Raw genomic sequence first — 60,948 nt, forward strand, 5'->3', positions numbered from 1 at the left:
CAAAGTGGTGAATACATTATTTATGTTATCTTTGGATTCGTTAATTTACAGGAAGTGTTGATGGGAAAAGCAGACTATTTCGAGTCTTTCAAGCGAAATGCAGATGAGTTCATTTGTTCTTTATTGCCTGGAATTTCCCACCCACAAGTTCAATATTCTCCAGGTATTTGCCCTCTTTCCTACTTTATATATACAAGCACATAATAATTTAAATTAAATTCCTAATCATTTTGACAGCTAAATCTAAACACATATGCTAATCCGTTTGCTTTCCAGAGAAAAAAGCATTTCATTATTGTATGGAAGCACGTGACTAGCTAAGTTTGTCAACTATGCAACAGTCAGGAATTATTGTGCGATTTTTCTTTTCTTTTTTTTTTTTTTAAAGTTCTTTTGGCAATTTTTTTCAGTTAGATTTGTTTTTAATTGGGTTTAGAATATTTTTCTTAAAAAATGTGGTAATAGATTCGGGTCTCCATTATCGTTTTTTTAATTAATTAATGTCGATTAGGATGATAAACTTTGTTTTTGATTGGTTGGAAAAGGTGGGCTGATCTTCAAGGCTGGAGGGAGTAACATGCAGCATGTGACGTCACTGTCTTTCCTGCTTCTGGCTTATTCTAATTATCTAAGCCATGCCAATAAGGTCGTGCCATGTGGGGAGACCACAGCTTCCTCTGCGCTTCTCAAGCAATTAGCTAAACGTCAGGTAAAAATAATTATTCCTTACGAAAAATAATTCCAGAGATTACAACTTTGTCCATTTATCCATAACATATAAAAGAATAGATAGTGAATAAACAATGATTATAATTTGAAAGCGGGTTCTGCTCCTCCGATGCCAGGTGGACTACATTCTGGGAGAAAATCCAATGAGGATGTCGTACATGGTTGGATATGGGGAACGCTACCCACAGAGGATACATCACAGGGGAAGCTCCTTACCATCAGTGAAGACCCACCCGGCCCATATAGGGTGCAAAGCAGGGTCACGCTATTTCCTAAGTCCAAATCCAAATCCAAACGTGCATGTTGGAGCAGTAGTTGGTGGGCCAAATGTCTCTGATGCTTTTCCAGATTCCAGGCCCTTTTTCCAAGAATCAGAGCCCACAACTTATATTAATGCGCCATTGGTGGGCCTTCTGGCTTTCTTTTCAGCCCACTCTTGATTTCCATCATATTGTAAGTGGTGCGCGAATTGGTCACCCTACTGAGCCCCTATTGTTGTCAAAAGATTCCAGTTGTTCCTTATCAAGAAATCAAAGTTTGCTCTGCTTAGCCGAAAGCCTCCTTTTTTTTTTAATCCCTTTTCTATTGAGCTTCTGCGAATGGCAATAATTGAACTTAATAATGGGGGATACTGATATTGGTCTACCATGTGCATATGCGAACAAAACAAGCAGTGCTCTGCCATTTTACTTGTTCAATCTGAGCCCCCCACAAACATCTGAACATTTAAAGAATTATAGAGTTCACCCTTTTTAATTATATCATATTCTTTAAATTTAATTAATTTTAGCATAGCCCATTAATATTAATAACAATTTTAATACATCTAACCAGTGCATATGAAAATACACATGAATATTATACAACTATATTGGTTAACAAACAATTTTGATGATAATAGGCATAAAGTAATTTAATCCAAGTTTCCTCCTTTGTTCCATGTGACTGGCAGCCGAAAACTTGCGCTTTTATGGTGCTGTCCTCTTTCAGTCAATTTCCACCAACCAATTCAAATCCCGGAGAAAAGAGAATGAACACCGGATACAAGCGGGTCACACAATTAAATTACTTTCCGGATGATTACAACAAGGATCAAGCCACGTAAACACGATCTGATGGTGCTTCTCCTCGGTACGTGACCATACACGGGCCTCAGCCTCAAAATCATGGGCTGCGGAAAGAAACAGGGCCCTCTTCTGTTGTTGACATGCATGCATATTAATTGGTCCTCAATCCAGATGGGTAAGGCAATTGCCACGAAAGTACAACATGGTTTGAAAGTTAAAACATGGGCTGCCATAAAATAAAAGAATTCATTTGCAGATTTGAGGACCCAAAAGGCATGAAATATTTTTTAATATTTCATTAAAAGCGTATTAAATTTAATAAAGCATATATTAACAACACACTCTAATATTTATAAAATTAATTACAAATTAATATTGATATTTGATGCCAATTTTCACCCATTAGATATTCAGTAAGCTAAATTAAAATGGTAGGTTGTAAAAAATTTGTCATAATTATCAGCAGCTAATCACCGTTTGATCTTAATTAAACTCTCTCTCTCTCTCTCTCTCTTAACTTAGAAAGCTCATCCATCCTTGTCTCGTCAACTCTATGACAATTTATTTACGCGTCTTTTAGGAATTAAATTAATGCCTCATGTGTGGACCAAGTCATAAAGACTTCACAATGACTACGCATTCTATATATTCATAATCCAAGAAACCCTAGCTAATTATCCTTTCATCTCATCATTTTCTTGGTCTCCGTTGCTAAACTCCATCTGTTTCTGTATCAATCAATTCACCATGTACCCTCAAAACCAAGACCATTATGGCAAGCACTCAAACTCATCATCTGCAGCGCCTGTATTTCAGCCTCCTCCAGCGACAGGCATTCCAGTGAACCCTTCTCCCCAATACTACAATGAGAATCCTCAATTTCCTCTCCACGATTACCACCACCACGGACATCGTGATGCAGCTTGGTCCTCAGGCCTCTGTGACTGCTGTTCCGATTGCAAAGTTTGTAAGTTTATACATAATTTTCATAACTTATAATCTCCTCTTTCTCTTTTAAACATAATATGATTCATGTTATATCCATTGCAGGCTGCTTAACGTATTGGTGCCCATGCATCACCTTCGGACGGATTGCTGAAATCGTAGACAAAGGAACTTCATGTAAGTAATTAACTAGAAAGGCTGATCTTGATCTTATAATTTATTTTTTAACTAATGAAAATATCAGATCACTAATTTGATTTGTTTTGTTTCAGCTTGTGGAACGACTGGAGGGATTTATGCGTTGCTTGCATTTTTTACTTGGTGTGGCTGCATCTATTCCTGCACCTATCGCTCTAAACTACGGAAGCAATATATGCTTCCTGAGAGCCCGTGTAATGATTGTTTGGTCCATTGCTGCTGCGAGACTTGTGCCCTCTGTCAAGAATACAAGGAACTCCAAAGCCGTGGATTTGATATGTCCATCGGTGACTCTCTTCTTCCATCTTTCTTTCCTTAAAAATTAAACTAAATTATTAACTCATATATCAAAATTAAAACACCCTTTTAAAAAACATACCTCCTTTTTTTTTTTTTTTTTAATGTGGTTGGTGTTTGATAGGTTGGCATGGAAATGTAGACAGACACAATAGTGGAACGGCAATGGCAACGGCAACGGCACCGGTGTTTGAAGGAGCAATGAGCCGGTAGAACAGATTACCTACTTCATTAATAAATGTTTATTGATGATGTGGTCGTGAAATGTGACGTTGTTATTACGATTATGATCGTATGTTTATTAATTTGTTTATGTTTTTGAATGTCATAAAATATCAATAGTCAACCAGTGGTTTACTGGTTTAATTAATATGATTTAGTCTTGAGTTGATCAGTTCTATCAATGGCGTGTTTGCATGTATAAATAAGGATAAAAGTCTTCGATCCTGTTCTTTTTTTCCTTTTTTTTCTTTTTAATAATGGAATATGGTCATCTTTTTGTTTTATTGATAAAAATAAGAGTATAATATAAAAATCATTTTTCTTTCTTTTCATTTTCTTCACGACCAAACATATTATAGGAGAAGATAAGTTTAATTTACTCTTTGAGTATGATAAAATACTATTTAAATTTCATCAAGAGTTTTAATCAATATTGTTTGTCTAAGACAAAATAAGAGAAAAAATAGGCTAAAAAATTAAAAGTATTATTGAAATTTTTTAAAAATTGAAAAAGTGAGTTTTAATAACTAAGAGAGACTATTTATAATAGAAACAAAACTTTAATAAATAAAATTATGAAAATATCTAAAATATCCAAAAATAATAATTAAAATGCAAAATTGACCCTTAAAACGATGAAATTTCCATATCGAACTTTGTGACCAGACTTGCGGCCCTCATCACACTTTTGAAAGTCGTGCGTCTCGAAATTCCCTTTTTGAAAAGCTATCGTGGGTCTCTATCGGACGTCGGCAGTAAAAGTTACGTCCGATCCAAGTCTGCCGTATAGTTCAAGGCTAGTTGCTCCATGACATTCCCTTCCACTTGTAAAGAACTCGACCTCGACCTCGAGTTGTCATCAGCAGGGTGGTACTGAAATAAATCTGCCACATTGAACGTCTTGGAAATTTTCATCTCATGTGGGAGGTCAAGAACATAAGCATTGTCATTGATCTTCTGAATGATCTGCAATGAACCAATCTTCTTGGCATCAAGCTTTTTCTGTCCTCCACCACACTTCTTGTGTAAATACACCATAACTTGGTCACCGACATTGAAGGACTTGAAACACCTATGTTTATCAGCTGTAGATTTATATTTCTCATTGGTTTCTGTAAGACATTGTTGTACCTGTTTAAAAACATCCACATGCTGTTTTGCCAAGTTGCTTGCTGCAACACTGTTGTGAGAACTTGTGGAAAGGGCAATAAGATCAACTGTATGCGCTGAGACTTTCCTGTACACAATAGCAAATGGTGACTGATAAGCGGTTGTCGAAGCCGTAAAAAATAAACCTATTATCAATCAACAAATAAATTTGCAGATAGTGGCAATAGGGTCGAACCACAGGGAATTGACACCAAGTATCTTCCTAATAATGACTAAGGCAAGTAATAACAAATAAGTAAAAGAGGGGGGTTTGTTTTGATGAGTTAAAATCTAAAAGCAAAAGAGAACAATGATTTAATTGAAGAGGAATTTCAATGAGAAAGAGATTCTAGTTGAAGTGTGAGTCTAATTCAGCTTGTTCAGAATTGATCATTGATTATTAAAGACTTCCTATTTGATTTCAATAAATTAGTTTTGGTTGTGGAAGACGCTTCTCACAATCCAAATTTCTCCTTAGTTCTAGTTTGATTAGGAAACGTTCGCTAATCAAACACTAATCAACAAGTTGCCAAGGAACGTCCTTGGGGCATTATAGCATCGAACAACTGTTGATTGCATTAAGACTTAGAGAAACCCAATTCTATCCTTGCCAACCGCGTGGTCAAGTTTAGATTATGCAACCTGATTAAATGTGTATTTGAACAACCTAAGCAATTACGGACCTAAATCATTCAAACAATATTACTTAAGCAAATTAAAAGCAATGGGCCCTTATTGATTCTAAAAGCAAAGTAATATTTATAGAAAAGATCAGATTGCATAAATATTGAAACAAACAAGAGTTCAACAATGGAGTATTAAACCTCCCAATTCATCACAAATCTGAATATTCTCAACTTCAACTAGAAAAGAAGGAAACTAGCCACTCATGGTGGACTAAATACACAAAAGATGGAAAAGAAAAGAAAAAGGAAGATGCTGGAGAGTTTCTGACGAGTTGGGTTGCTGATCAGAAGATGACTTGGCTGGTTTGGGGGCTCTCCTTTTATAGCTGCAGATTTCCATCCATCTAGGGTTTCAAAATCCCTTTTTGATTTGGTGTTTGACTCCTCTTTTGATGTTGAATTTAATTGCAATTGGAATTCCTTGGATGAGAAGTTCTTTTCGTGGCTCTTGGATTTGTATTGATAGTGATTGAGTTGGATTTGGACTTCTGAAAATTCGAATTTCTGTTTTCTGCCCAAATTCCCGCTCTGCTGTCAGTTTCTGTTGTGAAAGTGATTTGCCCGGTGATTTGACCAGTTTCTTCAAGTGATTGTGTAATACCCGGCTAGACTCCGGTATCGGAATTTCTACCGTCCGGTGGAATCTCGGATGTCGGAAGCCTCTAGTAGGGTAGAAACATGTTTTCATAAAATGTTTTAAGGTATTTCATGGTTTTAAGCATGAAATTAAATGAGTTTTTACATGAAAAGTCTTTGGAGGAAAACCCAGGTTCGGCCGCCGAAAGTCAAGTTCGGCCGCCGAAAGTCAAGTTCGGCCGCCGAACATGCATGCGTTTTGGAGGCACGTTAGGCCCCCGAAGGCATGAGTTAGGGAAGTCCAGGTTCGGCCGCCGAAAGTCAAGTTCGGCCGCCGAACATTGCATGGATGCGGAGGCACATTCGGCCCCCGAACGTGGCCTGGCCAGCCACCTATAAAAGGGGCACTTAGCTGAAATGGGCGAGCTTTCTCCCATTTTCGGCCACAGTGAGCTTCCGACCTTCCTTTTGCAAATCTTGTATTCTTCCTCCAAATCTGTAATACCCGGCTCGAGTCCGGCATCGGAATTCCTGTAGTCCGGTGGAATCTCGGGTGTCGGAACCCTCGAGACAGGTAATGCATATGTTTTCCAAGGTATTTTCATTGTTTTCCATGATTTTCATCAAAGCTTTCAAGAGTTTTAAGAGGTTTGGTGACTTATGAAGGTTTTGAGCAAAAGAAGCATGTAACGACCCGGAAACCGGACCGCTACCGGCGCTAGGATTCAGGTCGACTTAAGGCCGCCGGAACCCGTAGCAAGCCAAACATACATCCTGTGAACCTGTTCAATCCCATACATGAACCAAAACATACATAAAAATTAAAACTTTTCTTTCATTTAAACATTTCTTTACCCAGCCTAGCCTGTGCAAGCTTAACCATAACATAAACCCCTCATTGGAGTTCTCAACAAATACTCCAATGGGGTACATAACATATAGCAGGCTTGGGTTACATAAACATCATAAAACATTTATCTCATGTATTTAAGGGATTACAACAGACTCTAGTCAAGCACACTATAAAACTTACATTACATTACATAACATACTTTTACATTATGAATAAACCATGTCCACAGCTATGCTATTACATAAACTTCTCTTACTCTTCTGACTCCTCTATCTACACGGTACCTGCAAGACTGGGGTTAGGGGAGAGGGGTGAGCTAAAAAGCCCAGTGAGTAAAAAGTAAAAACATGATATTAATTCCTCCCTTTTTAGGTATTTTATTCTTAATTTTATTATTATTATCATTTGATTTAGTTCCACACTTTTTAGGTATATTATTATTCATTTTATTATTAACATTGAATAACTTAACTTTTACTTCACATGCTTTCATGAAATGCAACACATCACATTTAATCACATAAAGGATGGTATTGTCACCATTAGTCCTCACATCTCCAAGTGCCAGGGGCGTAGAATGGGCCTCGCTGGTCTTTCTCTTACATAACATACATATCATAACATTCCAAAGTGCCAGGGGCGTAGAATGGGCCTCGCTGGTCTTTCTCTTACATAGTGCCAGGGGCGTAGAATGGGCCTCACTGGTCTTCCATAACATATCATCATAACATAACATTAGAGGACTATGGATCACCCAATAACCATCCACATCAACATCAAATTATGCAATGCAACATATTCGTGAATTTCTAATGCAAACATCCTGAACATCACATGGCATTAATGATGCATGAGTATGCTATCAGATTCATTCATTTGTTCATTCATTCATTACTTAAAAACTTAGGGAATAATCCCACTCACCTGGTGACCGAAGCTTTAACGACGGACTCTGAAAGACTATCTCACAACCGGGGGTCTCGGGTCCTCGGGTCCGAACCTACACAGGTGGACTCAAATGAGGCACCAAACAACAAGAACATAACTCTAAACATACCCCCAAAAACTTCCTAAAAACACCTCAAAACATCCCTAGAAAACATGCAAGAAAAGGCTGGGAAGGGCACTTTCGGCGGCACCTTCGGCGGCCGGAAGTCCCTCCAGAGCCGAAAGTCAGGCAGGTTCGGCGGCACCTTCGGCGGCCGAAACTCCCAGACAGAGACGAAACTCATGCATGTTCGGCGGCACCTTCGGCGGCCGAAAGTCTCGGACAGAGCCGAAACTCAAACTTTCGGGGGCAGGCTTCGGCAGCCTAAAGCTGCCTTCCAAGCTGGTTCGGCGGCCGAAAGTACCTTCGGCTGCCGAACCTGGTTTCTGCCAAAGGGCAGAAACTTGGTTCCTCTTGCCCAAAACAACCCCCTACACAACCAATCATGCATAAACCTATTCTACAACAATCATACTCAAGCATACAAACTCCTAGGGGCCTCCAACAAGCTTAAACCCCAACTACAACACACAAGCAAGCCACATTGCACATAAACACACATTAAACCATGGATTTTTCATAAAAACTCATCAAGCCTACTCATGCATTTCTACCCCAAAAACTTGCATAAAACTTACTTAAAACACATATAGAACTAGAGATCGGCTCTTACCTCTTGAAGATCGAGAGAGAAACGATCCTAGCTCGAAGATGGGGAGATTCGAGTTCTTGAACCTCAAAGCTCCAAAACTTGCTTAAACTTTAAAACTCTTCAAAAACAAGATGTAACTTGTTAAGATCTAAAGGATTTGAGGGAAAACACTTAAAATGATCATAGGAGGGCTAAAGCTTACCGTCGGCCGAAATGGGAGAGAAAACCTCGCCTGTTTCGGTCACGGGGTCTCTTATAGGGCAGGTTCTGTCACCTTTAGGCGGCCTAACGTGCCCCCACATCTCATGCATGTTCGGCGGCCGAACATGAGGTTCGGCGGCCGAACCTTGAGTCTTTCAAACAAGGCTTTCGGAGGCCTAAAGCGCTCCCAAAACCCCACCATGTTCGGCGGCCGAACCTCACTTTCGGCGGCCGAACCTGGCAAAGCCTCCTTTGGTCTTTTTCATTCAAAAACTCAATTTCCTTTTTGTTTAAAACATAAAATACATTAAAAACATTTCATAAAACATGGTTTTACCCTTCTAGAGGTTTCCGACATCCGAGATTCCACCGGACGGTAGGAATTCCGATACCGGAGTCTAGCCGGGTATTACATTCTTCCCCCCTTAAGAACATTCGTCCCCGAATGTTCACCAAACAACACATAACATGGCAAACATATAATATACATACTAAGCACATCAACACATAGGGATCTAACCTTAAAAGAGCTGAGGGTACTGCTGGAGCATAGACTCCCGTGTCTCCCAAGTGCACTCTTCCAAGTTGTGGTGGTTCCACAGGACTTTCACCATCGGGATTTCCTTGTTTCTTAACTTTCTGATCTGCGTGTCTATGATCCGTACTGGCTGTTCAACATAGGTGAGATCCTCTTGGACCTCCACATCAGGCTCACTAAGAACCTTGCTCGGATCTGACACAAACTTCCTCAACATCGAAACATGGAAGACCGGATGGATTCTTGCCATTGAAGCAGGTAAATCTAGCTTGTACGACACATTCCCAATCTTTTGCAAGATTTCAAAGGGTCCGATGTATCGTGGGGCTAGTTTACCTTTCTTCCCGAAGCGAACCACTCCCTTCATTGGAGACACCTTGAGCAATACCAGATCCCCCTCCTGAAACTCTAACTGCCTTCTGCGGATGTCTGCATAACTCTTCTGTCTGCTTGCAGCAGTCTTGATTCTTTCTCTGATTATGGGTACCACCCTGCTGGTAATCTCTACTAGCTCAGGCCCTGCCAAGGCCTTCTCTCCAACTTCCTCCCAGCAAACAGGTGATCTGCACTTCCTTCCGTACAAAGCTTCATATGGAGCCATCCCGATGCTAGCATGATGGCTGTTATTGTAGGCAAACTCCACCAAAGGTAGATGCTGCCTCCAAGAACCGCCAAAGTCCAGCACACACATTCTGAGCATATCCTCGATAGTCTGGATGGTCCTTTCTGACTGTCCATCAGTCTGGGGGTGGAAGGCAGTACTGAAATCCAACCTAGTACCCATGGCATTCTGCAGACTCCGCCAAAACCTGGAGGTGAACTGGGGCCCTCTATCTGACACTATCGAAACGGGAACCCCATGCAGCCTGACGATCTCGTCCACATACACCTGCGCCAACTTGTCCACAGAATAGCCACTCCTGACAGGAATGAAGTGAGCAGATTTGGTGAGTCTGTCCACAATCACCCATATGGAGTCCACTCTGTTGGACGCCGCTGGTAACCCTACTACGAAGTCCATAGCTATATTTTCCCATTTCCATTCTGGAATAGGTAGCGGGTTAAGCATTCCAGCTGGCTTCTGATGTTCCAGCTTCACCCTCTGACACACTTCGCAGGCTGACACGAACTGTGCCACTTCTTTCTTCATTGCTGGCCACCAATAAACCTTTTTCAAATCTTGATACATCTTGGTGGCTCCGGGGTGAATGCTGTATCTTGCATTATGAGCCTCTCTCATAATGTCTCCTTTTAGCCCTATGTCGTCTGGTACACATAATCGACTCCCATAGCGGAGGATCCCTTTACTGTCGAATCTGAACTCACTATCATTGCCTGACTGAACAGTCCTGGCAATCTTCACTAACTCGGGGTCCTCATGCTGTTTCTGAGCAACTTGCTCAAGGAACACGGGTGTCACTTTCATCTGAGCCAACAAGGCACCTGTACCCGACAACTCTAACTGTAGCCCTTCTTCGATGAGCTTGTAGAACTCCTTTACTACTGGTCTTCGTTCTGCCGTGATGTGGGATAGACTGCCGAGTGATTTCCGGCTTAAGGCATCAGCTACTACTTTAGCCTTACCCGGATGATACTGGATTTTGCAATCGTAGTCACTGAGCAGTTCTACCCATCTTCTCTGTCTCAAATTCAAATCTCTTTGACTCAGGATGTGCTGCAGGCTCTTATGATCTGTAAAGATCTCACATTTTACCCCATAGAGGTAGTGCCTCCACATCTTGAGTGCAAAGATTACTGCTGCCATCTCAAGGTCATGTGTGGGGTAATTCAACTCATGCTTCTTCAGCTGCCTAGAAGCATAAGCAATCACCCTCTCATTCTGCATCAGTACACAACCCAGTCCCACACGGGACGCATCACAAAAGACTGTAAAGTCCTCATCACTAGATGGCAGAGCTAAAACTGGTGCTGAAGTCAACCTCTTCTTAAGTTCTTCAAAACTCTCTTCGCACTGGTCGGTCCACAGAAATTTCTGATTCTTCCTGGTTAACCTGGTCAGAGGAGCTGCTATCTTTGAGAAGTCCTGAACGAACCTCCTGTAGTAACCAGCCAAACCCAAGAAACTTCTAATCTCTGTCACTGAAGTGGGTCTAGGCCAGTTAGCCACAGTTTCTGTCTTCTTGGGGTCCACCTCAATACCATTCTCTGACACTACATGCCCCAAGAACGAAATGCTCCTCAGCCAGAATTCACATTTAGAGAACTTGGCATACAAGCCATGTTCCCTCAAAGTCTGCAAGACCAACCGCAGATGATGGGCATGCTCTTCTGCATTCCTGGAATACACTAAGATATCATCTATGAAGACAATAACGAAGTGATCCAGGTATTGGCTAAATACTCTGTTCATGAGATCCATGAATGCTGCAGGGGCGTTTGTTAACCCGAACGGCATCACTAGGAACTCATAGTGCCCATATCTGGTTCTGAAAGCTGTCTTCGGCACGTCCTCATCTCTGATCCTCAGCTGATGATACCCAGATCTCAGATCTATTTTGGAGAAACAACCTGCTCCTGCTAGCTGGTCGAATAGATCATCGATCCTAGGCAACGGGTACTTGTTCTTGGTAGTGACCTTGTTCAACTGTCTGTAGTCGATACAAAGTCTAAGGGATCCATCCTTCTTTTTCACGAACAACACTGGAGCACCCCAGGGTGAGGTACTCGGTCGGATGAAACCCTTATCTACCAGCTCCTGCAACTGTTCTTTAAGCTCTTTCAGCTCTGCTGGCGCCATCCTGTAGGGAGGGATAGAGATCGGTCTGGTTCCTGGCATCAATTCTATCTCGAACTCTATCTCCCTAGGAGGCGGTAAACCTGGCAGTTCGTCTGGGAAGACATCTAAGAACTCTCTAACCACAGGCACTGAGGCGGGCTCTCTGACATCTCTGTCTAGCTCTCTCACATGAGCTAGATAACCCTGACAACCCCTCCTGAGCAGCCTACGAGCCTGTAGGGCTGATATCAAACCTCTAGGTGTACTCCCCCTGTCTCCTCTAAAGACAACCTCTGACCCATCCTGACATCTGAACTTAACTACCTTGTCTCTGCAATCCAAGGTAGCACCATGGGTAGATAGCCAATCCATCCCTAGAATGACGTCAAAATCTGTCAAGTCTAGAACCACAAGGTCGGCGGATAGGCATCTTCCCTCTATGAAAACTGGACTGTACTGGCAGACTGACTCCGCCACTGACGGGTCACACTTGGGTCCACTAACCCATAGGGGACACTCTAACCCAGAGACCATCAAACCCAACCTCTCGACCGCTCTCGGAGAAACAAAAGAATGGGATGCACCCGGGTCCATTAAGGCATAAGCATCTGAACAACCAATGATGATATTACCTGACACCACGGTGTTGGATGCGTTTGCCTCCTGCTGTGTCATAGTGAAGATCCGTGCTGGAGCTGACGGACCTTCCCCTCTGTAAGCTGATGAAGAAGAGGCTGACCCTCTCCCTCGGCCTCTGCCACTGGCCTGTGTCGCGGCTGAAGCTGCTGGCTGTGCCACACTACCCGAAGTAGTCTGCTGGGGCCGTGCCATAGGAACTGCTCTAGGACACTCCATGGACATGTGTCCCTCCTGCCCACACCTGTAGCAGGCTGTTGTCCCAAAACGGCATACCCCTCTGTGTAGCTTACCACACCGTGCACACACTGCATTATCAGCACCAGAGCTTGAGCCACCTCCTCGACTTCTTCGAATCTGTGTCCAGATGTTGCCCAGCAAACGGCAACAACTCTAAGAATCTATCGGTGTACTCATCGACACCCATCTCATCTGTCTGTTTCAGCTGTTCAAACTCAATCATCTTCAACTCCCTTGAACTGTCAGGGAAAGCCCAACCTGCGAACTCAGTCGCGAACTCCTCCCATGAAAGATTGTCCACCCTCGGTTTCACATAGCCCTTGAACCATTCACGGGCCTTTTTGCATTTCAGGGTGAAACCAGCCATCTGAATGGCTCTGCTGTCATCAGCACCTATCTCATCTGTAATTGTTTTGACCTTCTCCAGGTACACAAACGGATCATCACCTGTATCAAACTGGGGAGCACCCAACTTCATGTAGTCGGTCATCTTGGCCTTGCTCCCTCTAGATGAGGTAGGTTGAGGTCTTTGGGTTTCTGGAACTGTGGGTTCTGCTGGTGGTGGTGGTGCGACATCCCCTGGGATAGGGTTTGCCGTGCCTGGATGGAAGGATGGAGGTGGGTACATAGGGTACTGTGGATACTGTGGGTAGAAAGGTGGGTATGGCATGTGAGAAGGGTAATGATTAAAACTGGGGTAATCCGATGTACTTCCCATCGAATACCCGGGGTATGGTGAAAAAGGTGGGTACTGGGGTGGTAGAACAAACCCCGAGGCCTGAGTGCCTCCCTGAGACTCACCCATGCCCTCTTCTGGCATGTTTACACCAAGGTTACCGTCCCTCCTCTGCTCCACATCCATCTCTTCTTCTCCATCAACTGACATTCTTTCCTGAACTGTACCCCTTACTGATCTGCTTCTACCCAGATCCAAGGACCTTCTAGGGTCCCTCACTGTTCTGTCTCTGTTGGACCTGCTTGACATTGCCCTTGGCAATGCTGGAGGACGGGCGCTCGTGCCCTCATCCTCCGGTGGTACTCTAGTCAATCTAGCTGATCGACGAGTTCCTCGCATTCTGTTTACTGAAAAACAGCACAGATAACAAAACATTAGCATCAGATGGTTCATGTGGAAACACATGAACCCACATCATATACACATCATAATCATAGCATATCTCATGGCATACATACTTGCATTCTAGACAGGACTCTACATCCTATCCTAGTGGACATGATTTCCTATTGTGCTTGACCTTTCTATAACATCTATGAGCCCGACACTCTAGGTCCGACCATATGAACCTAGGGCTCTGATACCATTCTCTGACGACCCGGAAACCGGACCGCTACCGGCGCTAGGATTCAGGTCGACTTAAGGCCGCCGGAACCCGTAGCAAGCCAAACATACATCCTGTGAACCTGTTCAATCCCATACATGAACCAAAACATACATAAAAATTAAAACTTTTCTTTCATTTAAACATTTCTTTACCCAGCCTAGCCTGTGCAAGCTTAACCATAACATAAACCCCTCATTGGAGTTCTCAACAAATACTCCAATGGGGTACATAACATATAGCAGGCTTGGGTTACATAAACATCATAAAACATTTATCTCATGTATTTAAGGGATTACAACAGACTCTAGTCAAGCACACTATAAAACTTACATTACATTACATAACATACTTTTACATTATGAATAAACCATGTCCACAGCTATGCTATTACATAAACTTCTCTTACTCTTCTGACTCCTCTATCTACACGGTACCTGCAAGACTGGGGTTAGGGGAGAGGGGTGAGCTAAAAAGCCCAGTGAGTAAAAAGTAAAAACATGATATTAATTCCTCCCTTTTTAGGTATTTTATTCTTAATTTTATTATTATTATCATTTGATTTAGTTCCACACTTTTTAGGTATATTATTATTCATTTTATTATTAACATTGAATAACTTAACTTTTACTTCACATGCTTTCATGAAATGCAACACATCACATTTAATCACATAAAGGATGGTATTGTCACCATTAGTCCTCACATCTCCAAGTGCCAGGGGCGTAGAATGGGCCTCGCTGGTCTTTCTCTTACATAACATACATATCATAACATTCCAAAGTGCCAGGGGCGTAGAATGGGCCTCGCTGGTCTTTCTCTTACATAGTGCCAGGGGCGTAGAATGGGCCTCACTGGTCTTCCATAACATATCATCATAACATAACATTAGAGGACTATGGATCACCCAATAACCATCCACATCAACATCAAATTATGCAATGCAACATATTCGTGAATTTCTAATGCAAACATCCTGAACATCACATGGCATTAATGATGCATGAGTATGCTATCAGATTCATTCATTTGTTCATTCATTCATTACTTAAAAACTTAGGGAATAATCCCACTCACCTGGTGACCGAAGCTTTAACGACGGACTCTGAAAGACTATCTCACAACCGGGGGTCTCGGGTCCTCGGGTCCGAACCTACACAGGTGGACTCAAATGAGGCACCAAACAACAAGAACATAACTCTAAACATACCCCCAAAAACTTCCTAAAAACACCTCAAAACATCCCTAGAAAACATGCAAGAAAAGGCTGGGAAGGGCACTTTCGGCGGCACCTTCGGCGGCCGGAAGTCCCTCCAGAGCCGAAAGTCAGGCAGGTTCGGCGGCACCTTCGGCGGCCGAAACTCCCAGACAGAGACGAAACTCATGCATGTTCGGCGGCACCTTCGGCGGCCGAAAGTCTCGGACAGAGCCGAAACTCAAACTTTCGGGGGCAGGCTTCGGCAGCCTAAAGCTGCCTTCCAAGCTGGTTCGGCGGCCGAAAGTACCTTCGGCTGCCGAACCTGGTTTCTGCCAAAGGGCAGAAACTTGGTTCCTCTTGCCCAAAACAACCCCCTACACAACCAATCATGCATAAACCTATTCTACAACAATCATACTCAAGCATACAAACTCCTAGGGGCCTCCAACAAGCTTAAACCCCAACTACAACACACAAGCAAGCCACATTGCACATAAACACACATTAAACCATGGATTTTTCATAAAAACTCATCAAGCCTACTCATGCATTTCTACCCCAAAAACTTGCATAAAACTTACTTAAAACACATATAGAACTAGAGATCGGCTCTTACCTCTTGAAGATCGAGAGAGAAACGATCCTAGCTCGAAGATGGGGAGATTCGAGTTCTTGAACCTCAAAGCTCCAAAACTTGCTTAAACTTTAAAACTCTTCAAAAACAAGATGTAACTTGTTAAGATCTAAAGGATTTGAGGGAAAACACTTAAAATGATCATAGGAGGGCTAAAGCTTACCGTCGGCCGAAATGGGAGAGAAAACCTCGCCTGTTTCGGTCACGGGGTCTCTTATAGGGCAGGTTCTGTCACCTTTAGGCGGCCTAACGTGCCCCCACATCTCATGCATGTTCGGCGGCCGAACATGAGGTTCGGCGGCCGAACCTTGAGTCTTTCAAACAAGGCTTTCGGAGGCCTAAAGCGCTCCCAAAACCCCACCATGTTCGGCGGCCGAACCTCACTTTCGGCGGCCGAACCTGGCAAAGCCTCCTTTGGTCTTTTTCATTCAAAAACTCAATTTCCTTTTTGTTTAAAACATAAAATACATTAAAAACATTTCATAAAACATGGTTTTACCCTTCTAGAGGTTTCCGACATCCGAGATTCCACCGGACGGTAGGAATTCCGATACCGGAGTCTAGCCGGGTATTACAAAGCAAGTTTTGAAGCTTGGAGCTTTGGAAGAGCTTTTCTTCATATCTCCACGTTAGGATCCTTCATCCTCAAGCTGTGTAAGAGGTAAGTGAAGATCCTGAGCTTCTTTGATGGTTTTGAAAGGTTTTATGAAGTTTGTAGGGGTAGTATGCATGTGTAGGTTTAGGTGAGGTTTTTGGTGATTTGTGGTGTTCCAGCATGTTTAAGTGTTATGTGCTATGTTTGTTTGGGGGTTTAGGGTAGTTTTAGACCCCTTTGTGCATATATATGTGTATATGCTAGTTGGGAGTAGTTGATATGCATGTTTGTAGGTTTTTGGGCAAAGTTTGCATGAAACAGAGCAGGGTTCTGTCCTTCGGGCAAAACCAGGTTCGGCCGCCGAAGGAAGGTTCGGCCGCCGAACCCTTTGTGGAGGCAGTTCGGCTGCCAAAGGTTGCCCCCGAAAGCTAGGCTTTCGGTTTAGAAAGGGACTTTCGGCCGCCGAAAGAGGGAGTTCGGCCGCCGAAAGTATGTGAGTTTCGTCTCTGGACGAGACCTTCGGCTGCCGAAGGTGCCGCCGAACATGCATGAGTTTCGTCTCTGGAGAGGGGTTTCGGCCGCCGAACCTGCCGCCGAAAGTGCCCTGTCCAGCTTTCTTTTGCATGTTTTATGTGATGATTTTAGGATTGTTTCGAGGGGTTTTGGGGAGTTTCTTAGAGATGTTCTTGAGTGAGTTTAGTCCCTCATTTGAGTCCACCTGTGTAGGTACGGACCAGAGGAATCAGGGCAATCAGCAGTGAGTCCAGTGTCAGAACCTGCAGAGTCAGTTCAGAGATAACTAAAGTTGAGTGGAATTTAACTTAATGTTTTAATATGATAACTACATATTTTATCATGCTTCATGCATCATGAATATGCTATAGGGTGAGTGCATTAGTGTACACAAAGATGATGCATTGCATTTATCCTTGTACTTGGCATGGCTCCTTGTACATTGCTTATGTGAGACGGCACGGACTTCGTGAGGATTCATTAGCCCTCAGAGGAAAGACCTGGAACAGCCCTACGGGGACCAGGCACACAAAGAACTGGAACAGCCCTACGGGGACCAGGCAAATGGTACTCAGGTACCCCAGATGAGATAGAGGGAGTTTTGATCCGTCCGGCCGAGGTGATGTGATTATGTGTTGCATTCCATGAGAGCATGTTTTCTCACCTGGTATTTATTTCTATTCTACTCACTGGGCTATAGTAGCTCATCCCTCTCCCCTAACTCCAGTTGTGCAGGTTCAGAGGTCGGAGAGCATTCAGCAGGGTACAGGAAGAGTACAGAGTCTTGTAATAGTTAGTGTGGACATGTAAATGTAAAGAGATAGTGTATATGTACAGTGTATAGCATAGTGCTTGACTATAAGAGTTGTCATCCCTTTGTGGAGTCACATGATCAGTTTATTTATGTTGATATTTATTGTTGTATGTTTATGAGCAAAACCAGGCTTAACATTCTGAGTTTGATCCGCCTAGAGCCATGAGGAGCTCTAGTAGGGATTAGTAGAGCACAGAGAGAGTGCATGCACAGGTTAAGCCTTGGAATGAAGAAAAGTTATATGTTTTTACAGCAAATGTATGATCATGTATGGGATTTCACAGGTATATAGACAGGATAGCAGGCTTACTACGGGTCCCGGCGACCTTAAGTCGATCTGGATCCTAGTGCCGGTGGCAGTTCGGTTTCCGGGCTGTTACAGATTGGTATCAGAGCCCTAGGTTCACATGGTCGGACCTATAGAGTGAGAGTTGGGCTCATAGAGAGGTTTAGCAGGTCAAGCACCATAGGAAAACATGTCCACTAGGATAGGATGTCAGTCCTGTCGCTATATGCCATGTCATGAGTTATGCAAGTGCATGTTTTTTTGATGTGTTGCTTATGTATTATGTGATTTGTTGTTTTCCAGAGAGTGAAGATGCGAGGAACTCGTCGATCCGCGAGATTGACTGGAGTCCCACCTGTAAGTGAGGGTACAGCTGCTCGTCCACCTGCCTTGCCAAGGGCAAGATCGCACAGGTCAAGCAGGGAAGGAACGTCACGAGACCCTAGAAGGTCTTCTGACGAGAGCAGGAGAGGAGTAAGCAGAGGGGGAAGGTCAGTAGAAGAAAGAGGTGTGATGGAAGAGGATCAGAGTAGAGATGTAAGCATGGGTGTAGGAAGGTCAGAAGAAGGTATGAGGGAGTCCCAGGGAGGCATTCAGGCCTCGGGGTTTGGTTATCCACCCTTTCCACAGGGCCCAGAGTATCCGATGGGAGGCACGTCGGATTACTCCAGTTTTGCCCCATATCCACCCTACATGCCATATATGCCCTATCCTTCCTTTTATCCACCATATCATCACATGTATCCACCCCCACCTGTTCATCCAAGTCCAGTACAGCCTGAAATGAGGGAACCAGTTCCTCCACCACCACCTCCTGAACCCGTAGCCCCTGTTGTGGAAGCACAGCAACCCAGTTCTTCAGGGGGAAGTAAGGTGAAGATGACCGAGTACTTAAAGTTGGATGCTCCTAAATTCAATACAGGAGATGATCCCTTTGAGTATCTAAGTGCAGTCAGAATGATAACAAGTGAGTTGGGAGCTGATGACGGTAGAGCTATTGAGATGGCAGGGTTCACGTTAAAGTGCAAGAAAGCTAGAAAATGGTTCAAGAACTATGTGGACCCGAAACTTGAGAGTATGACATGGGAAGAGTTCGCCAACGAATTTGCTGGATGGGCTTTTCCTGACAGTTCCAGGGAACTAAAGGTTGTGGAGTTTGAGCAGTTGCGACAGACGGAGGTGATGAGCGTTGATGAATATACAGATAAGTTCCTGGAATTGTTGCCATATGTCGGTCAGGCATATGATACAGATCAGAAGAAGGCAAAGAGATATGCCACAAGGCTTCATACCAGGTATTTCTCTTTGATTCTTCATGCGGAGAAGGAAAGTTTCCACTCTATTGTGGATGCTGCTAGAAAGATGGAGGCCAGTGCCATAAGTCAAGGTGTATTCAAGGCACAGTCTTCTGGTGTTAAACCAGGTTCCTCCTCACAGAGTACAACAAGTGCAAGTAAGAAGAGATGGGAGAAATTCAGAGGAAAGAGAGGCAAGTTTTGGAACAGGCTTAAGTCGGGTCTGGGAATGAGTAGTGGCTCCAGTTCTGGCGCAGATTTTCCAGTGTGCAAGAGGTGTGGCAAACAGCATAGAGGAGCTTGTCAGTTGGGATCCACAGCCTGCTATAGATGTGGGCAGGAGGGACATTATGCACGGGAATGTCCTCAGGCGACTTTAGTTGCACCATCCCAGCAGATGAGTACGGGCAGTGTAGTACAGCCAGTAGCTTCAGCCATACCACCAAGCAGTGGCAGAGGAAGAGGAAGAGGGACAGCCTCTTCATCAGGGATGGGTTCCCGAGGTGCAGGTCCGTCAGCCCCAGCACGGATTTTCACCCTGACTCAGCAGGAAGCAGACACGTCGAACACAGTGGTGTCAGGTAATCTCATCATTGGGTGTTCAGAGGTGTATGCTTTAATGGACCCCAGTGCTTCTCACTCTTTCATTTCTTCTAGAGCTGCAGAGAGGTTGGGTCTGATGGTGTCTGAGTTAGAGTGTCCTCTATGGGTCAGTGGACCCAAATGTGATCCATCTTTGGCAGAGTCAGTCTGTCGAGTCAGTCCAGTGTGCATAGAGGGTAGATACCTTCCAGCTGACCTGGTGGTTCTAGAGTTGACAGATTTTGATGTCATTCTAGGGATGGACTGGTTATCTACGTATGATGCAACCCTGAACTGTAGAGACAAGGTAGTCAGTGTCAGAGACCAGGATGGGTCAGAGTGTGTCTTCAGAGGAGACAGGAGAGGGACACCTAGGGGTTTGATATCAGCCCTCCAGGCTCGTAGGATGTTAAGGAAGGGGTGTCAGGGGTTCCTAGCTTATGTGAGAAAGCTAGACAGTCCAGTTAGGGAACCATCCGCAGTACCAGTTGTGAGAGACTTCCTAGATTTGTTTCCTGAAGAGCTTCCAGGATTACCACCGGATAGGGAAATAGAGTTCGAGATTGAGTTGATGCCTAATGCCAGACCGATCTCTATTCCTCCCTACAGGATGGCACCAGCAGAGTTGCGAGAGTTGAAAGAGCAGTTACAGGATTTGGTAGCTAAGGGTTTCATCCGCCCGAGTACCTCACCTTGGGGTGCTCCAGTATTATTTGTCAGAAAGAAGGATGGACCTCTGAGACTTTGTGTCGACTACAGACAGTTGAACAAAGTCACTATCAAAAACAAGTATCCGTTACCCAGGATCGATGATCTCTTCGACCAGCTGGCAGGAGCAGGTTGTTTTTCTAAAATAGATCTGAGATCCGGATACCATCAGTTGAAGATCAGGGAAGGAGATGTATCCAAGACTGCGTTCAGAACCAGATATGGGCATTATGAGTTCCTTGTGATGCCGTTCGGGTTGACTAATGCCCCTGCAGCATTCATGGATCTCATGAACAGGGTTTTCAGGGAGTACTTGGATCGTTTTGTGATCGTCTTTATTGATGATATCTTGGTGTACTCCAGGAATGCAGAGGACCATGCCCAGCATCTGCGGATAGTACTGCAAACCTTGAGAGAGCATGGCTTGTATGCCAAGTTCTCCAAGTGCGAGTTCTGGCTAAGGAGCATTTCCTTTTTGGGACATGTTGTATCAGAGGACGGTATAGCAGTAGATCCCAAAAAGGTAGAGGCAGTAGCCAATTGGCCTACACCCACTACAGTGACAGAGATCAAGAGTTTTCTGGGTTTGGCAGGCTACTATCGGAGGTTTGTTCAGGACTTCTCAAAGATAGCTGCTCCGATGACCAGACTGACCAGAAAGAATCAGAAGTTTGTATGGTCAGAGGAATGTGAGGAGAGTTTTGCAGAGTTGAAAAGACGGTTAACTTCAGCACCGGTGTTAGCGCTGCCGATCAGTGATGAAGATTTCACAGTGTTCTGTGATGCATCCCGAGTGGGATTAGGTTGTGTGTTAATGCAGAATGACAGAGTGATAGCTTATGCTTCTAGACAGCTGAGGAAGCACGAGCTGAACTATCCGACACACGATCTGGAGATGGCAGCTGTTATCTTTGCACTTAAGATGTGGAGGCATTACCTCTATGGGGTAAAATGTGAGATCTATACGGATCATAAAAGCCTGCAACACATCTTAAGTCAGAGAGAGTTAAACTTGAGGCAGAGACGGTGGGTAGAATTGCTCAGTGATTACGATTGTAAGATCCAGTATCATCCGGGCAAGGCTAATGTTGTAGCTGATGCCTTAAGCCGAAAGTCACTTGGCAGTTTATCCCACATTGCAGTAGAGAGAAGACCGGTGGTGAAGGATTTCTACAAGCTCGTGGAAGCAGGTGTACAATTGCAATTATCTGGTACAGGTGCTTTGATCGCACAGATGAGAGTGACACCAGTGTTTCTAGAGCAAGTGGCTCTGAAACAGCACGAAGACCCCGAGCTAGTGAAGATTGCCAGGACTGTTCAGTCGGGCAACAGTGCAGAGTTCAGATTTGATGGTGAGGGGATTCTTCGGCACGGTAAGAGGTTATGTGTACCAGATGATAGCAGTTTGAAGGCAGACATTATGAGGGAAGCTCATAATACGCGGTATAGCATTCACCCGGGAGCCACCAAGATGTATCAAGATCTGAGAAGGGTGTATTGGTGGCCAGCAATGAAGAGAGACGTGGCACAGTTCGTGTCAGCCTGCGAGACATGTCAAAGGGTGAAGCTAGAGCACCAGAAGCCGGCTGGAATGCTTAACCCACTGCCGATTCCAGAATGGAAATGGGAGAACATAGCGATGGATTTTGTAGTGGGGTTACCGGCGACGTCTAACAGATTAGACTCCATATGGGTGATTGTGGATAGACTCACTAAATCTGCTCACTTCATTCCAGTCAGGAGTAACTACTCTGTGGACAAGTTGGCGCAGGTGTATGTCGACGAGATAGTCAGGTTGCATGGAGTTCCAGTGTCGATAGTATCAGATCGAGGACCTCAGTTTACCTCCAGGTTTTGGCGGAGTCTGCAAAATGAAATGGGCACAAGGTTGGATTTCAGCACTGCTTTCCATCCACAGACAGACGGTCAGTCAGAGAGAACCATTCAGACCATTGAAGATATGCTGCGAATGTGTGTGTTAGACTTTGGCGGTTCTTGGAGGCAGCATCTACCTCTGGTGGAGTTTGCCTACAACAACAGCCATCATGCTAGCATAGGGATGGCTCTTTATGAAGCTCTGTATGGGAGGAAGTGCCAAACACCTGTTTGCTGGGAAGAGGTTGGAGAGAAAACTCTTGCAGGGCCAGAGTTAGTTGAGATAACCAGCAAGTTAGTGCCTATCATTAGAGAGCGGATCAGAACAGCTGTAAGCAGACAGAAAAGCTATGCAGACATCCGTAGGAAGCAGATAGAGTTCCAGGAGGGGGATATGGTATTGCTCAAGGTGTCTCCGATGAAGGGAGTGGTTCGGTTTGGAAAGAAGGGTAAACTGGCCCCACGGTACATTGGTCCCTTTGAGATCTTGCAGAAGATCGGGCCTGTGTCGTATAAGCTAGATTTACCGGCTTCTATGGAACGAATTCACCCGGTATTCCATGTTTCTATGTTGAGACAGTTTGTGTCAGATCCAGAGAAGGTTCTTAGTGAACCTGAGGTGGAAATCTTAAGTGATCTCACCTATATAGAGCAGCCAGTGCGGATCCTTGACACCCAGATCAGGAAGCTGAGAAACAAGGAGATACCAATGGTGAAAGTGCTGTGGAACCACCACAACCTAGAAGAGTGTACTTGGGAGACTCGGGAGTCCATGCTCCAGCAATACCCATATCTGTTTTAAGGTTAGTTTTCCCCTTTTCTATGTGTTTATGTTGTGTTAGGGACATTCGGGGACGAATGTTCTTAAGGGGGGGAGAATGTAATACCCGGCTCGAGTCCGGCATCGGAATTCCTGTAGTCCGGTGGAATCTCGGGTGTCGGAACCCTCGAGACAGGTAATGCATATGTTTTCCAAGGTATTTTCATTGTTTTCCATGATTTTCATCAAAGCTTTCAAGAGTTTTAAGAGGTTTGGTGACTTATGAAGGTTTTGAGCAAAAGAAGCAAGTTTTGAAGCTTGGAGCTTTGGAAGAGCTTTTCTTTATATCTCCACGTTAGGATCCTTCATCCTCAAGCTGTGTAAGAGGTAAGTGAAGATCCTGAGCTTCTTTGATGGTTTTGAAAGGTTTTATGAAGTTTGTAGGGGTAGTATGCATGTGTAGGTTTAGGTGAGGTTTTTGGTGATTTGTGGTGTTCCAGCATGTTTAAGTGTTATGTGCTATGTTTGTTTGGGGGTTTAGGGTAGTTTTAGACCCCTTTGTGCATATATATGTGTATATGCTAGTTGGGAGTAGTTGATATGCATGTTTGTAGGTTTTTGGGCAAAGTTTGCATGAAACAGAGCAGGGTTCTGTCCTTCGGGCAAAACCAGGTTCGGCCGCCGAAGGAAGGTTCGGCCGCCGAACCCTTTGTGGAGGTAGTTCGGCTGCCAAAGGTTGCCCCCGAAAGCTAGGCTTTCGGTTTAGAAAGGGACTTTCGGCCGCCGAAAGAGGGAGTTCGGCCGCCGAAAGTATGTGAGTTTCGTCTCTGGATGAGACCTTCGGCTGCCGAAGGTGCCGCCGAACATGCATGAGTTTCGTCTCTGGAGAGGGGTTTCGGCCGCCGAACCTGCCGCCGAAAGTGCCCTGTCCAGCTTTCTTTTGCATGTTTTATGTGATGATTTTAGGATTGTTTCGAGGGGTTTTGGGGAGTTTCTTAGAGATGTTCTTGAGTGAGTTTAGTCCCTCATTTGAGTCCACCTGTGTAGGTACGGACCAGAGGAATCAGGGCAATCAGCAGTGAGTCCAGTGTCAGAACCTGCAGAGTCAGTTCAGAGATAACTAAAGGTGAGTGGAATTTAACTTAATGTTTTAATATGATAACTACATATTTTATCATGCTTCATGCATCATGAATATGCTATAGGGTGAGTGCATTAGTGTACACAAAGATGATGCATTGCATTTATCCTTGTACTTGGCATGGCTCCTTGTACATTGCTTATGTGAGACGGCACGGACTTCGTGAGGATTCATTAGCCCTCAGAGGAAAGACCTGGAACAGCCCTACGGGGACCAGGCACACAAAGACCTGGAACAGCCCTACGGGGACCAGGCAAATGGTACTCAGGTACCCCAGATGAGATAGAGGGAGTTTTGATCCGTCCGGCCGAGGTGATGTGATTATGTGTTGCATTCCATGAGAGCATGTTTTCTCACCTGGTATTTATTTCTATTCTACTCACTGGGCTATAGTAGCTTATCCCTCTCCCCTAACTCCAGTTGTGCAGGTTCAGAGGTCGGAGAGCATTCAGCAGGGTACAGGAAGAGTACAGAGTCTTGTAATAGTTAGTGTGGACATGTAAATGTAAAGAGATAGTGTATATGTACAGTGTATAGCATAGTGCTTGACTATAAGAGTTGTCATCCCTTTGTGGAGTCACATGATCAGTTTATTTATGTTGATATTTATTGTTGTATGTTTATGAGCAAAACCAGGCTTAACATTCTGAGTTTGATCCGCCTAGAGCCATGAGGAGCTCTAGTAGGGATTAGTAGAGCACAGAGAGAGTGCATGCACAGGTTAAGCCTTGGAATGAAGAAAAGTTATATGTTTTTACAGCAAATGTATGATCATGTATGGGATTTCACAGGTATATAGACAGGATAGCAGGCTTACTACGGGTCCCGGCGACCTTAAGTCGATCTGGATCCTAGTGCCGGTGGCAGTTCGGTTTCCGGGCTGTTACAAAATCTCTTCCATTTTTCTTGAGTTTTAAACTCATATTTCAAGTTTTGAGCATTTAAACCAAGTTTTGGAGCTTTGGAAACTCAGGAACTCATTTTCGGGGATCTCCAAGTTTAGGTCGTCTCCCTCTCGATCTTCAAGAGGTAAGAGCCGATCTTAAGCTCCTTATGTGTTTTAACTAAGCTTTATGCAAGATCTATGGGTAGAAATGCATGTTAGGGTATATGTTGAGTTTATGGGTTTTGATGCTTTGATGAATAATGTAGCTTGTTTATGTGTTGTTGGAAGTGTTGTAGATGGGGTATTTGCTTGTTTGAGGCCCCTAGGAGCTTGTATGCATGTTTTGGTTGAATGGTATGCATGATTTGAGCTTGGGAGGCGAAATGTACATTTAGGAGCCAAGTTTCTGCCCTTTGGCAGAAACCAGGTTCGGCAGCCGAAGGAGCTTTCGGCCGCCGAACATGGCTGGTGAGGCAGGCCTTTCGGCTGCCGAAGTTGCCCCCGAAAGGAGACTTTCGTCTCTGTCTGGGACTTTCGGCTGCCGAAGGTGCCGCCGAACATGCATGAGTTTCGTCTCTGTCTGGGAGTTTCGGCCGCCGAAGGTGCCGCCGAACCTGCCTGACTTTCGGCTCTGGAGGGACTTTCGGCCGCTGAACCTACCGCCGAAAGTGCCCTGTCCAGCCATTTCATACATATTTCTATGTGATGTTTTCATGATGTTCTAGGGGTTTTTGGGGAGTATTTTAGAGTCATGTTTATGTATGTTCGGTCCCTCATTTGAGTCCACCTGTGTAGGTTCGGACCCGAGAAATCAGGGACCCCAGCAGTGAGATAGCTGCTTCAGAGTCTGTTGAGCTTCAGCCAGAGGTGAGTGGAATGAACCTTAAGTTTTAAATAAATGAAATATAACTTTTTGGAGCATGTTCATGCATCATATATGCCATGTGATATTCTAGGTTGTTTGCATTAGTATTCACGAATATGTTGCATTGCATAATATGATGTGGATGCGGATTGGCTATTGGATGATCCTCTAGTCCTCCTATGGTATGATATGATGATGATACGGTATGGATTGCCAGTGAGGCCCATTCTACGCCCCTGGACTATGTTAAGAGAAAGACCAGTGAGGCCCATTCTACGCCCCTGGCACGATTGGACTATGTTGAGGACTATAGGTGACAATACCATCCTTATGTGATATGTTTGTGATGTGTTGCATTTCATGGAAGCATGAAATATTTTAATATATGTTTCCCTATTCTGCTCACTGGGCTCTTTAGCTCACCCCTCTCCCCTAACCCCAGATGTGCAGGTACAGGGTAGACCAGGAGGTTAGCCAGAGTATGAAGCAATGTTATGTAATAGTTAGATTGTGGACATGACAATTGTATTATGATGTAATGTAAAAGAGTTTTAAGTTATGTTATGTAATTTGTATATTGAGGATAGAGTTGTGCTTGACCAATACAGATTGTTAATCCCACTTGTATGTACATGGTCTTTATGATATGAGATATGAGGTTATGTTTCAGCCAAGCTTATGTATGATGAGATACCCCATTGGAGCATTTTGATGAGGGCTCCAGTGGAGGTTTATGTTATGTTTATGTTTATGTTCAGGTTGAGCTTGGTTGTTATATGAGAATGTATACAGGTTTATGAGTTTTGTTGATCATGTATGGGATTTACAGGTTTACAGGTTATATGTTAGGCTTGCTACGGGTCCCGGCGGCCTTACGCCGATCTGGATCCTAGCGCCGGTAGCGGTCCGGATTTCCGGGCTGTTACAAAGTGGTATCAGAGCCCTAGGTTCATATGGTCGGACCTAGAGTGTCGGGCTCATAGATGTTCTAGAAGGTCAAGCACAATAAGAAAGGTCATGTCCACTAGGATAGGATGTGGAGTCCTGTCTTACATGATGATGTGATATGCCATGATTATATGCATGTGCATAAATGATATGTATGTATGTGATGAGGGTTCATGTGTGCCCACATGAACCATATGATGCTGATGTTTGTGCTATGTGTGGTTTCTCAGAAAACAGGATGAGAGGAACTCGTCGATCTGCAAGGTTGATTGGAGTGCCACCTGAGGATGAGGGCATGAGCGCCCGTCCTCCAGCATTGCCTAGGGCAATGTCTAGCAGGTCCAACAGGGAAAGAGCAGTGAGAGACCCTAGAAGGTCTCTGGATCTGGGTAGAAGCAGGTCAGTACGAGGAACAGTTCAGGGAGGAATGTCAGAAGACGTGGGAGATGACATGGATGTAGACCAGAGGAGGGATGGCAGTTTGGGGATGAGTATGTCAGAGGAAGGTATGGGAGAGTCCCAAGGAGGCACTCAGGCCTCGGGTTTTGTTCAGCCATCTCATTACCCACCTTTCTCACAGAATCCCGGGTATTCGATGGGAGGTACGTCGGATTACCCTAGTTTTAGCCCTTACCCCACACAGATGCCATACCCACCATATTACCCACCATACCCACCGTACCCTATGTATCCACCACCACCCTATCACCCAAGTCCAGCAAACCCTATCTCAGGGGATGCTGCACCTCCTCCACCACCAGCAGCACCTACCGTCCCAGAAACCCAAATACCTCAACCTAGCTCATCTGGAGGGAGCAAGGTCAGAATGACTGATTATATGAAGTTGGGTGCTCCCCAGTTTGAAACCGGTGATGACCCGTTTGTGTACCTTGAGAGGGTCAAGGCGATAACAGATGAGATAGGGGCGGATGACAGTAGAGCCATTCAGATGGCTGGGTTCACACTAAAATGCAAGAAGGCCCGTGAGTGGTTCAAGAGCTATGTGAAACCGAGGGTGGATAGTCTATCATGGGAGGAGTTTGCTAATGAATTTGCAGGATGGGCTTTCCCTGATAGTTCAAGGGAATTGAAGATGATAGAATTCGAGCAGTTGAGACAAACTGATGACATGAGTGTAGATGAATATACTGACAGGTTTATGGAGTTGCTGCCATTTGCTGGGCAGAACCTTGATACAGATCAGAAGAAGTCAAGGAGGTATATCATGAAGCTTCATTCCAGGTATTCCTCCTTGATACAGTCAGCAGATAGAGAGAGTTTTCACGCCATAGTGGATATGGCTAGGAGGATGGAGGCTAGTGCTATCATCGAGGGAAAAGTCAAACAGTCAGCAGCACAGCCTTCCGGTTCCAAAACCCCAGGTAGGGGAAAAGTGGATCCTTCTTCCTTAAGTTCAGGTAGTAAGAGGTGGAGCAGTACCACCAAGAAGCAGAAGAAGAACAAGTTCTGGAGCAAGATCAAGTCAGGTCTGGGTTTTGGAGGTGGCTCGAGCTCAGGTGCAGACAATGTAGCATGTGTGAAGTGTGGTAAGCCACACAAGGGAGTGTGCCTCTATGGGTCCAGAGCCTGCTTCAAATGTGGGCAAGAGGGACATATGGCTCGGGATTGTCCTAGAGCAGCTGTTATGGCACAGTCCCAGCAGACAGGTTCAGGCAGTGTAGCTCAGCCAGTAGCTCCAGCACCAACTCAAGCCGGTGGCAGAGGTAGAGGGAGAGGAGCAGCCTCTTCTTCAGCAGGTTTCAGAGGTGAAGGTCCGTCAGCTCCAGCGAGGATCTTCACAATGACACAGCAAGAGGCGAACACATCCAACACCGTGGTGGCAGGTAATCTCATCATTGGTTGTTCTGATGTGTATGCATTGATGGACCCTGGTGCATCTCATTCTTTCATCGCTCCGAGAGCCGTGCAGAGGTTAGGGTTGATGGTCTCTGAGTTAGAGTTTCCCCTATGGGTCAGTGGACCCAAGTGTGACCCGTCAATGGCAGAGTCAGTCTGCTAATGTAGTCCAGTTTTTGTGGAGGGAAGATGCATGTCCGCCGACCTTGTGGTTCTAGAGTTGACTGATTTTGACGTCATTCTAGGGATGGACTAGTTATCTACCCATGGTGCTACCTTGGACTGCAGGGACAAGGTAGTTAAGTTCAGATGTCAGGATGGGTCAGAAGTCGTCTTCAGAGGAGACGAAAGGGGTACACCTAGAGGTATGATATCGGCCCTACAGGCTCGTAGGCTGCTCAGGAGGGGTTGTCAGGGTTTTCTAGCTCACGTGAGAGAGCTAGACAGTCAGGTTAGAGAGCCCGCCTCAGTGCCAGTGGTCAGAGAGTTCTTAGACGTGTTCCCAGACGAGCTTCCAGGTTTACCACCTGCTAGGGAGATAGAGTTCGAGATAGAGTTAATGCCTGGAACGAGACCGATCTCTATCCCTCCCTACAGGATGGCCCCAGCTGAGTTGAAAGAGTTGAAAGAACAGTTGCAAGATCTGGTAGATAAGGGCTTCATCCGACCGAGTACCTCACCTTGGGGTGCTCCAGTGCTCTTTGTAAAGAAGAAGGATGGATCCCTCAGACTTTGTATCGACTACAGACAGTTGAACAAAGTCACTACTAAGAACAAGTACCCATTGCCAAGGATCGACGATCTATTCGACCAGCTAGCAGGAGCGGGTTGTTTCTCCAAGATAGATCTGAGATCAGGGTACCATCAGCTGAGAATAAGGGAAGAAGACACACCAAAGACATCTTTCAGGACCAGATATGGGCACTATGAGTTCCTTGTGATGCCGTTCGGGTTGACCAACGCCCCTGCAGCATTCATGGACCTCATGAACAGAGTGTTTAGACAGTACCTGGACCACTTTGTTATTGTCTTCATTGATGATATCTTAGTGTATTCCAGGAATGCAGAGGAGCATGCCCATCATCTGAGGATAGTTCTGCAGACCTTGAGGGAACATGGCTTGTATGCCAAGTTCTCCAAGTGTGAGTTCTGGTTGAGGAGCATCTCATTCTTGGGGCATGTAGTGTCAGAGAATGGAATAGAGGTAGACCCCAAGAAAGTGGAGGCTGTGACTAACTGGCCTAGACCCACCACAGTGACTGAAATCAGAAGTTTCTTGGGTTTGGCTGGTTATTACAGGAGGTTCGTTCAGGACTTCTCAAAGATTGCAGCTCCTCTAACCAGATTGACCAGGAAGAATCAGAAGTTTCTGTGGACCGACCAGTGTGAAGAGAGTTTCGAAGAGCTTAAGAAGAGGTTGACTTCAGCACCAGTGTTAGTTCTGCCAACTAGCAATGAGGACTTCACAGTGTTCTGTGATGCATCCAGAGTAGGCTTGGGTTGTGTGTTGATGCAGAATGGCAAGGTGATCGCTTATGCTTCTAGACAGCTGAAGAGGCATGAGTTGAATTACCCCACACACGATCTTGAAATGGCAGCAGTCATCTTTGCACTCAAGATGTGGAGGCACTACCTATATGGGGTAAAATGTGAGATCTTTACAGATCATAAGAGCCTGCAGCACATCTTGAGTCAGAGAGACTTGAATTTGAGACAGAGGAGGTGGGTAGAACTGTTGAGTGACTATGATTGCAAGATTCAGTACCATCCGGGTAAGGCGAATGTTGTGGCAGATGCCCTAAGCCGGAAGTCACTAGGCAGTTTATCCCACATCACGGCAGAGAGGAGACCAGTGGTGAAGGAGTTTTACAAGCTCATGAATGAACGTCTACAGTTAGAGTTGTCTGGTACAGGTGCTTTGATTGCACAGATGAGAGTGACACCCGTGTTTCTGGAGCAGGTGGCTCAGAAACAGCATGAGGACCCAGAGTTAGTGAAGATTGCCAGGACTGTTCAGTCGGGCAAAGATAGTGAGTTTAGATTTGACAGTAAGGGGATTCTCCGCTATGGGAGTAGATTATGTGTACCAGATGACATAGGGCTAAAGGGAGACATTATGAGAGAGGCTCATAATGCAAGATACAGCGTTCACCCCGGAGCCACCAAGATGTATCAAGATTTGAAGAAGGTTTATTGGTGACCAGCGATGAAGAAAGAAGTGGCATAGTTTGTGTCCGCCTGCGAAGTATGTCAGAGGGTGAAGCTGGAACATCAGAAGCCGGCTGGAATGCTTAACCCGCTACCTATTCCAGAATGGAAATGAGAGAATATAGCTATGGACTTCGTAGTGGGGTTACCGGCAGCGTCCAACAGATTGGACTCCATATGGGTGATTGTGGACAGACTCACCAAATCTGCTCACTTCATCCCTGTCAGGAGTGGCTATTCTGTGGACAAATTAGCGCAGGTGTATGTAAACGAGATTGTCAGACTGCATGGGGTTCCTGTTTCTATAGTGTCAGATAGAGGGCCCCAGTTCACCTCCAGGTTTTGGCGGAGTCTGCAAGATGCCATGGGTACCAGGTTGGATTTCAGTACTGCCTTCCATCCACAGACGGACGGACAGTCAGAAAGGACCATCCAGACCATCGAGGATATGCTTAGGATGTGTGTGCTGGACTTTGGCGGTTCTTGGAGGCAACATCTACCTTTGGTGGAGTTTGCCTACAATAACAGCCATCATGCTAGCATCGGGATGGCTCCATATGAAGCTTTGTATGGAAGGAAGTGCAGGTCCCCTGTTTGCTGGGAGGAAGTTGGAGAGAAGGCCTTAGCAGGGCCTGAGTTAGTTGAGATCACCAGCAGGGTGGTACCCATCATCAGAGAGAGAATCAAGACTGCTGCAAGCAGACAGAAGTGTTATGCAGACGTCCGCAGGAGACAGTTAGAGTTTCAGGAGGGGGATCTGGTATTGCTCAAGGTGTCTCCAATGAAGGGAGTGGTTCGCTTCGGAAAGAAAGGTAAACTAGCCCCACGATACATCGGACCCTTTGAAATCTTGCAAAAGATTGGGAGTGTGTCGTACAAGCTGGACTTACCTGCTTCTATGGCAAGAATCCATCCGGTTTTCCATGTTTCTATGTTGAGGAAGTTTGTGTCAGATCCGAGCAAGGTTCTTAGTGAGCCTGATGTGGAGGTCCAAGAGGATCTCACCTATGTTGAACAGCCAGTACGGATCATAGACACCCAGATCAGAAAGTTAAGAAACAAGGAAATCCCGATGGTGAAAGTCCTTTGGAACCACCACAATTTAGAAGAATGCACTTGGGAGACACGGGAGTCCATGCTCCAGCAATATCCCTACCTCTTTTAAGGTTAGTCCCTATGTGTTTTGTATGTATGTTATGTTGTTTTTCTATACATGTGCTAGTTGAGGAACATTCGGGGACGAATGTTCTTAAGGGGGGGAGAATGTAATACCCGGCTAGACTCCGGTATCGGAATTTCTACCGTCCGGTGGAATCTCGAATGTCGGAAGCCTCTAGTAGGGTAGAAACATGTTTTCATAAAATGTTTTAAGGTATTTCATGGTTTTAAGCATGAAATTAAATGAGTTTTTACATGAAAAGTCTTTGGAGGAAAACCCAGGTTCGGCCGCCGAAAGTCAAGTTCGGCTGCCGAACATGCATGCGTTTTGGAGGCACGTTAGGCCCCCGAAGGCATGAGTTAGGGAAGTCCAGGTTCGGCCGCCGAAAGTCAAGTTCGGCCGCCGAACATTGCATGGATGCGGAGGCACATTCGACCCCCGAACGTGGCCTGGCCAGCCACCTATAAAAGGGGCACTTAGCTGAAATGGGTGAGCTTTCTCCCATTTTCGGCCACAGTGAGCTTCCGACCTTCCTTTTGCAAATCTTGTATTCTTCCTCCAAATCTCTTCCATTTTTCTTGAGTTTTAAACTCATATTTCAAGTTTTGAGCATTTAAACCAAGTTTTGGAGCTTTGGAAACTCAGGAACTCATTTTCGGGGATCTCCAAGTTTAGGTCGTCTCCCTCTCGATCTTCAAGAGGTAAGAGCCGATCTTAAGCTCCTTATGTGTTTTAACTAAGCTTTATGCAAGATCTATGGGTAGAAATGCATGTTAGGGTATATGTTGAGTTTATGGGTTTTGATGCTTTGATGAATAATGTAGCTTGTTTATGTGTTGTTGGAAGTGTTGTAGATGGGGTATTTGCTTGTTTGAGGCCCCTAGGAGCTTGTATGCATGTTTTGGTTGAATGGTATGCATGATTTGAGCTTGGGAGGCGAAATGTGCATTTAGGAGCCAAGTTTCTGCCCTTTGGCAGAAACCAGGTTCGGCAGCCGAAGGAGCTTTCGGCCGCCGAACATGGCTGGTGAGGCAGGCCTTTCGGCTGCCGAAGTTGCCCCCGAAAGGAGACTTTCGTCTCTGTCTGGGACTTTCGGCTGCCGAAGGTGCCGCCGAACATGCATGAGTTTCGTCTCTGTCTGGGAGTTTCGGCCGCCGAAGGTGCCGCCGAACCTGCCTGACTTTCGGCTCTGGAGGGACTTTCGGCCGCTGAACCTACCGCCGAAAGTGCCCTGTCCAGCCATTTCATACATATTTCTATGTGATGTTTTCATGATGTTCTAGGGGTTTTTGGGGAGTATTTTAGAGTCATGTTTATGTATGTTCGGTCCCTCATTTGAGTCCACCTGTGTAGGTTCGGACCCGAGAAATCAGGGACCCCAGCAGTGAGATAGCTGCTTCAGAGTCTGTTGAGCTTCAGCCAGAGGTGAGTGGAATGAACCTTAAGTTTTAAATAAATGAAATATAACTTTTTGGAGCATGTTCATGCATCATATATGCCATGTGATATTCTAGGTTGTTTGCATTAGTATTCACGAATATGTTGCATTGCATAATATGATGTGGATGCGGATTGGCTATTGGATGATCCTCTAGTCCTCCTATGGTATGATATGATGATGATACGGTATGGATTGCCAGTGAGGCCCATTCTACGCCCCTGGACTATGTTAAGAGAAAGACCAGTGAGGCCCATTCTACGCCCCTGGCACGATTGGACTATGTTGAGGACTATAGGTGACAATACCATCCTTATGTGATATGTTTGTGATGTGTTGCATTTCATGGAAGCATGAAATATTTTAATATATGTTTCCCTATTCTGCTCACTGGGCTCTTTAGCTCACCCCTCTCCCCTAACCCCAGATGTGCAGGTACAGGGTAGACCAGGAGGTTAGCCAGAGTATGAAGCAATGTTATGTAATAGTTAGATTGTGGACATGACAATTGTATTATGATGTAATGTAAAAGAGTTTTAAGTTATGTTATGTAATTTGTATATTGAGGATAGAGTTGTGCTTGACCAATACAGATTGTTAATCCCACTTGTATGTACATGGTCTTTATGATATGAGATATGAGGTTATGTTTCAGCCAAGCTTATGTATGATGAGATACCCCATTGGAGCATTTTGATGAGGGCTCCAGTGGAGGTTTATGTTATGTTTATGTTTATGTTCAGGTTGAGCTTGGTTGTTATATGAGAATGTATACAGGTTTATGAGTTTTGTTGATCATGTATGGGATTTACAGGTTTACAGGTTATATGTTAGGCTTGCTACGGGTCCCGGCGGCCTTACGCCGATCTGGATCCTAGCGCCGGTAGCGGTCCGGATTTCCGGGCTGTTACAGATTGGGCAAATCGCTGACCAGATCGCTTCTCTGTGAGTCAGTCCTCTATGTCTCTGCGAGTGATTTGGCCAGTGATCTTCGAGTTTCTTGGGCAAATCACTGGGCAAATCATCCTTTTGTAATTTTTCTGCACTTTTTCTCCCATTTTCCAATTTCTTCCTTTTCTGTAAAAACAAGATAAAAACCATAAATTAAACTAAAAAATGTGTAAATAAGCAATAATAATTATGATAAAAATGTGGCTAAATTATGCTTGATCAAATACCCCCACACCTAGCTTTTTGCTTGTCCTCAAGCAACAAATAACTTAGCCAATCAAGCCCCCTTTTTCCTTAGAGCCTAAGTTCCACTTAATCAGCCCCCCCTAGACTCCTAAACTGAAGTATCACAGTATAGAGTACATGCACTAAGGTCATCCTCTTCTTTCCTTGTTTCCTTTCACCTACCATGGTCAAGAGAAAGGTTTTTGACTCAATCATGCTTATTCCTTTATGTTAGTTTTAATGCAACCCCTAGGAATGACTTGCCCCTTTTCTTCTCTATTTCTTTTTATTTTTGTTTTTATTTTCAGCAGCACTTATTCTTATCCTTGCCTGAAAAAGTCACTAACCTTTTTACGCGATTGTGTACATGGGTGATACACCCCCGGTTACTCAGTTAGTCACTTGTTCAAGTGGCTACTAGCTCTGTTCATAGTCTAGACCATTGGAACAGGTTTATGATTTGTGCTTTGTGCTGGTTTTTCATGATAGTTTGGGCAAATCAACTCATAGGGAGTTACACTAGCTTTGTGTTTGCATGCATTTGTATTTTTATTTCTCTTGACCTTAGTACATTTAAGGATTCAATTCAAGAGAAAAACTCCCTAAGTGAAAGTAACATACTGTGAATGATTCAATTTAGGCTTAAAGGGGTGGCAAATCAATGGGGTCATGAGATAAGGGCACTCTTTCAACCTTGTTATCTATGTTGAGTAGAGCAATTAGCTACAAAATTCTGTGTGTGTGTGCAAAAAGTGTGAAGAAGAAAAAAAAAATTTGGTGTGTGCAAAAAGGGGTAAGAACAATGCAAAAAGAAACAAAAAAGAAACAAAAAAAAACAAATAAAAATCAAAAGATGGTGTGATCAGTGAATAAATACTCTCCAGTACCCCCACACCTATCCCAAATATTGTCCTCAATGTTTGAATATAAATATAGAAAATTGAAGGAGAAAAGGGAAAGGGACTTCCTGGCCTGTGAGTGATTTGACCAGTGACTTGGGCAAGCACTGGGCAAATCACTGGGCAGATCGCTAGCTGTCACGGTGCTGGGGCAGAAAATGGTCCACCAGCAGGTCCAACAAGTGCTCCATCCTTTGCATTCGAGCTTCAATCCTTCTGAGACGAGCCTCTACTGTCTGGTTGGGGGCTTCGTCTTCAGGTGGCTGAGGAGCATCCTGCTGGGGGGCTGCTGGAGGTGGCTCATTTGCTGGTTCCTGCCCTATTGCTTGTGTTGTCTCATCTGCAGTAGCTGCTATAGTGGCTGGCTGTTGGGTGGTGGTGCTTATGGTGGCTTTCTTCCTTCTGAAAACACGCTCATGGCGTGGCGTTACTGGACCTGCAGGTGCAATGGAAAAAACATCCCCCACCTTGCAAAGCAACCCCATGTCATCTAATGTGCGTAGGTCCAGGGGGGTTGTCTTGGAAGTGGGGGAAAGGTCAGTATATGCTGGGTGCAATAATTTGAGATTCACTGCAATGGCAGTGATCAAGGGGCCAAAAATCAGTGGCCTGTTATACTGAATGATGCTAGATAGTTGGGTGGCAACCCAGTATCCCAGATGTATTTTCCTATGTGTGTGCATGCACCAAAGAATAAATAACTCAGTTCTGGTCAGGATGTTGGAGGCATCCTTCCTCCCAGAAAATGTGTAAGCCAGGAATCTGTGGAGGTATTTCAGGCTGGGGTTTCTGAGGTACAGGTCCTTGGACCTTGTGGGTGAGTAGGAGTCTGGTGGATTGTCACTTAATTCCAAGTACACAGAGCTTGGATCAAACTCAGCAGGGAAGTCCCAGGTGGACTGAGGGCATTCACAGCCCATGGCTATGCCGAATTCCTGCAGGGATAAGCGAAATCGCTTCCCCAATAACCTAAATCCAATAGTGCCTGGTGTGTGTATGTTGTGCATGGCAGGTTTATCAAAATAGAATGTGGTGAAGAACTCATGTGTGAGTTCAAGGAAAGAGGACATGCGCAGGAGGAAAAAGGTGTCCCAGCCAATAGCAGAAATTAGAGAACGTACCTAGGAATGGAGTCTCAGTGCTCCAAGGGTGGCATGGTGGATATACTTACCTGGGTGATATGGTAGGGATGAGATTTTAAGCAGCCTGGTGCGCTCAGAAATTTTGTTGAATGTCAGTGCTTTGACGATGTGATCTGGGTATGCTGACCTGGGCAAATCGCTGGGCAAATTGCTGGGCATATCGCTGAGTGTGTCGCTGGGCACATCGCTGAGCGTATCACTTGGTAAGTCCGTGGGCGCATCAGTGGGCACATTAGTGGGCACATCGCTAGGCGTAGCGCTTGGCACATTGCTGGGTGCATCAGTGGGCGTATCACTAGGCAGGTCCGTGGGCGCATCAGTGGGCACATCGCTGGGCACATCGCTGAGCGTATCACTGGGCGTACTAGTGGGCAAAGTGCTGGGCACATCGCCTTCCTCATGACCTGCGGGATGTGTGGCAATGGTGGTTTCTGGTTCTGTCTCTGATCTCGGCGGTGGAGGTGGCGACTGAGTTCTTGGCCGTTTCTGGCCGTGGCCGGAGGAAGTGGTGGCTTCTGATGGCGTTTCGCCCTTAGGGTTCGCCGTCGGGACTATTGTGGATGGTGGTGGCGGCGTTCTTTGCCGTTTCTTTTGCCGGCGATATGTCTGGACGGCCGGTGAGTCGGTGCGTCCTGTTGCTGTACTTGTGGCCGGTGGTGTCTCGGTGTTGATGGTGGCTGGTGGAGTGGTGTCCCACGCCTCATCGTCACTGTCGGAGGGGATGGGTTTCGGTAGCCCTAGTTTCTTCCACATGAACGGTCCGCCGGTGGCCTTCATCTTGATTCTTACCATGGTGGTCTTGAGTTCGCCGGTGGGTGAGTGGTGGTCGGAGAGGAGAAAGCTTGAAGAAGTAGAAGAGATAAAAACAGTAGTTTAGCGTAAAAATTGAAAATAAAAGAAAAGACTACTTAAAGTGATTAGGGAATGTGATCTGCCCTGATCATTTAATGCTGGCCCTCTGGATTCTTGACAGGGTGATTTGCCCAGGGATTTGGGCAAGCAGTGGGCAAATCACTTTGGCCAGATCACTCCTCCTTTGCAGTTGCTGGGCTGGTACTGTTCACGCCCTTTGCTGATGGTGTGCTTGATTTTGCGATGGGACCGGTGATCTGGTCACATTATCTGGGCAATTGGGCAAGTCACTGCCCTGATCACTTGTGATTATGGTACATTCAGTCGATTTGCCCGGCGATTTGGGCAAGCAGTGGGCAAATCACTGGGCAAATCACTGTCTCTGGGCTGCCTTCCAGTAGCGCCCTGTTTTCTGTCTTGGGCTGGACTTCAGTGTCTTGCTCAGCAGTCTTGGGAAGGGGGATCCAAGGGAACCTCCTCCACAACATGGACAATAAAACCTTCATAGAATCTCTTCAAACGATGCCCATTAACTTTGAAAACTTTGCTTGTTTGTGGACTCCGTATGTCAACAGCTCCATGTGGATAAACATGCTCAACCAAGAATGGCCCAATCCACCTAGACCGAAGCTTTCCAGGGAATATTTTAAACCTGGAATCAAAAAGTAAGACCTTATCACCAACCTGGAAGTGTTTTCTGGATATATTTTTGTCATGGAAGGCTTTGGTCTTTGCTTTGTAATCCCATGAAGCTTCATATGCATCACGCCGAATCTCCTCAAGCTCTTGTATTTGCAATTTTCTGTGAACTCCAGTCTCTTTTTCATCAAGATTGCAGCTCTTCACAGCCCAATAGGCTTTATGTTCAAGTTCTATAGGTAGATGGCATGCTTTCCCATAAATCAGCCTATATGGAGACATCCCAATTGGAGTTTTATATGCTGTTCTATATGCCCATAAGGCATCATTGAGGCGTGTACTCCAGTCCTTGTGATTTGGGCAAACCGTTTTCTCCAAGATGGACTTGATCTCCCTATTTGATACTTCAGCCAGCCCATTTGTTTAAGGATGATAGGCAGTAGATGTTCTATGGATGACATGGTGCTTCTTGAGGAGAGTTTCTACTACCTTGTTGCAAAAATGGGTGCCTCGGTCACTGATTATGGCTTTGGGCAGTCCAAATCTTGAGAAAATATGGGATTTTACAAAATCGCCCACTGTTTTTGCATCATCAGCTCTTGTTGCTTTGGCCTCAATCCACTTGGACACATAATCCACAGCAAGTAGTATGTAGGTGTTGCCAAAGGAAGGTGGGAATGGTCCCATGAAGTCAATGCCCCATATGTCAAAGATTTCACACACCATGATGGGTGCTTGTGGCATTTCGCTTCTTTTGCCAAGGTTTCCTGTTTGTTGGCATCTTGCACATGACCTACAAAATAAATAAGCATCTCTAAATATGTTAGGCCAAAATAATCCACTTTCAAGGACTTTCAAGGCTGTCTTGCGTGGCCCAAAGTGACCTCCACAGCTGTAAGAGTGGCAGAAAGTTAGGACAGATGTGATCTCATGGTTTGGGATGCATCTCCTTATGACTTGGTCTGCACAATGCTTCCATAGGTAAGGCTCATCCCACACATAATACCTTGCCTCTTTCTTGATCTTGTCTCTTATGTGTTTGGGCAAATCAGTGGGCAAATCACCTATGGCAAGGAAATTAACAATATCAGCATACCATGGTTCCTCTTCTTGGATAGAAAAGAGGTGTTCATCAGGGAAGGTCTCATTGATGGGGCATGTCTCTATCTCGGTCAGAATTCTGCTGAGGTGATCAGCCACAAGGTTCTCCTTGCCTTTCTTGTCACGGATCTCCAAGTCAAACTCTTGTAACAGCAATATCCATCTCACCAGCCTAGGTTTGGACTCCTTTTTCTTGATTAAATACCTTATTGCAGCATGATCTGAGTATATAATCACCTTTGTACCAAGTAGGTAGGGTCTAAACTTCTCCAATGCAAACACAACAGCCAGCAACTCTTTTTCCGTGGTGGAATAATTGCATTGTGCAGCATCTAGGGTGCGTGAGGCATAGTGAATGACATAAGGAGAGTTACCTATACGCTGTCCCAATACTGCACCTACAGCAAAGTTGCTGGCATCACACATGATCTCAAATGGAAGGGTCCAATCAGGTGGCTGGATGACTGGGGCAGAGATTAGGAGTGATTTGATCAAATCAAAGGCTGATTTGCAGCTGTCATCAAAGTTGAAGGGTACATCCTGCTGTAACAATCTGCAAAGAGGCTGAGTTATTTTAGAAAAATCCTTGATAAACCTCCTGTAAAAACCAGCATGTCCAAGGAATGATCGAATCTCCCTAATGCTGGTTGGGTAGGGCAGATTTTTGATGGTGTCAATTTTGGCTTTGTCCACCTCAATCCCTTTTGCTGAAACAATATGGCCTAAGATTAAGCCATGGCTGACCATGAAGTGGCACTTCTCATAGTTGAGAACCAAGTTTGTCTCCAAACATCTTTGAAGTATCTTTTCCAAGTTGGCTAGGCATTCATGGAATGAGTTGCCATACACTGTAAAGTCATCCATGAAGACTTCAATGATCTTCTCCACATAGTCAGAAAAAATGCTCATCATGCACCTTTGGAAGGTGGCTGGTGCATTGCAAAGACCGAAGGGCATCCTCCTAAATGCGAAGGTGCCAAATGGGCATGTGAAAGTGGTCTTCTCTTGATCTTCAGGTGCAACGGGGATTTGATAAAAACCCGAATATCCATCTAGGAGGCAGTAATGACTCTTTCCAGCAAGTCTTTCAAGCATTTGGTCCATGAAGGGCAGGGGAAAATGGTCCTTCCTTGTGGCTGTGTTGAGCTTCCTGTAGTCCATACAAACTCTCCACCCATTTTGCACACGAGTGGGTACTAGCTCTCCTTCAGAATTAGGGACAATGGTAATCCCGGTCTTCTTTGGTACCACATGGATGGGACTCACCCACTTACTGTCAGAAATGGGGTAGATTACCCCAATGTCTAGGAGCTTCACAATCTCCTTCTTTACAACCTCCATCATAGGTGGATTCAGCCTTCTTTGTGCCTCACGAACAGGTTTGCACTCATCCTCCATAAGTATCCGATGCATGCATGTTGAGGGTGAGATACCCTTTATGTCCTCCAATGTCCACCCAATTGCCTTCTTGTGTCTCCTCAACACATCCAGGAGCTTTTCCTCTTCTTCTTGGCTGAGCTGGTTGGAGATGATTACTGGAAGCGTATTTCCAGCTCCCAAGTAGGCGTATTTGAGGTGGTTAGGCAAGGGTTTCAGTTCTGGTGCATTTTCTGTCTGTTGGTTTTCTGTCTGTCTGCTGTCTGATTTGAGCTGTGATTTGAGCAGATTTTCTGGTGTTCTGGGCAAATCACTGGGCAAATCGCCCACATCCAGCAAGTTACAACAGTCTGCTGTTTTGTCTGCTTCAGAGATGTTGCTGTCCACTTCTTTTCTCCTGCAAAGACCTTCATAAAGTAAGTTTTCTTGATCAAAATCAAAAACTTCTTGACTTAAATTATCAATAACATCAAGGCCATAAACAGGAGAAACATCATTGGGGAATTTCATGACATCATAAACATTGAATTTGATAACTTCCCCTTCAAACTCCATAGTCAATGTGCCATCATGCACATCAATTTTTGTTCTTGCTGTGCTCAAGAATGGTCTCCCAAGTAAGATATCAGAGGTGGTGTTGCTCTTGTCTTCCTCCATGTCAATAACATAAAAATCTGCTGGAAAGACTAATTGGTCCACTTGCACCAACACATCTTCTAGCACTCCCTTAGGGTAGACAATGGATCGGTCAGCTAATTGGATCTCAATGCTGGTGCCCTTGAGTGTACCTGCATTCAACAAGTTAAAAATAGACAGAGGCATGACATTTATTGAAGCTCCAAGGTCACACATGGCCTTCTTTATTCCCACATTGCCTATTTTGCATGAAACCGCAAACATTCTTCTATCTTTGCATTTGACTGGTAGTTTCCTTTGGATGACAGCTGAAACACACTCCCCCACACTTACCTTTTCATGTTCAGCAAGTTTCCTTCGGTTGGTGCATAGCTCTTTGAGAAACTTGGCATACCTTGGGATTTGCTTTACAGCATCAAGTAGGGGAATGTTGATTTCCACCTTGCGGAGTGTCTCAAGTATCTCTTTTTCTTCTTTCTCCTTTTGGGACCTTGCAAATCTCTTTGGGAAGGGAGGAGGTACCTTGAATTTCTCCATAGGTTGCTGTTTCTGCCTTTGACTGGATTCTGCCTGGTCTGTTGATTTGGGCAAATCACTTTCTGCCTTCTCTGGAGAATTGGGCAAATCACTGCTGGACAGCTTAGTTTGCCCAGCGATCGGGTCAGTTTCTACGAGCAAACTGGGCAAATCACTGCCCTGATCACTTTCTGGCAGAATTTCTTCCATGCCCTGTTTTTGCACTTTTTCAGCCCTATTGTCTTGCAACTCCTTTCCACTCCTCAATGTGATGGCACTAGCATTTTGCCTTGGATTTATCTCAGTTTGGGAAGGTAGCTTTCCTTGTGATTCAATTTTGTTTAAGGATGAAGCCATTTGCCCCATTTGTTTCTCAAGATTCTGCACAGTATTTGCCAAATTTTTCACAATCTCTTCAAGAGATGCATTAGAATTCTGAGGTGCAGCTTGAGCTTGGTTTCTTTGCTGGTAACTTGGATATTGCTGTCCCCTTGCATAACTGAAATTTGGATGGTCCCTCCAACCTGGATTGTAAGTATTTGCATAGGGATCATACCTTCTTTGTCCATTAAAACCTCCAACAACATTGACTTGCTGGTCCTCCTCTTGAAGGGAAGGACATAGATCAGTTGGGTGGTTGTTGGCACATATTCCACATGTCTTGGGCTGCTGAATCTGCTGGACTTGTTGGGTTTGACTTACAACAAGGCTACGGACAGCATTGGTGAGTTCAGAAAGTTGGGATGATAAAATGGAGTTACTCACCTCATTTACATTCCTTGTTGGCAGCTCTTGGTCTCCAAACTGTTGAGAAGCTGCAGCCATGGAGGAAATTAAGTCCCTCATCTCCCGAGGTGATTTTTTTTCAATTGTTCCTCCACAGGCTGCGTCAATAAATTTTCTCTCTGAGGGTAGCAAACCTCCATAGAAGTACTCAATGAGAGATTGGTGATAGGCGGTTGTCGAAGCCGTCAAAAATAAACCTATTATCAATCAACAAATAAATTTGTAGATAGTGGCAATAGGGTCGAACCACAGGGAATTGACACCAATGTTTTTCCTAATACTGACTAGGTAAATAGCAAATAAATAAAAGAGGTGGGTTTTGATTTGATGAGTAAAATAAAATAGCAAAAGAGAGCAATAATTTAAATAGATGAGAAGTTTCAATAAGAAAGAAATTCTAGCTGAAGTGTGAGCCTTATTCAGTTTGTTTAGAATTGATCATTGATTTATTAAAGACTCCTGTTTGACTTCAATAAATTGGTTTTGGTTATGGAAGACGCTTCTCACAACCAAATTCCTCCTTAGTTCTAGTTTGATTAGGAAACGTTCGCTAATCAAACACTAACCAACAAGTTGCCAAGGAACGTCCTTGGGGCATTGTAGCATCGAACAACTGTTGATTGCATTAAGACTTAGAGAAACCCAATTCTATCCTTGCCAACCGCGTGGTCAAGTTTAGATTATGCAACCTGATTAGATGTGTATTTGAACAACCTAAGCAATTACGGACCTAAACCATTCAAACAATATCACTTAAGCAATTTAAAAGCAATGGGCCCTTATTGATTCTAAAAGCAAGTAATATTTATAGAAAAGATCAGATTGCATAAATATTGAAACAAACAAGAGTTAAACAATGGAGTATTAAACCTCCCAATTCATCACAAATCTGAATATTCACAACTTCAACTAGAAAACAAGGAACTTAGCCACTCATGGTGGACTAAATACACAAAGAGATGAAAAGAAAATAAAGAAGAACAGCTGCAGAATTTCTGGCGAGGGGGAGATGCTGAATGAGGCTGATCAGAAGATGCCTTTGCTGGTTTTGAGACTCCCCTTTTATAGCTGAAGAATTCTCTAGGGTTTTGAAATCCCTTTTTGATTTGGTGTTGGACTCCTCTTTTGATGTTGAATTTAATTGCAATTGGATTTCCTTGGATGAGAAACTCTTTCGTGGCTCTTGGATTTGTGTTGGAAGTGATTGGATTGGATTTGGACTTCTGAAAATTTGGATTTCTGTTTGCTGCCCATTTTCCCGCTCTGCTGTAATTTTCTGCTGTCAGAGTGATTTGCCCGGTGCTTTGACCAGTTTCCTCAAGTGATTGGGCAAATCACTGGGCAGATCGCTTTTCTGTGAGTCAGTACTCTATGTCTTCTGCGAGTGATTTGGCCAGTGATCTTCGAGTTTCTTGGGCAAATCACTGCCCATATCACTGCTGTCTGTTGCCTCCAGGTTTCTGCTTCAGCTTGATCTGGGCAGATCACTGGGCAAATCACTGACCCAATCACTTTTCTGTCAATTTTCTGCACTTTTTCTCCCATTTTCCAATTTCTTCCTTTTCTGTAAAAACAAGATAAAAACCATAAATTAAACTGAAAAATGTGTAAATAAGCAATAATAATTATGATAAAAATGTGGCTAAATTATGCTTGATCAAATACCCCCACACCTAGCTTTTTGCTTGTCCTCAAGCAACAAATAACTTAGCCAATCAAGTCCCCTTTTTCCTTAGAGCCTAAGTACCACTTAATCAGCCCCCCCTAGACTCCTAATCTGAATTATCACAGTATAGAGTACATGCACTAAGGTCATCCTCTCCTTTCCTTGTTTCCTTTCACCTACCATGGTCAAGAGAAAGGTTTTTGAATCAATTATGCTTAATCCTTTATGTTAGTTTTAATGCAACCCCTAGGAGTGACTTGCCCCTTTTCTCTTCTCTATTTCTTTTTATTTTTGTTTCTATTTTCAGCAGCACTTATTCTTATCCTTGCCTGAAAAAGTCACTAACCTTTTTACGCGATTGTGTACATGGGTGATACACCCCCGGTTACTCAGTTAGTCACTTGTTCAAGTGGCTACTAGCTCTGTTCATAGTCTAGACCATCGAAACTTATTTGCTTGAAAAAGTTACTGACCTTTTTATGCGATTGTGTACATGGGTGATACACCCCCGGTTACTCAGTCAGTTACTTCTCCAAGTGGCTATTAGGCTCAGTTCATAGTCTTAGACCATTGGAACAAGTTTGTGATTTGTGCTTTGTGCTGGTTTTTCATGATAATTTGGGCAAATCAGCTCATAGGGAGTTACACTAGCTTTGTATTTGCATGTATTTGTATTTTTATTTCCCTTGACCTTAGCACATTTAAGGATTCAATTCAAGAGAAAAACTCCCTAAGTGAAGGTAACATACTGTGAATGATTCAATTTAGGCTTAAAGGGTGGCAAATCAATGGGGTCATGAGATAAGGGCACTCTTTCAACCTTGTTATCTATGTTGAGTAGAGCAATTAGCTACAAAATTCTGTGTGTGTGTGCTACGAGTGTGAAAAAAATTTATGGTGTGTGCAAAAAGGGGTAAGAATAATGCAAAAAGAAACAAAAAGTAAAAAATAAGAAACAAAAATAGGAAAAAAAATCAAAAGATGGTGTGATCAGTGAATAAATACTCTCCAGTACCCCCACACCTATCCCACATATTGTCCTCAATGTGTGAATAAACATATAGAAAAATGAAGGAGAAAAGGGAAAGGGACTCCCTGGCCTGTGAGTGATTTGACCAGTGACTTGGGCAAGTACTGGGCAAATCACTGGGCAGATCGCTATCTGTCACGGTGCTGGGGCAGAAAATGGTCCACCAGCAGGTCCAACAAGCTTTCCATGTGCTGCATCCTATCTTGAGCCTCCACCGAATGGTCTTGAGGTGCCTTTTATGTCCTCCAAGGTCCACCCAATTGCTTTCTTGTGCTTCCTCAACACATCAAGGAGCTTTTCCTCTTCTTCTTGGCTGAGCTGGTTGGAAATAATTACTGGAAGTGTATTTCCAGCTCCCAAGTAGGCATATTTGAGGTGGCTAGGCAAGGGTTTCAGATCTGGTGCATTCTCTGTCTGCTGGTTTTTTGTCTGCTTACTGTCTGATTTGAGCTGTGATTTGAGCAGATTTTCTGGTATTCTGGGCAAATCACTGGGCAAATCACTCACTTCCAGCAAGTTACAGCAGTCTGCTGTTTTCTTTGTTTCAGTGATGTTGCTGTCCACTTCTTCTCTCCTGCAAAGACCTTCATAGAATAAGTTTTCTTGATCAAAATCAAAAATTTCTTGACTTAAATCATTAATTATATCAAGGCCATAAACAGGAGAAACATCATTGGGGAATTTCATGGCATCATAAACATTAAATTTTATAATTTCCCCTTCAAACTCCATGGTCAATGTGCCATCATGCACATCAATTTTTGTTCTTGCTGTGCTCAAGAATGGTCTCCCAAGTAAGATATCAGAGGTGATGTTGCCATTGTCCTCCTCCATGTCAATCACATAAAAATCAGCTGGGAAGACTAGTTGGTCCACTTGCACCAACACATCTTCAAGCACTCCCTTGGGGTAGACAATGGATCGGTCAGCCAATTGGATCACAATGTTGGTGCCCTTGAGTGTACCTGCATTTAACAAGTTAAAAATAGAAAGGGGCATAACATTAATTGAAGCTCCAAGGTCACACATGGCTTTCTTTATCCCCACATTGCCTATCTTGCATGAAATGGCAAACATTCCTCTATCCTTGCATTTGGTGGGAAGTTTCCTTTGAATGACAGCTGAGACACACTCCCCCACACTTACCTTTTCATGTTCAGCAAGTTTCCTCCTATTGGTGCATAGCTCTTTGAGAAATTTAGCATACCTTGGTATTTGTTTGATAGCATCAAGTAGGGGAATGTTGATTTCCACCTTGCGGAGTGTCTCAAGTATCTCTTTTTCTTCTTTCTCCTTTTGGGACCTTGCAAATCTCTTTGGGAAGGGAGGAGGTACCTTGAATTTCTCCATAGGTTGTTGTTTCTGCCTTTGACTGGATTCTGCCTGGTCTGTTGATTTAGGCAAATCACTTTCTGCCTTCTCTGGAGAATTGGGCAAATCACTGCTGGACAGCTTAGTTTGCCCAGCGATCGGGTCAGTTTCTACGAGCAAACTGGGCAAATCACTGCCCTGATCACTTTCTGGCGGAATTTCTTCCATGCCCTGTTTTTGCAATTTTTCAGCCCTATTGTCTTGCAACTCCTTTCCACTCCTTAATGTGATGGCACTAGCATTTTGCCTTGGATTTATCTCAGTTTGGGAGGGCAAACAACAACTTACCTGTGCTAGCAATTTGGTTGTGCTGGATTCTCCAAGGGGCTGGTTTGTTTCAGAAATTTCAGCAGATTTTGGTTCAGTTGGGGCACTTCCAGCAGTTGCTGGTTTATGGACAGCAGCAGGGGATGTAACAGGTACTTCGGCTGGTGCTGATTTGTGGGCAGCAGTGGTTGTGGCAGTTTGACAGCAGTTGCTGTCTCTATTTTCAGCAACTTGGACAGCAGCAAATTCTGTAATTTCTGGTGTAATTTTGGCAGTTTCAGCAAGTGCAGCAACTTCTGGTTCAGTTGGGGCAATTTCTGAGGTTGTTGATTTTTGGACAGCAGGTGCTGTTTTTGCAGCAGGAGCTTCGGTTGGTGCTGATTTTTGGACAGCAGCAGGTTCTGCAGTGGTGATTTGTGCCGCAAATTCAGCAGCTTGGTCTGTCTCTTTGTCATCGTCCCATAGATCTTGAAGCTCTTCCTCTCTTCTTAATATGTATGCGTCCACTGAGTTGACCGCTTGATCCACTTGCTGTTGGAGAATTTTTCCAGAAATTTCCAATTTCCTTACCATCTCTTCAAGTTCCATATTGGAGTTTTGAGGTGTTGCTTGGGCTTGATAGTTTTGGTAGTAGTCAGCCCTTGCATAGCCATAGTTCGGATTGTCCCCCCAACATGGATTGTATTGCAGATCTCTTTGGTAGTCATGGTAGTGGTCTGTCCTTGCATACCCATAGCTCAGATTGTCTCCCCAACCTGTATTGTATGTGTCAAGGTAGGGATTATGTCTTGGCTGTCCATAGAATCCTTCAAATGCATGTGCTTGTTGAAGTTGTTGAACTTGTCGAGCTTGACTATAATTTCTCACAATAGAGGTTAGTTCAGAAATTTGAGAAGAGAGAAAAGACATACTTACCGTAGCCATGCTTGTAAATCAGCCCTGGTCATAAAAGAAAAATACGTTAGTTAGATCAATTCCCCGGCAACGGCGCCAATTTTTGATAGGCGGTTGTCGAAGCCGTCAAAAATAAACCTATTATCAATCAACAAATAAATTTGTAGATAGTGGCAATAGGGTCGAACCACAGGGAATTGACACCAATGTTTTTCCTAATACTGACTAGGTAAATAGCAAATAAATAAAAGAGGTGGGTTTTGATTTGATGAGTAAAATAAAATAGCAAAAGAGAGCAATAATTTAAATAGATGAGAAGTTTCAATAAGAAAGAAATTCTAGCTGAAGTGTGAGCCTTATTCAGTTTGTTTAGAATTGATCATTGATTTATTAAAGACTCCTGTTTGACTTCAATAAATTGGTTTTGGTTATGGAAGACGCTTCTCACAACCAAATTCCTCCTTAGTTCTAGTTTGATTAGGAAACGTTCGCTAATCAAACACTAACCAACAAGTTGCCAAGGAACGTCCTTGGGGCATTGTAGCATCGAACAACTGTTGATTGCATTAAGACTTAGAGAAACCCAATTCTATCCTTGCCAACCGCGTGGTCAAGTTTAGATTATGCAACCTGATTAGATGTGTATTTGAACAACCTAAGCAATTACGGACCTAAACCATTCAAACAATATCACTTAAGCAATTTAAAAGCAATGGGCCCTTATTGATTCTAAAAGCAAGTAATATTTATAGAAAAGATCAGATTGCATAAATATTGAAACAAACAAGAGTTAAACAATGGAGTATTAAACCTCCCAATTCATCACAAATCTGAATATTCACAACTTCAACTAGAAAACAAGGAACTTAGCCACTCATGGTGGACTAAATACACAAAGAGATGAAAAGAAAATAAAGAAGAACAGCTGCAGAATTTCTGGCGAGGGGGAGATGCTGAATGAGGCTGATCAGAAGATGCCTTTGCTGGTTTTGAGACTCCCCTTTTATAGCTGAAGAATTCTCTAGGGTTTTGAAATCCCTTTTTGATTTGGTGTTGGACTCCTCTTTTGATGTTGAATTTAATTGCAATTGGATTTCCTTGGATGAGAAACTCTTTCGTGGCTCTTGGATTTGTGTTGGAAGTGATTGGATTGGATTTGGACTTCTGAAAATTTGGATTTCTGTTTGCTGCCCATTTTCCCGCTCTGCTGTAATTTTCTGCTGTCAGAGTGATTTGCCCGGTGCTTTGACCAGTTTCCTCAAGTGATTGGGCAAATCACTGGGCAGATCGCTTTTCTGTGAGTCAGTACTCTATGTCTTCTGCGAGTGATTTGGCCAGTGATCTTCGAGTTTCTTGGGCAAATCACTGCCCATATCACTGCTGTCTGTTGCCTCCAGGTTTCTGCTTCAGCTTGATCTGGGCAGATCACTGGGCAAATCACTGACCCAATCACTTTTCTGTCAATTTTCTGCACTTTTTCTCCCATTTTCCAATTTCTTCCTTTTCTGTAAAAACAAGATAAAAACCATAAATTAAACTGAAAAATGTGTAAATAAGCAATAATAATTATGATAAAAATGTGGCTAAATTATGCTTGATCAATTGGTCAGAAATATCATGCCGTGGGCAGCTTGTGCACAACTTTTTGAACCTCTCCCAGTACTCATACAAGCCTTCAGAGTGCTTTTGCTTTATGCCACTTATTTCTCGGCGGATGCCTATGGCTTTTGAGGTTGGAAAGAATTTTCTCAAGAATGCTCTTACCATATCAGCCCATGATGTGATGGATCCGGGTGGCAAGTAGAATAGCCATTCTTTGGCATAGTCTTCAAGGGAAAAAGGGAAGGCTCTAAGCTTGATATCGTCTTCTGGAATGCCTTGGGGTCTCATGGTTGAGCACACAACGTGGAATGCCTTCAAATGCTTGTGAGGATCTTCATTTTCTAGGCCTCTGAATTTAGGAAGGAGATGAATCAGACCTGTCCTTAGCTCGAATGGTGCTGTCAATAGGGGATATTCAATGCATAAGGGTGCTTGATCTCCTGCTGGTTCAGCTAACTCTCCAAGAGTTCTCTCCCGTGGCTGTGGTGCTTGGATGGGCACGTTTCTTGCTTGATTTTCAGCTTCTACATGTGCAGCAGGTGGTGCTGCCATTGCTGGATTTTCTGCCATGACCAGAAGTTTAGTTTCTGGTGCAAATTCAGTAGTAGGAGGTGCGGTGATGGAAGTTTCTGCTGGTGCAGAAATTTCTTCAGCAGGAGCAGGAGGTGGTCTGTGAGGTGGAGTTGTTGATGAAGATGGTTTTGAGGCTTGGTTCCTCAAATTTGCTTGCTTCCTTAAGCTCTTGGCAGTTTTTTCAATCTCCGGATCGTAAAGAAGAGTGTCTTTACGGCCAGACCTGGTCATAAAGGGAAAATACGTTAGTTTAAATCAATTCCCCGGCAACGGCGCCAATTTTTAATAAGCGGTTGTCGAAGCCGTCAAAAATAAACCTATTATCAATCAACAAATAAATTTGCAGATAGTGGCAATAGGGTCGAACCACAGGGAATTGACACCAAGTATCTTCCTAATAATGACTAAGGCAAGTAATAACAAATAAGTAAAAGAGGGGGGTTTGTTTTGATGAGTTAAAATCTAAAAGCAAAAGAGAACAATGATTTAATTGAAGAGGAATTTCAATGAGAAAGAGATTCTAGTTGAAGTGTGAGTCTAATTCAGCTTGTTCAGAATTGATCATTGATTATTAAAGACTTCCTATTTGATTTCAATAAATTAGTTTTGGTTGTGGAAGACGCTTCTCACAATCCAAATTTCTCCTTAGTTCTAGTTTGATTAGGAAACGTTCGCTAATCAAACACTAATCAACAAGTTGCCAAGGAACGTCCTTGGGGCATTATAGCATCGAACAACTGTTGATTGCATTAAGACTTAGAGAAACCCAATTCTATCCTTGCCAACCGCGTGGTCAAGTTTAGATTATGCAACCTGATTAAATGTGTATTTGAACAACCTAAGCAATTACGGACCTAAATCATTCAAACAATATTACTTAAGCAAATTAAAAGCAATGGGCCCTTATTGATTCTAAAAGCAAAGTAATATTTATAGAAAAGATCAGATTGCATAAATATTGAAACAAACAAGAGTTCAACAATGGAGTATTAAACCTCCCAATTCATCACAAATCTGAATATTCTCAACTTCAACTAGAAAAGAAGGAAACTAGCCACTCATGGTGGACTAAATACACAAAAGATGGAAAAGAAAAGAAAAAGGAAGATGCTGGAGAGTTTCTAACGAGTTGGGTTGCTGATCAGAAGATGACTTGGCTGGTTTGGGGGCTCTCCTTTTATAGCTGCAGATTTCCATCCATCTAGGGTTTCAAAATCCCTTTTTGATTTGGTGTTTGACTCCTCTTTTGATGTTGAATTTAATTGCAATTGGAATTCCTTGGATGAGAAGTTCTTTTCGTGGCTCTTGGATTTGTATTGATAGTGATTGAGTTGGATTTGGACTTCTGAAAATTCGAATTTCTGTTTTCTGCCCAAATTCCCGCTCTGCTGTCAGTTTCTGTTGTGAAAGTGATTTGCCCGGTGATTTGACCAGTTTCTTCAAGTGATTGGGCAAATCGCTGACCAGATCGCTTCTCTGTGAGTCAGTCCTCTATGTCTCTGCGAGTGATTTGGCCAGTGATCTTCGAGTTTCTTGGGCAAATCACTGGGCAAATCATCCTTTTGTAATTTTTCTGCACTTTTTCTCCCATTTTCCAATTTCTTCCTTTTCTGTAAAAACAAGATAAAAACCATAAATTAAACTAAAAAATGTGTAAATAAGCAATAATAATTATGATAAAAATGTGGCTAAATTATGCTTGATCAGTGACATCTTTGTAGAGCTGTGGACAACACTGTTGTAAGCAAATTCTGCTTGGGCAAGAGCAAGATCCCAAGTAGTTTTCTTGTTACTGCATATGCAGCGCAGAAGATTGCCAAGCATGCGGTTCACCACTTCAGTTTGTCCATCAGTTTGGGGATGGGCAGCACTACTATATCGAAGTTCAGTTCCAAAACGTTTCCATAAAGTCACCCAAAAATGAGCTAAAAACTTCATATCTCTATTAGAAGTATTTGGTCTTAGGAATGCCATGTGAGCGAATAATCTCCTGGAAAAATAGTTTTGCCACATGAGAAGCATCATTAGTTTTTTGCAAGGAACGAAATGCGCCATTTTGAAGAACCTGTAAACAATAACAAAAATGGAATCAGATCCACGTTGAGTATGTGGAAGACCAAGAACAAAATCCATAGACAGTCCTCCCAAGGATGTGCTAGAATAGGTAGTGGAGTGTATAAGCCTGTATTCTACGAATGTCCCTTCTGAGTTTGACAAACTAGGCACTTTTGGACCATCCGACTTGTATCCCTTTTTAATTGTAGCCAGTAAAAACGCTCATCCAATCCAGTAATAGTCTTGTCACGCCCTAAATGACCACTCAAGCCTCCTCAATGGACCTCCCGAATAAGCTTTTTTCGCAAAGAAGATCGAGGGATGCATAACTTGTTCTCCTTAAAAAGAAAGCCATCATGTACCAAGAACCCAACGGCAGGCTGGTGAGTCTGGACTCTAGCCCATATATCAGCAAAGTCAGCATCTGTAGTATACAAATCCTTCAAGAATTCAAAACCCACAACCTCCTGATTAACTATAATCAACAGAGTAACCCTCCTACTCAAAGCATCTGCCACCTTATTACTATGACCAGTCTTATGTTTAATGACATAATGAAAGGCTCCAAAATAAGCTGCCCATCGAGCATGCATCTTATTCACATATTTTTGAGTTTTAAAATGGATCAAAGATTGATGATCTGTGTGAATAATAAACTCTTGCCCCATTAAATACTACTCCCAAGTTTTAAAAGCCCAGAATATTGCATATAGCTCCTACTCATAAGTAGACCACTTCTTTCTAGCTTCATTCAATTTCTCACTAAAGAAGGCAATAGGCCTTTTAGACTGTTACAACACTCCACCAATCCCAACTCCACAAGCATCACATTCAACCTCAAACAGTTTATCAAAATCGGATAGAGCAAGAATAGGGGTAGAAGTAAGCTTATCTTTAATCTCTTCAAAGCTCTTGTTAGCAGCTTCAGTCCATGCAAATTTCTGCACTCTCTCTTTCTTCAAGCAATCTGTGGTAGGGGCAACAATGCTGCTGAAATTTCTAATAAACTGTCGATAGAAAGTAACAAGGCCATGAAAGCTGCGAACTTCAGAAATAGTTTTGGGGATGGGCCAATTCTGTATTGCTTCTACCTTCTTCTTATCAACATGTATCCCTTCTGCACTAACAACGAACCCTAAGAACAGAACGCGCTCCGTCATATAAATGCACTTCTTAAGATTAATAACCAGCTTATTTTCTTGCAAGGCTATCATGACTTGACGGAGATGTTGTAGATGTTCTTCTTCACTGCGACTAAAAATCAAGATGTCATCAAAATAAACAACAATAAATTTGCGTAAGAAAGGACGCAAAACCTGGTTCATGAGTCGCATAAAAGTACTAGGTACATTCGTTAAACCAAAGGGCATAACCAGCCACTCATACAAGCCTTCCTTAGTCTTGAAGGCAGTCTTCCATTCATCTCTCTCCTTGATCTGAACTTGGTGATAGCCACTTTTAAGGTTGATTTTTGTAACGACCCTAAAACGGACCGTCACCGGCGCTAGGATTCAGGTCGGCTTAAGACCGCCAGAACCCGTAGCAAGCCTGTAATACTCTCTGTGTACCTGTAAATCTCATACATGATCATACATTTTCAGTGAAAATAAAAACTCTTTTCTCTGTACCAAGGCTTAACCTGTGCATGCACTAACAGAGCTTGCTCTAGCTAGGTATTTCATACCTGTTAAGCCTGGTTATTTTTCACATACGCGATAAAACATATAAATACATATACAGATCATGTACCCAAACCAAAGAATTACAACACACAACATTACTAAGTCAAGCACAATTCTAACTGAATATACAACTGATACATCTCTTTATCAATACATGTCCACTCTAAACTATTACAAGTCTCAGTTTCTCTTTCTGAACTCTTCTGGACTTTCCCTCTGTACACTGTATACTGAATCCTGCAAGACTGGGATAAAGGGAGTGGGATGAGCTCTATAGCCCAGTGAGTAGAACAATAAAATCAGTCATAACATATGATCTCATGGAATGCATCATAACACAGACAAGCCACATCAAGAGTAAACCTGTCACCACATAGCCTCAGTAACTTCCGTGCCAGGGCGTAGAATCGAGCACCTGGTCTTCCTGTCATATATGTATATGTGTATAACACCTCTGTACTTACCATTGCCAGGGCGTAGTCAAAGGCTCCTGGTCTTTACTATACCTGCCAGGGCGTAGTCAAAGGCTCCTGGTCTTAACTCAGAGACTATTGGATCATTCAGCATTTACTCACACCAACAATTAACAATGCAATGCAACATATTCGTGATTACTAATGCAGTCAACCTATTTACATAATCATGATGCATGAGATATGCTAAAACATTCCATTGTTTCATTAAAAGCACTAAGTTTAGTTCCACTCACCTCTGGCTCTGGACTGACTCTGCAGGTTCAGTAAACTCTGGAGCAGTACTCACTGCTGCTCTCTCTGGTTCCTCTGGTCTGTAACACATAAAGACTTAAATGAGGGACCAAACTACCTTAAAATAACTCTATTGAATTACCCAAGAATCCCCTTAATCTCACTCTCAACCTCATGTAAAGCATGCAAAAAGAAAAGCTGGACAGAACACTTTCGGCGGCAGGTTCGGCGGCCGAATGTCCTCTCCAGAGACGAAACTCAAGCACCTTCAGCGGCACCTTCGGCGGCCGAATCCCCCAAACAGAGCCGAACATGCAAAAACACTCGGGGGCAAGCTGTGGCAACCAAGCCACCATGCAGGAGGTTCGGCGGCCGAATGAACCTTCGGCTGCCGAACCTGAGTTCATCCAGAACTCAGCTTCAATGGCAAACCATCTCCTTCTTCCCGTCAACTTCTCAAACCATGCAAACGTCACCTCCTCAACATACATATACGTAAGTATATGGTCACAGGGGTCCAAACTATCTACGAACCCCAAACAACAAAGCAAACATAACACATAAACATGTATGCATGCATAAATCATCAAAACCATCATTTGAAACCTAAACATGCATCTCCTTCAATAACTCCCATAAACCCTTCAGAAAACACAAAAACATGTTCAAGAGCATCACTTACCTCCTGTAAACTCTGAACAAAAGGAAACGGACCAACCTCCGTCAATCTCTCAAAAGCTTAACTTTTGCTTCAAAACTCTCACAATCTCTTGACCACTAGCAAACTCCTGCATGATCTGCTCAAACTCAGCACATAAATCATGGGAGACGTGGCCAAGCTTCTGGCAACAAGTTGGACATAACACTTGTCCCAAATGCTGACTAAGGATGCCCAAAAGCTGGCTGGCCAACTCAGCTTCGGCTGCCGAATCGCATGCAAAACCATGCAACATTCGGGGGCCGAACTTACCTTCGGAAGCCGAACATTGGGCACTTTCGGCAGCCGAACTTACCTTCGGCGGCCGAACTTGGCTCATCTGCCTTGGTTCATTGCAACTCAAAAACTTAGTTCCATTTACCTTAAAACAAACATTTCAACACATCATAACACTTAGTAAAACATAAATCCTACCCTTTTTAGAATTCCGACACCCCGAATTTCACCGGACTACAGGAATTCCGGTGCCGGATTCTAGCCGGGTATTACAATTTTAGAAAAGGCTTTAGACTCGAATAGCTGATCCAGCATATTATCCAATCGTGGAATAGGAAATCGATATTGAACTATAATTTTATTGATGGCCCTGCTATCCACACACATTCTCCAAGTCCCATCTTTCTTTGGAATTAATAGGGCAGGTACTCCACAGGGGCTAATCCTCTCCCGAATATGCCCCTTCTTCAGTAATTTTTCAACCTGTTCTTGGAGGATTTCACTCTCCTTTGGACTCATCTTGTAATGAGCCAGATTCGGTAATTTTGGTCCAAGAATGAGATCAATCTGATGTTGGATATCCCGCAGAGGTGGAAGCTTAGATGATTCCTCCACTATCTTAGGAAACTCCTTCAACAGCTCTTTGACGGGTGGTGGTAAAAATGGTGCATCCTCCATTGTACCTTTTGCTCTCACCAATAAAGCCAGTGTGCCTCCAGATTTCTCAACTGTGCCTGATAGCCTCTGCACTCCCGTGGAAACAACAACATTCTTCCCTTCCACTTTAGAATGTGTTGCAGAACCGGAAGGCAAGATAGTAATCTTCTTTTGATTCCACATGAATATGTATAAATTCTCTTTCCCCTTATGCAAAGCATCAACATCGAATTGTCAAGGGCGACCTAGCAAAATGCCACAACAATCCATATCCACAACATCACAATTAACATGTTCAGTATAAGATTTACCGATTGAGATAGGCACGCTGCAGATTCTGTTGACCTCAATTGTTAGACCTTCCTTAATCCATCCGACTTTGTAGGCAACTGCAATTTCTTCACCAATTGCTTAGCTATTAGATTCTCACAACTGCAGCTATCTATAATTAGTCTGCAAATTGCCTCTCTTACTCGATACTTTGCTTGTAAAATCTTCCTCCTTTGCGTCTCATCCTCCTGTTTTGTTGAGCATAAGATTTTCTTTACCACATAGGTGACCTCTCCATCTTCAGAACCAACAATAGATCCGTCATCTTCATCCACTTTCTCGTCAGTTTTGGCCTCCTGCTCAACTATATTAACCTGTCGGCGATCAGTGTTAACTCCTCTACGTTCTGGACAATTATTTAATAACATATATCTACTGTTGGCTTCTGATAAGGATTGGTTTTGCCTCCTTTGTCTGCTATAGTGGTAACTGTCTTTCCCTTATTGTCTCTCCTTTCTTCCATGATATTATGAGATTTGTCTGAATTTACAACTTTAGAAGGTCGCTCTGTAATACCCGGCTAGACTCCGACATCGGAATTCCTACCGCCCGGTGGGATTTGGATGTCGGAAACCTCTAGAAGGGTAACATCATGTTTTTATAGAATGTTTTCATGTATTTTAATGTTTTTAAGTATGAAATTAAATGAGTTTTGCATGAAAAGTCTTTGGAGGAAAACCCAAGTTCGGCCGCCGAAAGTCAAGTTCGGCCGCCGAACATGCATGCGTTTTGGAGGCACGTTAGGCCCCCGAAAGCATGAGCGAGGGAAGTCCAGGTTCGGCCGCCGAAACTCAGATTCGGCCGCCGAACATGGCATGCATGCGGAGGCACTTTCGGCCCCCGAACGTGGTCTGGCCAGCCATTATAAAAGGGTCCCTTAGCCGAAAACAGGCGAGTCTTCCCCATTTTCGGCCAAGGTGAGCTCTCCGCCGTCCCTCACCCATTTTTGATGTTCTTCCTCTAAATCTTTCAAGATTTTCATTTGTTTTAGCTTGGTTTTGAAGATTTAAGCTTTTGAGCAAAGTTTTGGAGCTTGGAGGTTCAAGCACCAAATCTCTCCCAACTCCGAGTTTTTGGTCGTCTCTCTCGATCTTCAAGAGGTAAGAGCCGATCTTAAGCTCGTTTTGTGTTTTAAATAAGTTTTATGCAAGATCTATGGGTTAAAATGCATGTTAGGATATATGTTGAGTTATGGGTTAATATTGATGTTTTGAACAATGTGTGTTGATTGGGTGTGTTTGAAGTGTTGTAGTTGGGGTATTTGATTGTTTGAGACCCCTAGGAACTTGTATGCATGTTTTAGTTGAGCTATATGCATGATTTGAGGTTTTGGGAGGCAAGAGGCTCATGTGAACCAAGTTTCTGCCCATTTGGGAGAAACCAGGTTCGGCAGCCGAAAGAACTTTCGGCCGCCGAACCCCCTTGTGGAGGCAGCATTCGGCTGCCGAAGCTTGCCCCCGAAAGAGGACTTTCGGATCTGTCTGGGACTTTCGGCCGCCGAAGGTGCCGCCGAAAGTGCCTGACTTTCAGCTCTGGAGGGACTTTCGGCCGCCGAACCTGCCGCCGAAAGTGCCCTGTTCAGCCATTTCTTGCATGTTTTTATGTGATGTTTTCATGATGTTTTAGGGGGTTTTTGGGGAGTAGTTTATAGTTATGTTCAGGTATGTTTGGTCCCTCATTTGAGTCCACCTGTGTAGGTTCGGACCCGAGGAACCGAGGACCCCAGCAGTGAGTTCAGCTGCTTCGGTGTTGTTAGAGTCAGCCAGAGGTGAGTGGGACTAACTTAATCTTTTAAATTAAATGTTTTATCATGTATCATGCATCATGATTATGCAATAGGATGATTGCATTAGTTTTCACGAATATGCCGCATTGCATCGATTGTTGTTGTTGTGGGTGGATGTCGGATGACCCAATTAGTCCATGATAGGAAGACCAGGCCCCATTCTACAGGCCTGGCACAGAGTAAGGAAAGACCAGGCCCCATTCTACAGGCCTGGCACAGAGTAAGGAAAGACCAGGATCCCATTCTATGGCCTGGCACCGTTATGGGATTCGAAGACCAGGAGCCCAGAGGAGGCCCTGGGGAAATGGTAAGTAATGAATGCCATGACAGGAAGACCAGGCCCCATTCTACAGGCCTGGCACAGAGTGAACTTGGACTAATTGGTGACACGTTCACCCAACCCTTATGTGAATTGTTTGTGTTATGATACATTTCATAGAGCATAGTGTTAATATGTTTTATAGTTCTGCTCACTGGGCTTTTAGCTCACCCCTCTCCCTTTACCCCCAGGCTTGCAGGTACAGGGCATAGCAGGAGTCCGGGTAGAGTAAAGAAGTCATGTTTATGTAATAGCTAGTAATGGACATGATCAAATCGTAATGTAAAAGTACGGTATAGTTATGTAATGATGTTTATGGATATTAGAGGTGTGCTTGACCATAGTTTGTTGTATCCCTTTTATACATGATCGTAGAGATTTTTATGATGTGTATGTAAACCAACTCAGCATGTGTTATGTCACCCATTGGGGGCACTGATGAGATCCCACAGAGGGATCAATATTATGTAAATGTTTATGCAGGTTGAGTTTGGTTGATGGATATGGAAAGAAAAGTTTTAATTTTTATGTATGTTGTTGATCATGTATGGGATTATACAGGTTTACAGGTTACATGTTTGGCTTGCTACGGGTCTCGGCGGCCTTAAGCCGATCTGGATCCTAGCGCCGGTAGCGGTCCGATTTTCGGGTCGTTACAGAATGGTATCAGAGCCCTAGGTTCATATGGTCGGACCTAGAGTGTCGGGCTCATAGAGGTTATAGAATGGTCAAGCACAATAGAAAAGATCATGTCCACTAGGATAGGATGTGGAGTCCTGTCTTGCATGATGATGTGAAATGCCATGATAATATGCATGTGCATTAATGATATGATATGCTATGTGATGAGGATTCATGTGTGCCCACATGAACCATATGATGCTTATGTCTGCTTGATGTGTGCTGTTTTTTAGAAAACAGGATGAGAGAAACTCGTCGATCAGCAAGATTGACTAGAGTGCCACCTGAGGATGAGGGCATGAGCGCCCGTCCTCCAGCGTTGCCTAAGGCAATGTCTAGTAGGTCTAACAGAGAAAGAGCAATAAGAGACCCTAGAAGGTCTCTGGATCTGGGCAGGAGCAGATCAGTTAGAGGAACAGTTCAGGGAGGAGCGTCAGAGGACATGGGGGATGATATGGATGTGGAGCAGAGGAGGGATGGCAGTTTGGGAGTCAGTATATCAGAAGAAGGAATGAGAGAGTCCCAAGGAGGCACTCAGGCCTCGGGATTTGTTCAGCCACCATACTACCCACCCTTCTCACAAAATCCCGGGTATTCGATGGGAGGCACATCGGATTACCCTAGCTTCACCCCTTATCCCACACAGATGCCATACCCACCATACTACCCACCATATTCACAGTACCCAATGTATCCACCCCCACCATACTATCAAAATCCAGCAAACCCTACCTCAGAAAATGTTGCACCTCCTCCACCATCAGTAGAAACCCCAGTTCCAGAAACTCAACCACCTAGGCCTAGCTCATCTGGTAGGAGCAAGGTCAAGATGACGGAATATATGAAGTTGGGTGCTCCCCAGTTTGAGTCAGGTGATGACCCGTTTGTGTATCTTGAGAGGGTCAAGACTATTACAGAGGAGTTAGGGACAGATGACAGTAGAGCCATTCAAATGGCTGGGTTCACATTGAAATGCAAGAAGGCCCGCGAGTGGTTTAAGAATTATGTGAATCCGAGGGTGGATAGCATGTCTTGGGAGGAGTTCGCGAACGAGTTTGCAGGATGGGCTTTTCCCAATAGCTCAAGGGAGCTGAAGATGATAGAGTTTGAACAGTTGAGGCAGACGGATGAAATGAGTATAGAGGAGTACACCGACAGATTCTTGGAGCTGTTGCCTTTTGCTGGGCAGAGTCTGCATACAGATTCGAAGAAGTCAAGGAGATATGTCATGAAACTTCATTCCAGGTATTCCTCCTTGATTTAGTCCGTGGACAGGGAGAGCTTCCATGCCATAGTAGATATGGCCAGGAAAATGGAGGCCAGTGCCATCATTCAGGGAACAGTTAAGCAGACAGTGGCACAAGCTTCTGGTTCTAAAACTTCGGGTGGGGGAAGGTTAGATCCCTCTACCTTGAGTGCAGCAGCTTCAGGCAGTAAGAGATGGGGTAAACCCA

The 60,948-nt window shown here is 43.9% G+C and overlaps 3 protein-coding genes across 3 annotated transcripts in view; 2 read left to right on the forward strand and 1 right to left on the reverse strand.

The window, feature by feature from the left end:
• The window catches only part of LOC110600847 (endoglucanase 8), a 4,440-nt gene extending 3,155 nt beyond the window's left edge, over positions 1-1,285 (forward strand). Inside the window, exons 5-7 of the mRNA XM_021737750.2 lie at positions 52-163; positions 546-709; positions 846-1,285. Coding sequence (XP_021593442.1) covers positions 52-163; positions 546-709; positions 846-1,169 — 600 coding nt within the window. The 3' untranslated portion in view covers positions 1,170-1,285. The remainder of the gene's footprint in view (positions 1-51; positions 164-545; positions 710-845) is intronic.
• Positions 1,286-2,446: 1,161 nt separating this feature from the next.
• LOC110600848 (protein PLANT CADMIUM RESISTANCE 2) lies at positions 2,447-3,697 on the forward strand. The gene is made up of 4 exons (XM_021737751.2): positions 2,447-2,763; positions 2,847-2,918; positions 3,014-3,226; positions 3,361-3,697. The coding sequence occupies exons 1-4, from the start codon at positions 2,544-2,546 to the stop codon at positions 3,447-3,449; spliced, it is 594 nt and encodes a 197-aa protein (XP_021593443.1). The 5' UTR covers positions 2,447-2,543; the 3' UTR covers positions 3,450-3,697.
• Positions 3,698-36,800: 33,103 nt separating this feature from the next.
• LOC122721947 (putative uncharacterized protein DDB_G0290521) lies at positions 36,801-37,786 on the reverse strand. The gene is made up of 2 exons (XM_043951361.1): positions 37,063-37,786; positions 36,801-36,826 (listed from the first exon to the last, which is right to left on the reverse strand). The coding sequence occupies exons 1-2, from the start codon at positions 37,784-37,786 to the stop codon at positions 36,801-36,803; spliced, it is 750 nt and encodes a 249-aa protein (XP_043807296.1).
• Between the last annotated feature and the right edge of the window lie 23,162 nt (positions 37,787-60,948).

Source organism: Manihot esculenta, chromosome 15 (assembly GCF_001659605.2).
Source record: "Manihot esculenta cultivar AM560-2 chromosome 15, M.esculenta_v8, whole genome shotgun sequence".
In the NCBI taxonomy this organism is placed as follows: Eukaryota; Viridiplantae; Streptophyta; class Magnoliopsida; order Malpighiales; family Euphorbiaceae; genus Manihot; species Manihot esculenta.

Bases quoted from the DNA above. Each gene is read 5' to 3' on its own strand.
- LOC122721947 (XM_043951361.1), bottom strand. From the start codon at position 37,786: ATGTGGAAGAAACTAGGGCTACCGAAACCCATCCCCTCCGACAGTGAC. The intron at 36,827-37,062 runs GTAAGTATATCC...TTATCCCTGCAG, and splicing joins ATCCCTACCATATCACCCAG to GAATTCGGCATAGCCATGGG.
- LOC110600848 (XM_021737751.2), top strand. From the start codon at position 2,544: ATGTACCCTCAAAACCAAGACCATTATGGCAAGCACTCAAACTCATCA. The intron at 2,764-2,846 runs GTAAGTTTATAC...TATCCATTGCAG, and splicing joins CTGTTCCGATTGCAAAGTTT to GCTGCTTAACGTATTGGTGC. The intron at 2,919-3,013 runs GTAAGTAATTAA...GTTTTGTTTCAG, and splicing joins CGTAGACAAAGGAACTTCAT to CTTGTGGAACGACTGGAGGG.